This window comes from Diabrotica virgifera, chromosome 9 (genome assembly GCF_917563875.1).
Source record: "Diabrotica virgifera virgifera chromosome 9, PGI_DIABVI_V3a".
Classification (NCBI taxonomy): domain Eukaryota; kingdom Metazoa; phylum Arthropoda; class Insecta; order Coleoptera; family Chrysomelidae; genus Diabrotica; species Diabrotica virgifera.
Window position 1 is genome coordinate 78,247,167 of NC_065451.1, and position 72,089 is coordinate 78,319,255.

Below are 72,089 nucleotides of genomic sequence, written 5' to 3' on the forward strand. Positions count from 1 at the left end.
CCTACCGAACGCCTACTAATTATTACTTTAAGATTTTTGGCTACCGGAGATTCCTACACTTCATTAATGCATTTATTTAGGATTTCAAAGCAAGCGATTTCAAAAATTGTACCAGAAGTATGTATAGCAATATGTGAAGTTCTTGGCGATCAAATAAAAGTAAGTGTATTCTATTATTATAAATATTTTTGACGGTTTCTTTAGCAGAGCAAGTTTGGTAAAATATTCAATTTTTGTTCCCTGGGGTCAGGTTCGATTCGTTTCCAAAAATAACTGAAAACGCATTTAGAAAGTTTTTATTTAAGAAACTATTTTAATGCAAATCATATGAAACAACATGGGGTACACATTATTAGTCTAATATATTAGCAGTATTTATAGCTTCCAGCAGAATACTAGATGCAGCCAAACTTGTTTCCTGTTCTGTTTGTGAATCTGTGAGTGGTATATCCTGTGTTTGTTGTGGGATGTATTGTGATGAAGATGGTAATGCATATTGTGGCGAGCGTAGTTCAGGTACTGTTTGAGATTCTGTCACTTGTGGTATGTATTGTGGTGAAGGGGATGATACTATTGTGGTGATAGTAGTTGATTGTAGTGTGATGTGAGTGATGATGTGTCATCTGGTGATGAAAGAGGTGGATGTATGGGAAAACTGGAACTTGATGAATGTGTTGAAATTGGAGTCATTTGTCCAGAATGTCCAGTAGCAGGATAGTCATATTTTCCGATACTTGCTTGAAACAAAATATTTGATATTTCATGCTCCACCACATTTTGAGCATAACTTGATTTTAAAGCTTCCATTTTCATTGCAACATGCTCCCCAAAGGCACTGTATTTATGGCGATTTTTCTTAGCTTGAAGTTCTTTCAATACGTTGTAAGCTTCCTCTTGCCTTTGGTCACCAGTTGAAACCTTCCTTTTTGAACATTTAGTTTTTTTCCCAATACAAGGCGCTGTCGACGGACCTGGTTGTGAATTCGGTGGTTCTGAATCTGATGATGGTGGGACTATTGTATTACTTGTATTTCCCTCATTTGGTAACAGATTTTGATTTTGGGAGATTTCTGCCTCAACTTCTTCCGACCCAGAATCCTAAAAATATATTTTTTTATAGATGCCTGGAACTGCTGAAGAGTGGAAAGTAGTGGCAACACAGTTTAATAATCTATGGAATTTTCCACAATGTACAGGAGTTATGGACGGAAAACATATTATGATTCAATCACCAGAACACAGTGGAAGCGATTACTTTAATTACAAATCGTTTTTTAGCATTGTGCTTTTTATTGTTGCTAATGCAAATTACGAAGTGCTGTATATGAATGTTGGCTGCCAGGGACGCATATCGGATGGTGGTGTTTACGAAAATACCCAGTTCAAAAGAATGTTGTCCGAATGTAAACTTAATCTACCTAATAATGAAAAGCTTCCTGGTAGAGCCATGGCTGTTCCTTATGTTTTTCTGGGTGACGATGCTTTTCCATTGTCACCGATGAAACCTTATCCAGGTACCCAAGAAAAAGGATCACAGGGAAGAATATTTAATTATAGACTATCAAGAGCGCGAAGGGTATCAGAGAATGTGTTCGGAATATTATCTGCACGATTTCGAGTTTTCAGAAAAATAATGTTACTTGAACCAACGAAAGCGGAGACAATTGTGACTGCTTGTATTTGTTTACATAATTATTTAAGAAAAAAAAAATCAAGGACCACCTACACTCCACCTGGAACTTTCGATTCTGAAGACAAAGACAGTGGTAATATTATTTCTGGAGCTTGGAGGAACGAGATGCAAAACAATATGCCATTCCATAGTTTCGATACGAGAGCTCGGAAATCAAGTAGTGCTGCGAAAGATGTGAGACAAGAATTTGCAGAGTTTTTTATGACCGAACAAGGGAACATTCCTTGGCAAAATGACTATTAACAAATTATATAAAGTAACGAAACAAACAGCAAGAAAATTAATTAATGCATTAATAATATTAATTTTATGAAGTTATTTTATTTTTTTTAAGTTAGAAGTTAACTAACTTTCTACTAACTGCTAAATTACTAGAATATGATACGTTATGATCCTCTTTCAATCGTAGTTATTCATAGCTTATAAATCGTAAAATAAATACAATATTGTTGCATACTTACATGTTTTTCATTTAATCCCTTTTCAAGGCATAACTTAGGTTCATTTTTGTCTGATAAAAATAGAAGTCGTTGGTACGCAAACCACTTTGTGGTATCAGAAGTAGCTGAACCCGATTTATTTTAAAATAAAAATGTGTGTACCATTTTTATATATTCGGCTGCAATACGAAGGAAAAACAATCTTACTTTTTAATTAGATTTAACCGATTTATTTTCTTCTTTTAATTTCTTCTTCTTTCTGAAAAACTGTGCCGTCAAATTTTTTATTTTCCTTTGTATTTCAAGTTCGTGTAGCCCCATCACATCACTAATGGTTTTCCAGGCATCCTTTTTCTTATTTTTATTTTTATAATTTACGTCTTTTGGATTCCATAGTACACTTTGGGTGTGATATAAATCAATTAAGGTATCAATAAGTTCATTTGTCCACGTTATTACTACAGACATGTTTCTGTTTACAACTTATGTTTCCAACTGAGCGACCGTCCCCACAAAGCCGTTAAAATGTCGACAACACGCGCATTCCTTTGATGTTACCGCCAAAAAGAGAAACAAGGTTCTCAACATTTGTTTGCAATTTTTGTTGGCAACATGAACATATTTCGGAAACTTTTGTCACCAACGCATGTTGACAACACGAAAGTTGCCAATTTTCCTTTGGTGGAGACCCGTCTTTAGGTTACATAATTCTGTACAGTGAGGAGAATCTGTATTAAAATGAATATTAAAATCCCCAAGAATCAAGATTTTCTTAGTAGGGTTAAGTGATTGTAAAGCTCCCTCCAGTACTTCAATAAAAACGTTAAAAGAGCCTGACGGAGGTCTATATACAGTTAATAAATATAACTTATATTTTTCAATATATGCACAACATAATTCAATTTGTCCCTGTATGGACAGATCTTTTACATTATGCCACTATTTAAAGAGAATGTTTTTATTTATTAAAATGGCTGTTCCGCCTCCCTTACAGTTTGTTCGGCAGAAGGCTGAAGCTGGCAGAAAATTGGAGACTCTTAAGGACCTGTATTCCAGATCTGATAGCCAGTCGGAGGCGGGCTGCCCGGGAGCCTCTACGACCCCTACTTGAACTTGAACCTTCTCCTTCTCTTCCTGCCAGAACAGCCTCCAAGGCTCTTCTTAGTTCTTCGGGGTCAACCCCACCACGCCTAGTGAAGTGTTGCCTTGGAAGTCTTCGGGCCTCGGCCTCAGTCGGTATGCCAGCAGCCGAGGCATCAGTCTGTGCCGGTGCCGGAGTCGGTGGCGGTGGCTCAACAGTCGAAGCATCAGTTTGTGCCGGTGTCGGTGGCTCACTTATTGGAGGTGTGTCGTGATCACTCGTATTGTTGTGGTCGTGGTCACTCATTATTTTTTTTATAGGTAAATACAGTTTTACTAGTTACTAAACTAAAACTTTTAGGGCCGTTTGCAACGATTATATTAACGCTACCTCTAACTTAAAATTAAGGCCCGCTTGAAGTAAATATTTTCGTTGCACCTTATGTCAAACTCGATCTTTTTAGCGGGAATTTTAGTCTAAAGGCCCGTTTTCACGAAACAAAACACACGAAACAAAATTTAGTCAAGAACACTTCTTTTTTTAAGTAAATGAAATAAACAATATCTATAAACAAAATGAGTCAACAAAACTAACGAAAAATGAAACTCAAAGGATCATGGGTGTTGTTCACTTTCAATTATTTTGGAAAAATTTTATAAATCCTCATCTATTTTATCGAAGTGGGATAAATTTTTATAAAAATTATGAAATTCCTGTGGCTTATCGTGAATCACAGGAAACATAACACCCAGGAAACACAACACGCCTAGGATTTCTGTTAAGGTCAACAGATGGGAATGTTTCCGAACTAAAATTAGTTTTGAAAAAAGTAATGCTAAATAATTTTCGCTACATACATTCGGGTGGACAGCATCTGACATACGAAAGTCTGTATGAAGAACTGCTGAGTTCTTTTCCATATAATAAAAGTTGAACAGTTGTTGTTGTAGTCTTAAAATCCTTGAAGTCATTTAGTTCTACTTTCATTTATTTTCCACAGATTACTGACTACCAGTAGCACACCGCGGTTTTACATCGTTCTATGGAGTTAAAACTTCTTACATGTGCAATTGATATTAATTCCACTAATACTACTGATAATACTTTTATTTTGCTGGATATTAAGTGTAAACGACTAGCTCGGAACTACGGAGGGACTTAATACACTTTAACGTTGTCTATCTTTGGAACACATTAAATAGGATTTAATATCGTATCGCATATGAAAGATGTGAAGTCTGTTACGTAGAAAGTGAAATAATACAATTTTTCAAAAACAATGAGTTAATACAGTTTAGCTTTGAGGTACAGTATTTCTTCAAGTAAATTATATGATCTTATATTTGTATTGTCATTCTGTAACTCAAGAAAAGCTCGATCAGCCCATCCTTTAAAAAATTTGTTCAAATATTTGATATCGTTCGTTGATGGAATTAAATCATTTTTATTCCAAAAAAGTGATGAAAAATTTTCTTTATAAAAGGTATATTTATTTAAAATAACCCTAAAAAGGGCTATAAATACAACCGAACGTTTTCGCTCTCGAAAAAGAGAGTTTGTAACCCAATACTCTGGGTATATGAAAGAGAAAGAACTGACGAAAGAGGGGGAAAATAGAAGAGATTTCAGACAAAATTAAGAACGGCTTAGCTCAGAGGAATCAAGTAAAACTGACGGAGAGACACAAACTCTCAAGTGGGAATTCAGGCTAGCTTTATTACACAGAATACTGGCTTTGAAATATGAAAACAAAGATATTGGATAATGATATGATATAAACAAGGGATAAAATGAGACCTACTTATACAAAAAAAATAGAAGGCAACTAGATAAAACCACTGGAGATAGATCGATATAAAAAGGACGATAAAGAGAGAAGAAGAATGGGCGCCAACTCAACAATGGTTGAGATTTTTTTTAAGTAATGAACGACAAGAAATAAACTAAATAAATGACACTTAATACAATTTCCTGAAATACAAAAAAAAATAAATAATTACCTTGTATTGCTATATTATATACTGGTAGTAGGAACTGAAAGAAAAGCAAAGATAGTAACAACATATATATTTATCATAAATAATTTCAAACAGTGTAAATATAAATATACATAAACATTATAATATCAACATTATAATATAAATAACTTAACAGTAGTGGTGTGCGTGGTAATGGGTATAACAAGACCTTTATCACCACTAATAAATACAAAAACAATACACCACTACTGAGCCAAATGACAAGGTATTAGAGAAGAAAACCAGATCTATAGATACTGGGAGATAAAAATACAAAACAAGATATGAGTCGATTCCAAAGACTCTTTAGTGAATCCTATTTAAGAAAAAAAACTTGAACAATAAACTTTGTTTTCATTGAAACCCTCAAAGTATTTAACTTTAATTATTGCTTCCCTTGCGTACTTTTGAATTGATGTACTTTAAACTATTATTGGCCATTACCTACTTAATTAGTATCTAAAATGCTACTATAATTAAAAAAAAATCACCTGTACCTGATTCATATGCATATAAAACAGTTAACCAGTATAACATTTGGTGTAAACGTGAACCAGAATCAATATATTGATATAACAAAAAGAAAATATAAACAAAAGCTTAACTCATCCAATAGCTGTTCCAACGCAAACTAAGTCCTTTTAGGGTGTTTCCTCCAGGCACTTAAAAATCCAAAAAAAAAAACTGCTGTATGGAAGGCTGTTGGGAAAGAAGCAAAACTGCTGTTGTGTTTATGGTCCTAGGAAGTCAGGTAATGGTCTCGAAAACAATTGCACCAATATAGGTGGATGGTTAAACAATGTACATCAATCCACAAGGTGTAGGTGGTGAGTCTACAATCAAAATAACCTTTAAGAAATGTACGGCTTTCTCATAGCAGCAGTTATAACCCCATCCATCCATTACACTTATCCAAAACAAACATTACTATACAAAAGTTCAATCAAATAATTCAAAATAAATAAATAGACATCTTGGTTAAGTCTTGTCAAACTTGTCAATTCAATGACTTAAAAGACACATGCGCATTTGCATGCATCTAGAAGGTGAAGTGCGTATGTAGAAGTGTCTGTTTTTCTATTGTTGAATGCCCTTTTGTGTTCTGCAATCCGTTTGTCGAAAGTTCTGCCAGTTTGACCGATGTACGTTTTCGGACAGTCACCACAAGTTAGTTTGTACACACCACTCTGTAGTTGCTTTCTCTTTCGGCTTTTATTGTTCTTAATATATTTGCTTAAGTTGGTGTTATTCCTTATAAAGCTGGTGTTATTCCTTTCTTTTTTATGTATGTCTCCGTATATCATAAACCTACCCATACTGACACAACTATACACAATTCATCATCCCATCCTAAACAACACAAATTAGCAGCCTACCATAGCATGATACATAGACTGACAGAAATTCCCATGACAAAAAATAATTTCGAGATAGAACTAAACATCATTAAACAAATAGCAGTAAACAACGGCTATAACGAACAAACAGTTAACAAAATTTTAAACCAAAAACTCCATAAGAAAGCCCTGAAATTAGTGTATCCACCACCACAGAAAGAACCCAGTACCTTCTGCTCTCTCACATATACTGGCAAGATAACAACAACAATAGCCAGATACATAAAAAAGAAAGGAATAACACCAGCTTTCAGAACTAACAATAACTTAAGCAAATATATTAAGAACAATAAAAGCCGAAAGAGAAAGCAACTACAGAGTGGTGTGTACAAACTAACTTGTGGTGACTGTCCGAAAACGTACATCGGTCAAACTGGCAGAACTTTTGACAAACGGATAGCAAAACACAAAAGGACATTCAACAATAGAAAAACAGACACTTCTACATACGCACTTCACCTTCTAGATCATAATCATTCTTTCAATGAAGAGTTTCAAATTCTACATATTCAAAATAAAGGCCTTAAGCTATCCTTTTTAGAATCTATGGAAATTAATAAACTGAAAAATACAGATATAATTCTGAATGACCAACTCGAGACAAACAGCTCCCCACTCCTCAACCTCTTCAGTTGAAGACTTAAAAAGGCAAACACATTGTAAACTATATCACTTGAGAAAGGCACTCCGCCGAAACAGCTGTAGTCACTTAGATATAATAAATTTTGTGGAAGTATAGAAAACAAACGTTTTCACTTTTTTAGACATTTACCTTGCACGGGTTTCCATGTCAGCTCATCCACTGAATTTGGAATATCCACTTCACTTGAAGATGTAGATGGATCCACTTCAAAATAACGTCCTCTATTTTTTGTGAGATGGTACTTGTATTGGCACAGTTATTGTCTAAGGTATTAGATAGCACAATCTTCTTTCGAAGTCGATGCTCTACTCGTAGTTGGCAGAGAAATATCTGTAACAAGCATTTGTCATTAGAATCGATAAATCATCTCTTATAGTAGGATAGCAAAGTATGCTAAATGTGCAGTCACTCGAGCGCTGTGGTGACCTATTGGGTTGCGATTATTAGGTCCTAAAACCAAAAAAACTTACGTAAAATTTTACATTTTAGTGGGGACTTGCCATTTTTTAATTTAATTTTCCAATCCAAATCTGCAATAAAAATTTGGGGCTCCTATTTCAAATTTTCAAGTAACCCCCACCCCACCTCCTTGGAGGGTCGTATTTCGTACGCGCTCGAGTAACTACAAGAATCCCCGCTTGGGCTCTCCTACCATTAGTTTTAAAATAATATTTTAAAAATGTGTAGTAGCCACTACCAAAATTCGCAACATAAGAAATATTGGTCGCGTTTGTAACTAAAACCAGTAAAGTTTCACACTTACCTTCAGCTGATAAACTGCCAGCTCTAACTCTCTTGCGTTTGCGTTTTTTCACATTTTCAAAAGTCGAGTCACTGTGACTGCTTTCGGAACCTTTCATAGAATAGTGGTCCGATAAGTATACATCTCCAAAAAGCGAATTTTCGTCGTCAGACAACATTTCTTACATCAGTATTTGTAATCTTTCTTGTTCTTTCTCGTACGCCATTTTTTATCACAAAAGCAGTAATTTATCAAGCAAACTATACTTTTTACGAAAACAACACACCGCAAGTATCGATAACGTACAACCTACTGCCAAAATTTTCAAATTGTGACTAGTTCCAGCCTGAAACAAATGCCGGACACGTGATTTACAGTTTGCTTACGGTGTTGCCAGGGATGTATCCGCGTTGGATACACGCGGCCACAATAATAAAATATGCTTATTGTGGCCGCGTGTATCCAATGCGGATACATACTAAAAATGACGTCATATAACAACCAAATCATGTTTTTACAGGTTTTTCTTAAACTAGCATACTAAGACCATGTTTTATATTTGTTTTCTTCATTTTGACAACTTTGGCCTGTGGAACCCTATTTTTGTGTTACCATGGTGCCACTCAATGTGTTAAAAGATTTTGCCATTTGAATGGACATTAATAGATTAGTTCCCAAGTTAAAATTGTCATGATCATCGGAGTACCTTCTACTACCCGGGCTACGTGTGTGCGTAGTTGGCTGTAAAACTGTGTGCCTAGTTGGCTGTAAAATATATGTAGTTTAAACTTACTGAATACAAAGGTCTTGATCCTTCCCGATATCTTTTTATGACATCTTTCATGACTTTCAATTTTATTATTTCTTGAGCTGATGGCCGTCGAATTACTTTCCAGTAAATTTTTTAGTTGGACACAAGTTTCTAAAAATAAATTACGGTATTCGCATAACAAATCTAGCTGTATAAAATATAGCCAACTGAATGACCACTTTTCAATATTTTTTAACTGCAGTAATGAATACTTTTTCGTTTTAGAAGATTTTTCCATTTGAATAGATATTAATAGAGTAGTTCCCAAGTTAAAAATGTCATGATGATCGGAGTACCTTCTACTACCCGTGCTACGTGTGTGCGTAGTTGTCTGTAAAACTGTGTGCCTAGTTGGCTGTAAAATATATATAGTTTAAACTTACTGTAAATAACGGTCTTGATCCTTCCTGATATCTTTTTGTGACATCTTTCATGACTTTAAATTTAATATTTCTTGAGCTGGTGGCCGTCGAATAGTGTTTGTTGATCTCGTTTTTTCCAGTAAATTTTTAAGTGGGACACAAGTTTCAAAAATAAATTACTGTAATTATATAACAATATCTAACTGTATAAAATATAGCCAACTGAATGGCCACTTTTCGATATTTTTTAACAGCAGTAATGAATACTTTTTCGCTGTAGAAGATTTTGCCGTTTTAATAGATGTTGTTCTGAACCTATTTCCTTGTGGCATTTTTTTATAATTAAGTATTTTCTATGGGAAATAAGCCACAATTTTACTAAAAAATTCCCTCGTGATTTACTATGGAATCTCTAACGCGAGAATTTTACTGTCATCGTTGCATTTGGTTGTCTTTTTAAAGACAGATCACATGCTATGATTTTTTTGCGACGGATATTCTTGAGTTGGGATTGATTTCATGTAATCGAATGAACTATATTTTAGTAAAGTCGTCCCAGGAACGCAACTCATAAATATTGGCGATATCATTTTAAAGGCTTCTACTTTAAAATGTATAATATACGTCTGAATTGCCAAAATAAATTAGTCAGATTAAATAAATTATTAGAAGAATTTCTTTACTTAGCAACAACATTTTTGTTTATTTTAATAGTATTTTGTATTTTGACAACGAAACCCGATTTGGGCTTCGAAACTTTAATAAATTCATTTTTTAGTAAAATTGTGACTTATTTCCCATAGAAAATACTTAATTAAAGTTTGAATAGATATTAATAGAGTAGTTCCCAAGTTAAAAATGTCATGATGATCTGAGTACCTTCTACTACCCGTGCTACTTTTGTGCCTAGTTGGCTGTAAAACTGTGTGCCTAGTAATGTATTAAAAGATATACAAGACCTTGCCGAAACGTGAATGAACAGACTCGTTTTGTTTTTGTATGTCCACTTAATTAAATATTTGTGTGTGATGGATTCTATTTTAAGTATAGTGAAAGCATACATAGAGAACGTAAATTGATTTTTTTGTTGTCCGCAGCAATTATCCGAGTAAAAAATAACTTGTAAATCACTATCGTCAATTTCTAATGCCTTCTTGGTTAAATATTTGAAAACACACGTTGCTATTTCGTTAGCTCCTCTTAGTGCCTCGACTTCACTCCAAACAAAACATTCGCAATGATCTTTTGAAAATTCATTTATTTTAAAATTACATACATTTAACTTGTACTTGTCTTATAATTATAGGCTGGATTATATGCACTAAAAAATGATCAAAATATGCATGAAATATGCTTTTAAAAAGTAACTTAATATGCCTTTATTATATGAAATATGCACTTTTTTAATATAAATTTTACGAAAAAAAAGTTATTCTTGATAAAGTGCTCTGCATAGTCTAAAACCTAAGATGCAATCATCAGGTATCAAATTGTATCAATAATATACGAGGTATGTCCAAAAATATGAATTTCGCTCAAAAGTAAAGTGACTTTATATTTCACAATATCGAAAATTATTACCGTGAAATGGGGTGAGATTGATCAATTTTAACTTTTTTTTATATTTTAAACGTTTTTATTACTGTTCTATATTTAAACACTTCACGTGTTATATTAATATCTAAAGAGTAGTGATTTAACACTAGTTTTGTTTTAATTATTAAGAAAATCCACTTATCTCATAAAAAAGGGTAATCAATCTAGACCCGTGACTGGGGTGAGATTGATCATGATGATTTTATAGCATGAAACAGTAGTACTTTTAGATAGAATATGATCAATCTTAACCCTGACTAATTCGGTCAGACAGTTTTTCGAATTTTTACAAAGGGGTGAGATTGATCAAATGGGGGGTGAGAATGATCAAACTATTTTTATTGTACTATTCTTTATTTATACAAAAAAACATATTTTAACAATTAGAAATGTAATTCAGAACAATTTATAAAAAAAGAAAATTTGATTAACATTCTTTTATATTAATTTCTCCGCGAAAATGATATTTTTGTATCCTATCAGAAATCGTCTCAAGTGTCGGATATGGTAGAAAGGCAACTACTTCCTTGAAGGGAGCAGTAGATATGTTATTTTCAATTATTTTGAAAATCTTCCTCGATCCTGCTGATTTAAGGCCTTGAACTTCGATTTCTTCTCCTTCTAAAACTCCTTTTACCTGACAGACATAGCGAAATTCCGTCTTTTTCCGAGAACCAGACAAAAATATAACTAACAGGAATTTTCCCTTCGCGATGTTTTCTAATGAAGGACAGAAGTATTCAACCTCCTCTTCATCTTTGTTAATATTAACATCACTGTTGCTGTCTTCTAATTCCAGGTTTTCATTTGAATTATCGTCACTGGACTCCTCTGATGGTTTAGATGCTGTAACACTTTGACCAGGTTCAGCTGCTAACAGTTTTCTTTTACGTCTAGGTTTTTCAGAGCCGGAATTGTACCTTAGGTCTTTCAAAAAGTTAGTAAGCGAGCATCTAAGCTCGACTTCATCAATAGCGTCTTGTGGTAGCTTTTCCAAAACTCGATTGAGGTTGAATGGTGCAATGCCACATGCTTCAAAACCAGAAAGTAAATTTCTTTTTATAGCACTTTTCTCTCCGTCTGGATTTTAAGTGGGACTTTATTCATGATTTCAAATGTTTGCTTTAACAGCTTAGGAAATTCATTTTTCGAAATGCCAGAGGTTTTGGGATTTTGCATTTTCCATGATGTTAAAGTTTTCCTCCAGCTTTCTTTTAAGGGCCTGAAGAATACGACATCCAATGGCTGACAAATATTAGTAGAGTTGGCTGGTAAGCATGCAAATATTATATTAAAAAATACCAAGTTTCTTGTAAAAGGTATATATTAAAATACCCTAAATAAGGGTCACAATACAAAACGTTTTCGGATTAAGGAATCCATCATCAGTGTTTAAAAGCCCTAAAATTAAATATAACCTAATTAAATGAGATAAAAGTTAAAATTGACAGAGGTTTTCAAGAACAAGAGGTCATACTTACAAAATTTGCATGCCTGAGCCACCAAAATGTATCGGGTAAAAACCCTTTAAATGTAAATAATAAGGATGTTTTACATATTTATATAAAATTCATTGGATGGTATAGATCGAGGGGTAAACCACTAGCCTCAAAATTGTACAATGATTTCCAAATTTGGCAATCATTGCTTAATGATTCCCAACTATTTCTGATGATTCCTAAGGATTTCTAGGTTTTGCAATATGATTCCTAGGTATTTCCATATGATTTCCAAGGATTTCCATATGATTTGCAAGGATTTCCATATGATTTCCATGTGGTTTCAAAGGATTTCCATATGATTCCCATTTCAGTTTTTATTATTTTATAGGATTTAAATTTAAAACCGATAATAAAAATAATTAAAAACCAATAATTAAGCAAAGTAGCTTTATTAACATAATAAATAACATAAAAAAATATGTTTAATTTTTTAATGATTTGATGGATTTGATTGTTTTGTATTTCTGTTTAATAGCAATCAAATCATTTCTTTTTAAAGAAAATGGTTCAGTTCCGCTTAGACTAACTGGTCCATAAAATATAAACTCTTTGTGAACATCTTGGATATCATCTTTTTTGGGCCACTTAAAAGTATCCAGGTCTTGTTGTAAAAATTTCACTTTAAACTTTTCTGAGCTGTAGCTGTTGATGACACGCCCTAGATACCATTGTGTATCATAAAACACAGCATAATAAGATTCTAGCTGAATTACTGGCATTTTTGTACTTTCGTTATGGCAATCTTCTAAGTCAGAGAAATCTTCACTCAAAGTTTCACTTTCTAAGCTAATCTCATCTGATTCAGATCGAGATTCAGATGTACTATCTTTATGAGCTCGTTCATGAGGTTGACGAAACATTTTTCTTTTTTTGATATTGCCTGCTGGTTGAAGTCCTTGGCCTGGCTTTTTCCTGAACTGTTTTTTTTTTGATAACCCCTTATGCGTATTTTTAACTGTCATTCCCTTTACCCGGAGCAGTCTGTCGGTTGATAAACGACCCTGTTTTTCCTGAAAAAACCAAATTAGAGTAGATTTTTTTATAATTCGTGTTTTTTTGTCTTTAAGTGTCACTGACAGACACGATTTTTGTGCTTTCTTTTGACCCGTATAGTCTCTCAAATGCAAAGAGTCATAATTATTAAATGTAGAGGTATATTCAAGAAACTCCCGGTCTTCATTAGAAAAGTCTGGCTCGAGGTCTGGCTCATGTTCCTTTGAAATGGTATCAGTGATAATTATACTTCCCTGCACCTCTTCTTGCTCTTCCGGATTGTCACAAGTCGGTAAATTAATTTCTATACAACAATCCCTGTTCATTTCCATCCCAATTTTTTTAGCGTCAGATAGTGCGTCTTCTTGGGCCTTTTTAATTATGTTAATCATTTCATCAGTTGATGGAAACTCAGTTACTTTAAAGACACTTGAATTATTTCCAAGTCGTTTGTTTTCTTGCCTGGGGAATCTAAAATTGGGACCTGGAAAATAAAGGATTGATCAAATCGAGAATTAAAATAACTTTAGCAGCCAATATGTTATTTACCTAAGTCTGTGCTTATCTCATGCATAGCTTGTATACGTTTTAATCTTCTTAAAACATCCAGCAGTGTATAATTTATCATAGTTGAAAATGTGCTACTCATGGACCGAGTTTCTATAAATTCTTTTTCACATGGCTGACTGCTATACAGCCATGGAAGCAAAGCTTCTGAAATTCCATTTTGCCGAAGTTTTTCAATGACTAAAATAATTCCATGAGCGTTTATTTCTATGCATGTATAGGCATTTGTGGTGATAAAATTCTTTTGGATATTTTCACCATTTTTTTTTAGCCAGGCTTTCCAAATACGCATGAAAAAAGTTGAATACCAAATTAGGTATACTCGTCTTTCAACACTAATTTCTTTTAACAAGAATGCATCCAATATGTTGCGAGTCAGTATTAAATATTGCCTTGTAGCTTCGGCGTTGGGAACTTCCTTAAGCATATTTGTGACATGTTCAGAACTTAACTTGTCTATTGCATTGAAGTTCATTTTGTCGGAAGCTAAAAAGAAAAGTGTCAGTGCATAGCTCAGAAATGTTTTGTGGACCGAAAATTATTATCTATGTAATACAGCCAAATGCATAATAGTCCTACCATAGCTACATACATACATACATATATATCTAGTTGGGACTTTAATTTGAATAAAGCTGACAAATTGATATATTTTTACGTTTTTCTGGAAGATTCTTGATTAGAAAAGTAAGTAGCAAATTTATTCTAGTATACTTACATTCAAGGAAGCTCTTGCATAATAAGTGTTTATCTCTAGGATAGTTTTCAATTATGTACCGGATATTGTCAATAGATACTCGTTTTCCTCCCATATTCATAGAAATATTTTCATTTAATAAACGAGTCTTAAGCTTCGTTGATATATGTATAGTGTCTTGAAAAACTGCTGGATTTTCTAAATTGTAATTCGCCTAAAAATAATTACAAATTAAGTATAGAATAGTAGAGCAAAATATGTATTGTTTTCGAGATTGTTTTATAGTGAGAAAAAAAATAAAAATTTTTGAGGTTTTATAAAATTATGAATTTAGAATATCACAGTACTATATAACTAACCTGAAAATAGGGAGAGTAAGGGTTCAATGAAGTAAATGACAATTTCGATATAATTTTCATACTTTTTAAGCACCGAGTGTCACCATCGCTTGAAAAGCCCAAAATTGTAATTCCATGTTTTCCTGCTTCCTTTATGAGATATTGCCATCGTTTATAAACATCTTCTGAGGTAAATCTATTATCACTGCCAAATATTGATATACAAAATGCGGGTGATCCATCTACTAATGGCTGAGCCATAAAAATATATGCATTTATTGCTAATGTTTTATTCTTAAAAGCATTTTCAATGTCGCTAACTGAATCAACTGGGAATTTGTTAATGCGAGGAAATCTCGTCTGTTCCTGTAAAGGTGCTACAAAGCCAACCATTTGATTTGAAGCTGAATCATATTGGACTTTTTTGATGAGTGCAGTTTGATCTTCGGATATAAAAATTATGGGTGGATAATTTCTCTTTTGTAAATAAAGTTTTAAGTCTTCAATTCTCACTTCACCCTCTAATATATTATTCATTTCTTCTAGTTGTCTGTGAATAGTTGTGACAGAAGGCAGTATATTTTTTAAATTTGAGTGCAATATTTCATAACTCATCCTTCCTGCGCTAATGAATATATAAAGCCAGAATCGTTTCATTCCATCATCAAATTTATTTGTGTGTCCTGATTTATTTTTAGAGTTTCTTATTGCTGAGTCTAATAGATATTTTAGTAGGCCTTTGGTGCCATAATTAAATTTATTAATGCCTTGATTTTCGGTAAGGATACTTAGGGTGTTTGTAACTTCTGGGTTAGTGTCTATGGCATGATTTATGGTATTTAGAAAAGTTGTTATTTGTGTTTGATGATATGGTAACTCATTTAATATGCGCAAGCTTCTTTCTCTTCTGGAATTGCTATCATCAAATAAAGATTTAGCTTTGGGAGACTTTACTTTTTCAGAACCATTATTGCTTTGATTGATTTCCGCTACATTGTCAAGAAAGAAAAAATCTTCCAATGGAGATGAATTGTCTGGATTATACTCTAATTCAGATACTGGGATATCATTTACAACTTGGCTGGCTCCTTGATGTTCCTCAGTAGAAAAATCATTAACAACAATTGTTCTTAGTTGACTCGACGATTGATTATCTGTTGGAGAGTCTGTGTCGAGGTCTGTGTTATAGTGTAAAAAAACCCCATTAGGATTATTTTGCTGTGCCTCATCATGAATTTCGTAATTTTGGTCAATGAACGAATCATTTTGACTCAATTCAGTAGTCAATTCCAAGTGCAATCCAGATGATGTCGAAGCTCCATAATTTAAATCTGTATTGGGATCGGTTAGGTCAAAGAGATTTCCTCTTGGATCTTCAAAATCTTGGTTTAAGTCACATTTTTTATTAGCATCTTTTTTTATAAAGTTAAGTATAGTGGTCTGAATTTCGGGTTTCTGCGGTTTAATCGGTAATTTTTTAGTTAAGTTGGTTCCATCATCTTTAAAATGTATTTTATAATGTCTCAGGAAGTTTGAAATCACCCATTTTCTTCCGGTTTTGGAGTTCTTCACTGAATAGGCTGAAGAAATAAATGTACATAAAGGGCAAGATATTTTTGCAGTAAATTCACCATCCATTTTGACTTTAAGGTTTTTGGAATTATTTAAAACATCTTGTAATCGTTCTTCACTAATTTTGCCTTTGTCGAATTCATTTCGTGAAAATTTATCGATATAGCTTCGACTAATATTTAAAACATGCTGCATCGCATAATTAACTTGCTCTTCATCTTGAGAAACACAACCATCATTTGGAGTACAAAAACCATCGCCTTCATTACCACTCTCAGATCGAGATGTACTTTTATTTGTCACTGTTCTTCTCTTTTTGGGGAAAGTTTTTTCAGCTGGACAGCCTTCAGACCTTTCACAAAGAAGTGGACGTTTTAGCAGTTTAATTTTTTTTTCTGATTCTTCCTTTACAAAGCGCAAAAGCTTTTTATGGCCTTCCGGAATTTTAAATAGAGAGCATTCTTCGCTGACAATTCCAAACATTGCTTTTTTTTCTTCTCCTTTCAATACCTTTGAAAGGACGTCCCTTGCATAACACTCCATTCTCTCAATGTCTTCATCAATATTAAACTGTGAAAGGGAATATAAATTATCAAATCCGTTGTATATAAGAAGTGATTTGAGATAAGCGGGAACTTCAGCTTCAAAACTTTTTAACAAACCATTAATATATTCCATCGTAAGTAACCTGAAAATAATAACAAATCTAACTCTTAAATAAAGCAATGCCTTTTTACGAGTATATCTCGGAGTATATATAGTACCTATTCTTATTAGATACATTATAACAGTGCTGTCAGATTCGAGCACAGTTTGATTGCAACGACGTACTTAAGCCATACTCTCTAACTTTTACACTGTTCATAATAATTTTATTTTATTTTAATTATTATGTAATGTTAGTTCAGCTAGTCCTAACAAGAAAGGTATAAATTAGTTATCATTAAAAATGTAAAATTTATAGGGCCTGGTTGGAAATCAAAGAAGCCAGAATGTTTGCTGGGTTTGTTAATAATAAATACAAATTAATAAATTTAAATACAGTGAATGCAATATTGACCCTTTAAATTTACATAGATACAAATCAAACAAATCTAAACAATTCAACTAGATTATTAGCTAAAGATGCTGATAATGTCGGTACAATCACATATTTTTTAAATTCCATACTCAAGAATTAGTATTACTTACCAGTTTTGTAATTTTTTAGCACTAAAAACACTCAAAAACCCACAAAATCTAAACAAAAACAAGGCAGCTAAAACATGTGTGAACACAAGTGATATTAAACAGTGAGGTTATTTCTATGGATTTCCACATTGATTTCCATGGATTTCCAAGTGATTCCCATGGATTTCTATGTGATTCCCATGGATTTCTATGTGATTCCCATGATTTCCATGTGATTCCTATGGATTCCCAAGTTGATTCCCATGTATTGCCAGGTGATTACCCAAAAAATGTACAATGATTTCTAATAGTGGTTTACCCCTCGGTATAGATAAACCTGGATGTTACCCAGGGCAACACAGGACTCTCCCCACGTGGTTGGAACTTTTTTTTTGGAGAAAACCTCACATATTGGATTTCAATGGCCAACTGACAAGTGAATTCAAGAGCAACCCAAAATGACATCAAGAACTGTCAATGTAACCTAGTTGTAATATTACTTCAGCCACAACATTAAAGATTAATTTAAATGTTTTAAGATAAAAAACAGTATCAAATTTACAAATAGTAAAAATAAAAGATGTTCACAAAATATGAAAGATTTTATTCTAAAAATAATGCATTAATTAAGTATTCAAAATAGGGAAATGAAATGTTTACGTTACAGGAAGTTATGCAGTCAACAATACCAATAGGTGTTGTATTGGTGGTATAAAATTGTCAATACGATTAGACAAATAATGGTAAAGGCCTTATACTAGGAACACAAAATAGTATGTAATGTGTACATATGTGTACGATTTTAAGAGGATTGATGAAATGATAATTGTTTAATGACTGATAACTTTCTTGGTAGTCGACCCCACATAAATTGTATAATGATAGAAAATGTGATAATTGTAAAAATAATGTTTTGTTTTTATCTGATTTTTATCTGAAAATGAGACTAAAGTAACTTGATGAAACTGAGTCCTCCAGAGACCTGACATCAAATTGGTTAAAAATGAAATGGTTGTAAATATGGGGGGGAGTAGGACGGTATGAGAAGTCTGACAGAGTATGTTGTGATATTGGACCATGGAAGATGTGTAGTGTGTTGTTATGAAATAATAGTTATCTAATCTATAAGCTATGAGATGAGGCTAAGAAGACAGGTGGCTGGAATGAGACTCAATTCTGATGGATGTGGTTGTATATGTGATGTAGGAGCTAAATTTTGGAAAATTAAAGCTGGTGTGAAATAATGAGGATGTAAGAGGATGAGGTACAAATGAATATTAAAGAGTTAAAGTAAGATGTTGCTTATCGACAATTGGGAGTGAAATAGATGTATGTGGTCGTCATGAATGGTGTAGCAGAGAAGAGGAAATTGTATCTGATGTGGTTTATGAAAAAAGTTGACGGTGTAGGGGTTGAAAATCTCGGTTAAATGACACATGGCGATTGACACAGTTAGGACTTCTCTGCTTCTCTTTAACTATTTCTAAGTCTTCATACAGGTCCAATTTTAGGAAGTTTTTTTGTGAAATATTATGTAATAACGAGACATCTTCTGGGATATTAAGGGTATGTTTGTTTTTTACAAGATGTTGAGAGAAAGTAGAAGTGTTTTCTCTTTTGGTGTGCTCTAAGGAGCGTGAAGATAAGGATCTACAGGTCCTACCTATATATGTAGCGTCACAATCAGAACATTGTAATCTATACACACCACTACGATCCATGTAGTTGATAGGGTCTTTGGAATTGGTAAGACACTGTCCCAGATTGTTGGGCACTTTAATAATAATAATAATAATAATAATAATAATAGCTTTATTGCCCAACAGTTTCCCATTTATAGGACAAATACAGAAAAAAAAAATCACATAATTCATTAGTATAACATCTACAAAGTAATAGTAGAGACCTAATCTAAGTAAAGAGAAGCCATTTTTAACAAATCATTAAGTGAGCACGAAAAAATATCACAATGATTGCAAATACTATTATAATTCTTACACATGACAAAAAGAGGCGATTTAACTAATATATTTGTTCTTGCTCTTGGACACTTAAATAAAACGTTTGATCTAGATCTAACTCGAGGAACGTTGAAATTAATTTGTGCAAATAAATCACTACAGTCAATACTGTTATGTAATAATTTATACAAAAATGTTAATGAACTAATTTCTCTCCTTAATTCTAAACTAACCATGTCAACTCTACAACATAATGTATTATTATCACATCCACGGTTAGGATAGAGTCCATCAATTTTAAATATCAGATATTTTATAAGTTTTCTCTGTACTTTTTCAATATCTTTTGTATAACAATTATATATAGGATACCAAACTAAACTGCAATATTCTAATTTTGGACGTACTAGAGAATAGTATAATAATTTTATTGGTGTTATGTTGGTGAAGTTTCTGCAATTCCTAATAATGAAACCGTACATTCTCATAGCTTCAGAAACTTTTTGTTCAATATGCAAATTGAAAGTTAACTTGCAGTCAAAAATGACACCTAAGTCTTTGAGGCTATTACATTTTTCCAAAACAGAGTTCTGAATTATATAGTTAAAGTTAACTGTCGTCAATTTCCTGCAAAAACTCACTACTTTACATTTTGCAGAATTTAATAGTAGTTTGTTATTAGTACACCATGTATCAATAGCAGTTAAGTTACGCTGAAGTTCTAAACAATCGCCAATAGTGTCGATCTTACAGAAAATTTTCAAGTCGTCCGCAAAACACAATTTTTTACAGTTAATTTCTTGAAACAAATCATTAATATAAAGTAAAAATAATAACGGTCCTAGATTGGAGCCTTGCGGAACACCAGACTTAGACAGAATTAAATCTGACTTAAAGCCATTATAGAATACATACTGTCTCCTTCCTATTAAATAACTACCAAAGAATTTAATTAAATTAACAGAAAATCCTAAATTTGATAACTTGGATAATAAATACGGATGAACCACCTTATCAAATGCCTTCGAGAAATCTGTATATACGACATCAATTTGTCCTTGTTCATCTAATACTTCAGAAATAAATTGTGTCATCACTACCAGGTTTGTGACGGTAGATCGTTTATCTATGAATCCGTGTTGAAAAGGTGCAATATAGCCGCGAACACACGGATATATACGATTATACAGAACAATCTCGAAAATCTTTGAGAAGTTACACAACAGAGAGACAGGTCTGTAATTAGATATATCAGATTTAACTCCATTTTTAAATATAGGACATACTTTTGACTCTTTCCATATTTCAGGATATTTTCCAGTTTCCAAAGACAAGTTAAACAGTTTTTGAAGCGGTTTGACAAATATTCGTGTACAATCTTTAACTAGAAATGCTGGAATATTATCTGGACCAGTCGTCATTTTATTTTTTAATCTTTTAAAAGCTTCCAGAATTTCATTTTCTTCAAATTTCAAAAAATTAATGGTTGGTAAATTAAAACCCTGAACGCTGATGTCCTCTGGTTCATTATTGTCAGTAGATACATATACTTTTTCAAAAAATGTTTTAAAAGCGTTGACAATATCCTGGGGATTATCAAAAGTATTTCCCTCATAGCACATTTCACCTGGAATTCGCGATGACTTATTTTTAGTATGTACATAAGACCAAAATGATTTTGTTTCAATGGTAATACTGTCTTGAATGTTTTCAATGTAATTGTTATATGCAGTTTTAATTTGCTGTTTAATAATTTTGCGCAATCTTTTAAATTCTATGTGATATATTTCGTTTCCTGTTTTTCTATACTTTTGACGGTTTTTGGCTTTGAGTTTAATATTTTTAATAATATCTGAGTGATACCAATTTGGATACTTATGTTTATAATTTTTGTATACCGGAACACATCTATCAACTATTGTATACAATATATTATAAAATTGCTTTAATGCTATATTTACATCATCGTAATTATCTAAAAAGTCCCAATTAGTTTGTAATAGTTCAGAATACAGAGAAGTGAAATTTGCTTTCCGAAAATTATACATTTTCGAATTAGAATTTGGTAAAAACCTAATTTCCTTTTTTCCCAAATTATTAATCCTTATCACAAGTGCAGGATGATGACCATCTTCTTTAACCAGTGAAGAATTATCATGAATAATATCACATTTCTCTGATGACATTACTAGATCCAACAAACGACCTAAGTTATTAGGCACATCATTGTATTGAACTAAATTAAATAAACTTAAAAAATCTAATACAGTTGATGTTTTTTTATCTAATCTGCTTTGATCTACAAACTTGGGTACATTGAAGTCACCTAATATAACAATGGTTTCATTAAATATATCCAGTTGTTCTAAACATTCAAAAAAGTATTCGAAGTCTTCAGAACTTAACTTATCAATAATATAAAGAACTAAAACATAAAATTTTCTATAACCAACACAACATTTTACAGCTAACATATCGATTAGGGGAAACTGTAGATCGTATGTGGATACATCGATAACAGACGATTTAATCTCCGTCTTCAGCGCTAATAAGACGCCTCCCCCAGTGGTTTTATCTACAACATCAAATTTTCGATCCTTTCTATACACATCGTATTGATCCGGAAACAACTCTAGACTGGACACATCCTTGTTCAACCAGGTCTCACTTAAAGCAATAATGTCATATTCACCCTCACTTACACTAGTATAAAACTCTGAAACTTTAGAGTTAAGACCACGTACATTTTGGTAATAACATATAAGTTCACATCCTACAACACTGTCGGGCTCTATTGGTTTAAAGGCACTACCTTGGGTATACCATTCATATACTTGATTTTGAAAGATCCATTTCCACTCGCATTCATGTTGTTTAGTTCAACCTTTACATTGTTGTAATAATTAATTTGATTTCTAGTTCGATCAAATGACATTGACACATTTTTGTAGTTCCCATTTCTTAGAAATTTAGCTTGCCGTATTAAAGCAAATACATCATTTTCATCATCTAATATGACCTTAATTGGTCGAATTCGCCCTTGGTTAACTTGCCCAAGTCTGAAGAGCTTAATGTTGGCAGTATTCACATTAGGATTTACGCTTGAGATTATTTTTTGAACTTCAGACTTATCGCTAATCTTACGATGATCCTCAGATAGTTGTTGATCCTGTTCCGGCACACCAAAGAAAATAACATTTCGTTTTCTTTTATTTCGTTCGTTGATTTCTTGTATTATTTCTTCCATTTCTAGTGGGTTCGAAGAAGATTTCAAAATCTGGTTATCATTTTTTAGGGCTTGTATTTCAGCCTGAAGTGAGAGAATTAATGATTTTAAGTCCTTAATCTGATTACCAATTTGCCTACAATTTATGCAAGACCAGTCACATCCCTTCTCTTCATCATTAATCAGTTCAAGCTCATTTGCACTAATGTTAACACAAGTATGTCTAAATACTTTAGTACACACAGAGCATTTTAACATTAAATTTGGTTTGTATGATTTGCTGCAGCAAGAGCATATTAAATTTGACGGCATATTTCCGAAAATACAGCTAACGATACGCTTATGTTCCTCCAAATATTTTAAAAAACAACAAGAAAAAAAAACAGACTGGAATGTGTTACCTTACTTTATGAATTCTTGTAATTAGCAAGCAATTAAAAATTCTAATATACCTGTTCCAAAAACACTAATTGCAAATCACTTTTTAGACTAGTAAAAGAAATCACAACAAATATCAAATATTAATACGTTGATTCGGTTATTAAAGAGATTCGATGTTGCTTCGATCGTTTCTCGACTACTACTCTCTCGACTACTACTATATTTTATACTTTGAAAGAAATATGAGTATTATCAACTGCTCTTTTAAGAATATATCTAATGTCTCCAGAAAGACGTTCATGAAGATATGGTAAGGAAGCATATGAGGGTTTGAAGGTCAAGTCTCTAGGGAAAGCAGTCTCTCTCAAGACTCTAAGGTGTCTCTTTTGAATAAGTTTGTAGACAATATTAGGATCGTAACCGTTGTTGAACGCTATTTGACGAAGAATATTAAGTTCTTTATCATAGTTTGATGGTGATAAAGGAATAGTTTCAAGTCTATGGATGTAACTATGGAAAGCTGCATATTTATGTGACATAGGGTGGTTAGAAGATAAAGGTATGACATGATCAGTCTGTGTTGGTTTCCTATAGATACTGAAATCGAAATGGTCATCTAATCTGGTAATAGTGAGATCAAGAAAGTTAATTGATTGGGAAGATTCTAGTTCCATAGTGAACTTGATGTTAGGGTGGATTTGATTGACTTTAGAAAGCAATAGGTCAGCTGAATTAGAATTACCGGAAATGAAAAGCAAAATATCATCTACGTATCTAAACCAATGGAGTATTTCCGGATTTTTCATGATATGAGTGGATTCTAAATGATCCATGAAAATATCAGCTAGGAGAGGGGATAAACAACTACCCATGGCTAGGCCATCAGGTTGTCTATAAAATTTATTATTAAATACAAAGAAGTCTTGAGCTAGACAAAATTGTAGTAATTGGATGATGGAATTAGTAGTAGACGTAGTAATAGAGTTGGCTCTTAGAAGAGAATGTACCAGATTAATAGTTTCAAGTTTAGGGACAGAAGTGAAAAGGTTGCTAACGTCAAGTGAAAGCATAGTAATGTTGGGACGAAGGTTTATTTGTTGGAGATTGTTGACTAGTTGAATGGTGTTTTTGACTGAGAAGCGAGGGGTGAAATTCGTCAAGTTGTTAATGAGATTTAATATGAATTTTGATAAGATAGATACTGGTGTGTTTATGAAGCTAACAACTGGACGGATGGGATGCCCTCTTTATGTATCTTAGGTAAACCATACAGTCTGGGTGTCAAAGGATTGCTTGGTATTTTATAGTAGGGAGCAAACTGTTCTGAAAAAAATTCTGCAAAGGGTTTCAGGTTGTCTTTAAGTTTATTGATGAACTTTTTTGAAGGATCGTCTGTTAGTGGAATGAAGTTGTTAGAAAGAAAAGTGATGACTTTGTCATTATATAACGTTTGATCTAGGATTACTAAGCAGTTACCCTTGTCTGCTTTGCTGATGATTAGATTGTGTGTTTTGATTTGTTTTTGATTGAATTAAGGGTTTGAAGATGAATGTTCCGTTTGTTGTCAGAGAATTGAGGGAAAGATGAGTTGTGCAAAGAGTTTTGAGAAGTGGAGGGTAAATTGGAGGAAAAGTTACTAGATGTATTTGGTGGGATGATGTGATTAGAAGTGTTGAAAGATGTAGAAGATGAAATATTTTTGTTTTTGAATTTATTGATAGTTATGAAGCAGGAATTACGAATAGAGGTTTTTTGATTTAACGGAACAGAAAGATTTTGAATAATGATATCTAGCTCAATGGAGACACTCTGAAGGTCTTTTTTAGAAACCATTCTTGGAATGGAGTATTTGAGTCCTAGATTTAGTAAATCAAGTTCATTTTTATTAAAGACAACTGAAGAGAGATTTTTAAGTCTTGGGTGGAATGAAAAATTGGAAAATTTGGTATTGTTCCTGTTATTTTGATTTAGTGAAAAAGATTTATTACGAATGAGTTTATCAAGTTTAGATTTAAGTGTATTGAATTTAATAAAGGTTACATTGTCCAATCTGTCCTGGACATCATTCAAAAAGTTACTCAGGTTATCAAAGCCTATAGAATGAAGTAAAGAGTCATATGTTACCTTAAGCTTACAGTTTAGGAAGTTAAGCTTTCCATAATGGTTACAAATCTCCTTTTTTAATATTTTGAGCTGGAATGTGTTCTTTAGGGTGACTGGAACATTTCCTGGTGTTTTTACTTTACAAAACTTTGGAAAAACATTGTAGTTGATGCATTGGGAGATAAACCATATATCCAGTTTTAAAGTACATCTTTTAGTGGCTAAGCGCATGTATTGGGCAGCCAAGTTGACCATACCGTCAATATACAAAATCCAGGAGGAAAATAAACTTCCTGTAGCTGGCTGTATACCATAAATCACAAAAATACCAAGTTTCTTGTAAAAGGTATATATTAAAATACCCTAAATAAGGGTCACAATACAAAACGTTTTCGGATTAAGGAATCCATCATCAGTGTTTAAAAGCCCTAAAATTAAGTATAACCTAATTAAATGAGATAAAAGTTAAAATTGACAGAGGTTTTCAAGAACAAGAGGTCATACTTACAAAATTTGCATGCCTGAGCCACCAAAATGTATCGGGTAAAAACCCTTTAAATGTAAATAATAAGGATGTTTTACATATTTATATTAAATTCATTGGATGGTATAGGTAAACCTGGATGTTACCCAGGGCAACACAGGACTCTCCCCACGTGGTTGGAACTTTTTTTTGGAGAAAACCTCACATATTGGATTTCAATGGCCAACTGACAAGTGAATTCAAGAGCAACCCAAAATGACATCAAGAACTGTCAATGTAACCTAGTTGTAATATTACTTCAGCCACAACATTAAAGATTAATTTAAATGTTTTAAGATAAAAACAGTATCAAATTTACAAATAGTAAAAATAAAAGATGTTCACAAAATATGAAAGATTTTATTCTAAAAATAATGCATTAATTAAGTATTCAAAATAGGGAAATGAAATGTTTACGTTACAGGAAGTTATGCAGTCAACAATACCAATAGGTGTTGTATTGGTGGTATAAAATTGTCAATACGATTAGACAAATAATGGTAAAGGCCTTATACTAGGAACACAAAATAGTATGTAATGTGTACATATGTGTACGATTTTAAGAGTATTGATGAAATGATAATTGTTTAATGACTGATAACTTTCTTGGTAGTCGACCCCACATAAATTGTATAATGATAGAAAATGTGATAATTGTAAAAATAATGTTTTGTTTTTATCTGATTTTTATCTGAAAATGAGACTAAAGTAACTTGATGAAACTGAGTCCTCCAGAGACCTGACATCAAATTGGTTAAAAATGAAATGGTTGTAAATATGGGGGGGAGTAGGACGGTATGAGAAGTCTGACAGAGTATGTTGTGATATTGGACCATGGAAGATGTGTAGTGTGTTGTTATGAAATAATAGTTATCTAATCTATAAGCTATGAGATGAGGCTAAGAAGACAGGTGGCTGGAATGAGACTCAATTCTGATGGATGTGGTTGTATATGTGATGTAGGAGCTAAATTTTGGAAAATTAAAGCTGGTGTGAAATAATGAGGATGTAAGAGGATGAGGTACAAATGAATATTAAAGAGTTAAAGTAAGATGTTGCTTATCGACAATTGGGAGTGAAATAGATGTATGTGGTCGTCATGAATGGTGTAGCAGAGAAGAGGAAATTGTATCTGATGTGGTTTATGAAAAAAGTTGACGGTGAAGGGGTTGAAAATCTCGGTTAAATGACACATGGCGATTGACACAGTTAGGACTTCTCTGCTTCTCTTTAACTATTTCTAAGTCTTCATACAGGTCCAATTTTAGGAAGTTTTTTTGTGAAATATTATGTAATAACGAGACATCTTCTGGGATATTAAGGGTATGTTTGTTTTTTACAAGATGTTGAGAGAAAGTAGAAGTGTTTTCTCTTTTGGTGTGCTCTAAGGAGCGTGAAGATAAGGATCTACAGGTCCTACCTATATATGTAGCGTCACAATCAGAACATTGTAATCTATACACACCACTACGATCCATGTAGTTGATAGGGTCTTTGGAATTGGTAAGACACTGTCCCAGATTGTTGGGCACTTTGAAAGAAATATGAGTATTATCAACTGCTCTTTTAAGAATATATCTAATGTCTCCAGAAAGACGTTCATGAAGATATGGTAAGGAAGCATATGAGGGTTTGAAGGTCAAGTCTCTAGGGAAAGCAGTCTCTCTCAAGACTCTAAGGTGTCTCTTTTGAATAAGTTTGTAGACAATATTAGGATCGTAACCGTTGTTGAACGCTATTTGACGAAGAATATTAAGTTCTTTATCATAGTTTGATGGTGATAAAGGAATAGTTTCAAGTCTATGGATGTAACTATGGAAAGCTGCATATTTATGTGACATAGGGTGGTTAGAAGATAAAGGTATGACATGATCAGTCTGTGTTGGTTTCCTATAGATACTGAAATCGAAATGGTCATCTAATCTGGTAATAGTGAGATCAAGAAAGTTAATTGATTGGGAAGATTCTAGTTCCATAGTGAACTTGATGTTAGGGTGGATTTGATTGACTTTAGAAAGCAATAGGTCAGCTGAATTAGAATTACCGGAAATGAAAAGCAAAATATCATCTACGTATCTAAACCAATGGAGTATTTCCGGATTTTTCATGATATGAGTGGATTCTAAATGATCCATGAAAATATCAGCTAGGAGAGGGGATAAACAACTACCCATGGCTAGGCCATCAGGTTGTCTATAAAATTTTAATATTAAATACAAAGAAGTCTTGAGCTAGACAAAATTGTAGTAATTGGATGATGGAATTAGTAGTAGACGTAGTAATAGAGCTGGCTCTTAGAAGAGAATGTACCAGATTAATAGTTTCAAGTTTAAGGACAGAAGTGAAAAGGTTGCTAACATCAAGTGAAAGCATAGTAATGTTGGGACGAAGGTTTATTTGTTGGAGATTGTTGACTAGTTGAATGGTGTTTTTGACTGAGAAGCGAGGGGTGAAATTCGTTAAGTTGTTAATAAGATTTAATATGAATTTTGATAAGATAGATACTGGTGTGTTTATGAAACTAACAACTGGACGGATGGGGATGCCCTCTTTATGTATCTTAGGTAAACCATACAGTCTGGGTGTCAAAGGATTGCTTGGTATTTTATAGTAGGGAGCAAACTGTTCTGAAAAAAATTCTCCAATGAATTTTATATAAATATGTAAAACATCCTTATTATTTACATTTAAAGGGTTTTTACCCGATACATTTTGGTGGCTCAGGCATGCAAATTTTGTAAGTATGACCTCTTGTTCTTGAAAACCTCTGTCAATTTTAACTTTTATCTCATTTAATTAGGTTATACTTAATTTTAGGGCTTTTAAACACTGATGATGGATTCCTTAATCCGAAAACGTTTTGTATTGTGACCCTTATTTAGGGTATTTTAATATATATCTTTTACAAGAAACTTGGTATTTTTGTGATTTATGGTATACAGCCAGCTACAGGAAGTTTATTTTCCTCCTGGATTTTGTATATTGACGGTATGGTCAACTTGGCTGCCCAATACATGCGCTTAGCCACTAAAAGATGTACTTTAAAACTGGATATATGGTTTATCTCCCAATGCATCAACTACAATGTTTTTCCAAAGTTTTGTAAAGTAAAAACACCAGGAAATGTTCCAGTCACCCTAAAGAACACATTGCAGCTCAAAATATTAAAAAAGGAGATTTGTAACCATTATGGAAAGCTTAACTTCCTAAACTGTAAGCTTAAGGTAACATATGACTCTTTACTTCATTCTATAGGCTTTGATAATCTGAGTAACTTTTTGAATGATGTCCAGGACAGATTGGACAATGTAACCTTTATTAAATTCAATACACTTAAATCTAAACTTGATAAACTCATTCGTAATAAATCTTTTTCACTAAATCAAAATAACAGGAACAATACCAAATTTTCCAATTTTTCATTCCACCCAAGACTTAAAAATCTCTCTTCAGTTGTCTTTAATAAAAATGAACTTGATTTACTAAATCTAGGACTCAAATACTCCATTCCAAGAAAGGTTTCTAAAAAAGACCTTCAGAGTCTCTCCATTGAGCTAGATATCATTATTCAAAATCTTTCTGTTCCGTTAAATCAAAAAACCTCTATTCGTAATTCCTGCTTCATAACTATCAATAAATTCAAAAACAAAAATATTTCATCTTCTACATCTTTCAACACTTCTAATCACATCATCCCACCAAATACATCTAGTAACTTTTCCTCCAATTTACCCTCCACTTCTCAAAACTCTTTACACAACTCATCTTTCCCTCAATTCTCTGACAACAAACGGAACATTCATCTTCAAACCCTTAATTCAATCAAAAACAAAATCAAAACACACAATCTAATCATCAGCAAAGCAGACAAGGGTAACTGCTTAGTAATCCTAGATCAAACGTTATATAATGACAAAGTCATCACTTTTCTTTCTAACAACAACTTCATTCCACTAACAGACGATCCTTCAAAAAAGTTCATCAATAAACTTAAAGACAACCTGAAACCCTTTGCAGAATTTTTTTCAGAACAGTTTGCTCCCTACTATAAAATACCAAGCAATCCTTTGACACCCAGACTGTATGGTTTACCTAAGATACATAAAGAGGGCATCCCATCCGTCCAGTTGTTAGCTTCATAAACACACCAGTATCTATCTTATCAAAATTCATATTAAATCTCATTAACAACTTGACGAATTTCACCCCTCGCTTCTCAGTCAAAAACACCATTCAACTAGTCAACAATCTCCAACAAATAAACCTTCGTCCCAACATTACTATGCTTTCACTTGACGTTAGCAACCTTTTCACTTCTGTCCCTAAACTTGAAACTATTAATCTGGTACATTCTCTTCTAAGAGCCAACTCTATTACTACGTCTACTACTAATTCCATCATCCAATTACTACAATTTTGTCTAGCTCAAGACTTCTTTGTATTTAATAATAAATTTTATAGACAACCTGATGGCCTAGCCATGGGTAGTTGTTTATCCCCTCTCCTAGCTGATATTTTCATGGATCATTTAGAATCCACTCATATCATGAAAAATCCGGAAATACTCCATTGGTTTAGATACGTAGATGATATTTTGCTTTTCATTTCCGGTAATTCTAATTCAGCTGACCTATTGCTTTCTAAAGTCAATCAAATCCACCCTAACATCAAGTTCACTATGGAACTAGAATCTTCCCAATCAATTAACTTTCTTGATCTCACTATTACCAGATTAGATGACCATTTCGATTTCAGTATCTATAGGAAACCAACACAGACTGATCATGTCATACCTTTATCTTCTAACCACCCTATGTCACATAAATATGCAGCTTTCCATAGTTACATCCATAGACTTGAAACTATTCCTTTATCACCATCAAACTATGATAAAGAACTTAATATTCTTCGTCAAATAGCGTTCAACAACGGTTACGATCCTAATATTGTCTACAAACTTATTCAAAAGAGACACCTTAGAGTCTTGAGAGAGACTGCTTTCCCTAGAGACTTGACCTTCAAACCCTCATATGCTTCCTTACCATATCTTCATGAACGTCTTTCTGGAGACATTAGATATATTCTTAAAAGAGCAGTTGATAATACTCATATTTCTTTCAAAGTGCCCAACAATCTGGGACAGTGTCTTACCAATTCCAAAGACCCTATCAACTACATGGATCGTAGTGGTGTGTATAGATTACAATGTTCTGATTGTGACGCTACATATATAGGTAGGACCTGTAGATCCTTATCTTCACGCTCCTTAGAGCACACCAAAAGAGAAAACACTTCTACTTTCTCTCAACATCTTGTAAAAAACAAACATACCCTTAATATTCCAGAAGATGTCTCGTTATTACATAATATTTCACAAAAAAACTTCCTAAAATTGGACCTGTATGAAGACTTAGAAATAGTTAAAGAGAAGCAGAGAAGTCCTAACTGTGTCGATCGCCATGTGTCATTTAACCGAGATTTTCAACCCCTACACCGTCAACTTTTTTCATAAACCACATCAGATACAATTTCCTCTTCTCTGCTACACCATTCATGACGACCACATACATCTATTTCACTCCCAATTGTCGATAAGCAACATCTTACTTTAACTCTTTAATATTCATTTGTACCTCATCCTCTTACATCCTCATTATTTCACACCAGCTTTAATTTTCCAAAATTTAGCTCCTACATCACATATACAACCACATCCATCAGAATTGAGTCTCATTCCAGCCACCTGTCTTCTTAGCCTCATCTCATAGCTTATAGATTAGATAACTATTATTTCATAACAACACACTACACATCTTCCATGGTCCAATATCACAACATACTCTGTCAGACTTCTCATACCGTCCTACTCCCCCCCATATTTACAACCATTTCATTTTTAACCAATTTGATGTCAGGTCTCTGGAGGACTCAGTTTCATCAAGTTACTTTAGTCTCATTTTCAGATAAAAATCAGATAAAAACAAAACAATATTTTTACAATTATCACATTTTCTATCATTATACAATTTATGTGGGGTCGACTACCAAGAAAGTTATCAGTCATTAAACAATTATCATTTCATCAATACTCTTAAAATCGTACACATATGTACACATTACATACTATTTTGTGTTCCTAGTATAAGGCCTTTACCATTATTTGTCTAATCGTATTGACAATTTTATACCACCAATACAACACCTATTGGTATTGTTGACTGCATAACTTCCTGTAACGTAAACATTTCATTTCCCTATTTTGAATACTTAATTAATGCATTATTTTTAGAATATAATCTTTCATATTTTGTGAACATCTTTTATTTTTACTATTTGTAAATTTGATACTGTTTTTTATCTTAAAACATTTAAATTAATCTTTAATGTTGTGGCTGAAGTAATATTACAACTAGGTTACATTGACAGTTCTTGATGTCATTTTGGGTTGCTCTTGAATTCACTTGTCAGTTGGCCATTGAAATCCAATATGTGAGGTTTTCTCCAAAAAAAAAAGTTCCAACCACGTGGGGAGAGTCCTGTGTTGCCCTGGGTAACATCCAGGTTTATCTATACCATCCAATGAATTTTATATAAATATGTAAAACATCCTTATTATTTACATTTAAAGGGTTTTTACCCGATACATTTTGGTGGCTCAGGCATGCAAATTTTGTAAGTATGACCTCTTGTTCTTGAAAACCTCTGTCAATTTTAACTTTTATCTCATTTAATTAGGTTATACTTAATTTTAGGGCTTTTAAACACTGATGATGGATTCCTTAATCCGAAAACGTTTTGTATTGTGACCCTTATTTAGGGTATTTTAATATATACCTTTTACAAGAAACTTGGTATTTTTGTGATTTATGGTATACAGCCAGCTACAGGAAGTTTATTTTCCTCCTGGATTTTAAATATTATATTATTTTCTTCACATTGTCTCAGAACATCTGGATTAAAATGAGATGCTAGGTTGTCCCCTATTAACACCTTTTTTCCATCGAGACGCCTAGCATGTGGTAAGAAGCAAGTGACAAACCAATCATTGAATATTGATATATCAATCCAACCATGGAAGGTTCGATTATATCGTGTCCCCAGTGAGCAACATGGCTGGTCGCAGCATGGGCCCTTATGACCATTTTCTGTCCAAGTATCCCATAAATTTTCCGCCTTGTATATGACGTAAAGTGGCAGAAGTATACCTGAGACGGATCCACAAACCATTATAGATGTAACAGATTTTGAATGGTTGCATATTTTTTCGGGATATTTAGTAATTCTTCGGTAGATGCACAATTTTTTCCCGGGGTCACCTGAGACGTTGGATTCGTCGTAATTAAAAATATTTTCAACTGGAACATTTTCAATCATTTGTTGTAAATTGTCAAAGTATTTTTTAATCAGGTCCGGAGATACTTCTGCTCGGCTTTTTTAATATTACTTGCTAATCTTTTACCAGCAATACCTCCGTGTCTCTTCAACAAGCTATTTACCCAGTCAATTCCAGGAATATTCTCCTTAAATCTAGATACACTTCTATCATTTTTGTCCAAAAAACTTTTGACGAACATTCTCAAATCCATTGCACTTAGAGGATATCCCCAATTTGCACACGTTAAAATGCTATTAATAATGGCTACTTCTTCTTCATATGTGAATACAGATTGTCCACCTGTTTTCTTAATCTTCCTTCCATGGTACTTGTTATTTAAAGTTGCGTAGGACAATTTGTATTTTTTTGCGGCTTTTCTTAGCGATAATCCATTTTGCAATACATCGTGCAACGCCTGATTAACTTGTTCTTCATTAAAATTGCCATACGTTCTACTGCCTAATTGTCTTTTGTACGTTCTTCCCATTTTGATTGATATTCTTAAATCTGTAACAAAAATTATAAATTAATTGCTGGAATGTACGTAACGTGGGGTTAGATTGATCACTTGATCAATGTCACCCCATTCAATATTATCCGCCATCTTAAAAAAGCTGGCGTTAGTTAAAATGCTAGATACTTAAAATTATTATTACAGAACCATACAAAATAATTTTATAACATTAGAAATATCGAACTTACCTCTGTTCTTTCTTTACCATCAAAAGTACACAAACCATAAAAGTAGGCCAAAAATTATGGTTAATTTCAAAGCAACAGAACTTCTTCCCAATGCCAATTGCAAACTAACAACGACGTGAACTGATCATAGCCAAGATCCAAGAAATGAACGATGCCACGCCCAGAAACAATTTTACATTGTTGACGGTTGTATCTACATATATGTGATACAACGACAAATGATCAATGTCACCCCAGGAGATCAATCTCACCCCATTTTACGGTATTAAGAAAAGTTGTTTGTAATTAAAAATTATGTTATAATATGCATTTACACTCTTCTAATAAAAAAAAAACTTTTGAAAATTTTCCTCATATTACGCAACATCATTTTTATTTAAGGCTATGGGTACATAATTCGCAAATATTTTACGTGTATCCCTACTTTTTCTGTCTTTACACGGCAAATTACATGTAGTAAAATTCACACTGGTATGGATATGTAAACATTACTAGAATGTCATTCTACTTGAAAATGTCATCGTTCATTTAAAGAGATGGGTTTTGAATGTTCTTGGATAACTGATATTTTTGTAATTGCAAATTATTAATTCAGTTAATAAATATGATAAATTTTTCACTAACTATGTATTCAGTGATTGTAGGTAATAATTTATTTGTACAACAAAGACTAATACTCAATCGAGAAAAGAGGAAAAGTGTTAAAGTGATTTTTTAATAATATATTGTTATGGAACGCTTACAATTTTGAACATCTTTAACAACAAAATACTTGGATCACAGAATATATTATCCTGATGTATTCTCTGCTTGGATCTTCCACAAATAATACACAATAAATAACTTTTTATTAAGTTCACGTCTTAAATCAATTATTTATCAAATACACTATACATCAATAATATTTAATCAATAACTCAACATATTCCCGATGCAATGTCAAATATTTAAAATTGTCACTGATTGTCAGTGTCTGACTGACAATATTTGCTGACAATATCATATTCGGCTGAATGCGTTGTAAGACAAAGATATATTTGGAAAATATTACCACGGCATTGTGTTCATTTTTTTCGAATCCTGAAAAAACCAATAAATATTTTTGAAAAATTTAAACGCAGAATGAAAGACTAAATTATTACCGAGGGCCGAAAGTTTTGAAATTAAAAATAACACTAAATTTTCTCTTATTTTTTCACCCCTATAACTTATTAAAATAAACATTATAGAAGTTCTCAGGGACTTTCGGCCCTCGCTAATAACGTAATCTTTCATTCTGCGTTTAAATTTTTCAAAAATACTTATTAGTTTTCTCAGGATTCGAAAAAAATGATACCCATTTGAATAGCATTGCAGCCGGAAATACGTACCGATCCTCTTAAGATAACTCCGTTATTATTAATTTTGCGAAAAAAGTTATTCTTTATAAAAATTCTAAATAGTCAAAAAACTAAGATGCAATCATAAGATATCAAGTTTTTTCAATTCTATACGAGGTATGTCAAAAATATGAATTTCGCTCAGAAGTAAAATACCTTTATAGTACACAATATTTCAACTAGAAAGCTGCCATTGCATATTGAAACATAGTTTTTACTTCTGAACAACTTTTTATAATAACAAATTTCAATATTGTGAAAAATAAAGGTATTTTACTCTTCAGCGAAATTCATATTTTTTGACATACCTCGTATAAAATTGACAAAATTTAATATCTTATAATTTTATCTTGGTTATTAGACTATGCAAAACTTTTTATAAAGAATAACTTTTATAACAAAGCGACCATAAACAAAAATGATGTTGGGTGCCAGTGATTTGAGGAAAATTTTCAATTAGAAGAGTGCAAATACAGATTATAACAAAATTTTTAATTACAAACAACTTTTCTCAATGACAATTTTCGATATTGTGAAATATAAAGGCACTTTACTCTTGAGCGAAATTCATATTTTTTGACATACCTAGTATACCGTTGATAAAATTTGATATCTGATGATTGCGTCCTAGGTTTTAGACTATGCAGAGCACTTTATAAGGAATAACTTTTTTTCGTAAAATTGATATTAAAAAAGTTTCCTATATGGTTCCAAGTTACGCACACACTGTATATGCACTTTAGAAAAAATATTTTGCAATTTTCAAGGCTTCAGATTTGGTGGGAAATACAATTATAGTATAACGTAGAGAGTGATTATTTATTACTACATTTAACAAAAAATATAAATGAAAATTCACAAGAATATATCCTCGTTCCTGCTGTTACAATATACACATAATCAATGTTCAATATTTTCTAAAGTAATGCTATGCCTTCAATCATTTAACATGGGTTGATATGAGGAAATCGATCTTTTAACATCGCAAGATGTCATATTGGTGCCAATCTAAAGTTTGACACTAGCGAGGGATCCGTATTAATAACTTCGCCAAAGCTTCCATTGATTATGTTATTTATTGATCGCAATAAAAAACCGCTTTCATTTCTGTTTAAAACTTTAGTTTATAGTTATATAGTTATGTTTATATATGAGTTTATAGTTATGTACAAAATTTGACAAAATTTTTTTTTACATTTCTGAACAGCAATATGTACAACAACAAGGATTAAAATTTGATATAACATTTTTGACACAAATATAATTCACAGGCCAACGATGAAAAAACTTTTGTGATAAAATTACCTCTATCTTATGTATTTTAGTGTGCTGAGTCCGAAAATTATATTAAAAATGCTGTATCACCCACCATTCTTTCACAATTTAACATTTAAAATTGCATAATTACCTTTGAAACCATGATTACTACTAAGGAGAAAGAAGCTTGGATTGGATTCAAAAAAGTTGTAACCAAGTTTTTAGGTGATGTGAAAGACCCTAACTACGAGCTTATAGTAGCTAATTTATTAGATAAGTTTTTTAAGAGTTCAGATAAGATTTAAGATTTGGGATGTCAAATGAGCCTCAAAATCTACCTTTTGCATAACCATCTTGATCATTTCCCTGAAAATCTGGGTGCAGTTAGTGAAGAACACGGCGAACGCTTCCACCAGCATATCAAGGTGATGGAGCAACCATACCAGGGATGTTGGAACACCAACATGATGGGTGATTACGGTTGGCCACTTCATCGGGAACAACAGAGTGCCTCGCATAGGAGAAAAAGCTACTTAAGAAGTTTTACAAAAAAAAAGAGTAAGCAAATCCAAATAGTTCAGAAAGCCACTGCGCATCCGCTAGGAAAATTTTCTAATTCGGATTTTTTGCATAGTCTTACTCAGAAAGGACTTCTTTTAACAAATTTGCATGTTGCCAGGACCAAAAGGTGGTCAAAAATTTTTTAAACTTTTTTTTTTCCCTAACATTATTTTTTTTTGCATGGAAAATGTTTTTTTAGGTTTTTTGGATCATTCTAAACAGAAAAGGTCTTTAGTGACTTTTCTCTAAAAATGATAGTTTTTGACATATCAGCGATTAAAAATTGAAAAATTGCGAAATCTGACATTTTTAACCCTCAAAAACTATGTGAAAAACTGAAAATTTGAATGTTGCCAAGGTTGGTAGATATTCTTTAAACTGCAATTGATGAAATCCCGAAGAGTTTTTTGCAATACAATATTCAAAACTCCTTTGTTTTTTAATTGCTAATCAAGCGTGCGCGACACTATTTTCCACCGACAGTATGGGGCAAATGAAAGGAATAAATTCGTTATTTCGTAAACCGTAGACTTTAAGGAAAAATCACGAAACAGGTCGATTTTTATTTTTAAGTTATGATATTGTGGCACGTATGGTATACTAGTGACGTCATCCATCTGGACGTGATGACGTAATCGATTATTTTTTTTAAATGAGAATAGGGGTCGTGTGCTAGCTCATTTGAAAGGTTCTTCAATTCTCTATTCAGTAATATAAACATTTACATAATTATTTATACAAGGTGTCCAAAAAATGTTTATTAAATTAAATTATTTGACAAAAAAAGAAGTAGAAGGACATCCTGTATAAATAATTATGTAAATGTTTAAATTACTGAATAGAGAATTGAAGAACCTTTCAAATGAGCTACCATACGACCCCTATTCTTATTTAAAAAAACCATCGATTACGTCATCACGCCCAGACGGATGACGTCACTAGTATACCATATATGCCTCAATATTATAACTTAAAAATAAAAATCGACCTGTTTCGGGATTTTTCCTTAAAGTCGCCCGTTTACGAAATACCGAATTTATTCCTTTCATTTGCACCATACTGTCGGTGGAAAATAGTGTCGCGCACGCTTGATTAGCAATTAAAAAACAAAGGAGTTTTGAATATTGTATTGCAAAAAACTCTTCGGGATTTCATCAATTGCAGTTTAAAGAATATCTACCTACCTTGGCAACATTCAAATTTTCAGTTTTTCACATAGTTTTTGAGGGTTAAAAATGGCCGATTTCGCAATTTTTCAATTTTTAATCGCTTATATGTCAACAACTATCATTTTTAGAGAAAAGTTACTAAAGACCTTTTCTGTTTGGAATGATCCAAAAAACCTTAAAAAACTTTTTTCCATGCAAAAAAATTATTTTAGTAAAAAAAAAACAAAAAAAAAACGTTTTAAAAATTTTTGACCACTTTTGGTCCTGGCAACATGCAAATTTGTTAAAAGGAGTCCTTTTTGAGTAAGACTGCAAAAAATCCGAATTAAAATATTTTTCCTAGCGGATGCGCAGTGGCTTTCTGGACTAAAAAGCGAAATGCTTGTACAGACCTATACTATGAGAAGATAAAAATTAGATAAAAGGTGTTATTCTAATAATGTATCATTTTAATGTATTCCGCCGGTATTATGTGTTTTTCAAATTATTATATTGTAGAATAAGCCAGTGCCATATTGTGGTAAAACTGTGGGTGATACTTAAAATCTAATTTCAGATTCTTTTTTAGCGCCAAAAAATACATAGGATTCACATAAATTTATAAGAAAAGCTTTTTAAATCTCTTTTTCGTTGGCCTGTGATTTGTAAGAAATATGGTAACTCACTATGACACATAAATGAGATGTGATTCGAAAGGATTACTGAATCCACATTTGTTAAAACTGCATATTAAGAGATTTTTTGGGGGTGTTGATTTTCTTTACATGGGAGTTTGTATTTGTTACGCTTTTGTATATAATCAGTTACAGTATTCGTGATTTTATACTGCGCATGAATTGGTCAAGCGTTTCTTGTGTTTATAGTCTACTTTTCTTTAAACTGAATATAGTATAATTATGATTAAAAATAAATATATGCCAGAGGAAGTCGTGCTTGATGAAAGAAATTCTTGACGTTGATCTTTCATTTTTAACATCATAAAAATTCAATCAATATGTTTTCGTCAGTACTGGTGAAGTCTTTTGAAGTTCACTTATTTCTATAATGCTTATTGTATGATTATCATTAGATTTTTAAACATAAAACCGATACCAACGTAATGATTATTAACAATAAACTTGTATGATATCTACTCCTTGAATTTTTCGAACAAAACTTGATAAACCTGAAACTGGATACAAAATACAATACAAAACAACATAAAAACAATATTTAATATTAACAATACTTAAGGGGGGGGGGGGGGGTATGGTTTGAAATATTTAATTTTTTTTATTATTTCAAATTAAAGTGCATACTTTCAAGAATACACTCTGAAAATTTCAAAATAATCGGAGTAAAATTACCAGAGATACAGGGTGTTGAATATCCCTACCTTCGACTCGCTTTGCCGCGGCTTCGCGCCAGCACGCTTGAGCGTAGTGAGAAACGTTAAACAACTGTTCGTCTTCTCTTTTGTAGATTCTTCCTCGATTCAAAAAAACATATTCCAATGTGCATCACTTTACGATTTGGCAGACAAATAAGAAGATGAACATGCAGTTGTCAAAACTTTAAACGCATTTTTCTCAAAACTGCTTTTTCAAATGCGGTGGACATTGTAACTGAAAAACTACTAGGCCGATCTACCTGATATTTTGTACAGATTTTCTTTAGACATTTCATGAGGTAACAACGTCGAGATATTTTTCTTTTTTTGCTTATTTTTTGTTCAACAATAATAAATCTGTTGATTTTCACAAAATTTTTACCAAAAATTTAATTTTTTTGATTTCTGAGTGATACCAAAAATTCAAAAATCATTAAAAATAAAAAAACTCGACGTTGTTACCTCGTGAAACTCATAAGCTAATAAAATCTTTTTGAATTTTTTGTTTCGTATGATCGAGTGTCGAGTTCTGATGTCCACCGCAAAATCCATTTTTTTGTGAGCTGCCTGTCAAAATTTGTCACCAATGGATTATTTTTCAATATTTTGGATTTAATTTTTTTCTAACATATTCTTTGAATTGTACTTAATCTGCTTATTTAATTTAAAAATAAAATAATTCTACCATAGCTTTGAAAAAAATTCACAAAAATGTGCTTGATATGTTGATTTCAAACCATACCCCCTCCTTAAGGGAGTATATCACTACATTTTTTATACATTAGATCAATATTTTGAATGCTATTCGCCCTTTTTTTAAACACAATAGGCTATTTCTGCCTGTTAATCCTGTTATCTTGTCTTATTATTGTTTACATATTAGTGTTGATCCGATAACATGGACCAAACTTAAAATTGCATCTTCGGCAAAGAGGCTTTTGTGACAGCCTGAAAATAAAACCCCTGAGGCCAGCTCTCCTTAATAACCAAAAATCCATTTATATGTTATGTCTCTTATATCATTTCTAGGTGATTGGAAATAATTATATGGGGAAACATTTTCCCCGATTCTAACTCAGTCTCTTCCGATATAGACTTAGATCCCATCCTAGCTGGTTGATGTATTAAGAAAACAAGAAAAAATATATGACATTTGTATACAAAAATATGCGTTCTTTTCGAGCATAGTGTCAAATTAAGGTATTACCATTAAAAAATTGATAATGACGTCACATCTCGAACAGTGATGACGTCGACTATAAAGGACAGACAGGACGATAACATCGACCTGTCTGAGCATTTTTTGACACAATAGGCAATCTCCTCTAAGATATGCCTAGTTATCTGTAAAACTGTGTGCCTAATAATGTATTAAAAGATATACAAGACCTTGCCGAAACGTGAATGAACAGAATCGTTTTGTTTTTGTATGTCCACTTAATTAAATATTTGTGTGATGGATTTTATTTCAAGTATAGTGAACGCATAGACATATACAGGGTGTTAGTAAATAAGTATGAAAAATTTTAAGGGCTAATTCTACATGAAAAAATAATGCCGGTTTGCTCTATAAACATGTGTCCGCAAATGCTTCGTTTGCGAGATACGGGGTGTTGAAATTTTTATTTCAAACTGCCAATTTATTTATTGCTCTAAAACCAGTTGTGGTATGAAAATAAAATTTGGTGTATTTTAGGAGGTAGCTATTTCGCATTTTTTGACATACAATTAAGAATTTTGTATTCATCATTGGCGCGCATACGGGTAATAGTCTGAATTTTTTTAAAGAAAAAAATAGTACGCCACTGGGATATTTCAAATTAAAAATTATTTTTAAATTCCACGTTTAATTTTGCATAAAAAACTATTCTTGACTTTTTTTCATATAATCCACCGTTTCTATGCAGAAAAATAAAACATCTTGGCGCGTATTTTTCATTTCTTAATACATCATCAAGAACTATCCAATATAATAATACTAAACTACAACAATAACAGAAAATATTACTAATAAGATTTCAACTAGGTGCAAAGCTGCAAAAAATGTTTAAAATGATCTCCTTTACAGGTAACAGAAGAATTTTATATTCATCATTGGCGCGCATACGGGTCTGAATTTTCTGAAGAAAAAAATAGTACGCCACTGAGATATGTCAAACTAAAAATCGTTTTTGAATTCCTCGTTCAATTTACGACAAAAAATCTTTCTTACCTTTTTTTCAAACGAGGCGCCGTTTTTATACAAAAAAAAATAAAACATCTTACAAAGTATTACAAAGTATTACAAACACTTCAAAGTATTTGAGGTAGTTTCCATATGCATAGAAACTTAGTTCAAATACTTTGTAAACGTTAAGATGTTTTATTAAGAAAGATTTTTTGTCGTAAATTGGACCAGCAATTCAAAAATGATTTTTAATTTGACATATATCATTGGCATACTATTTTTCTCTTAAAAAAATTCAGACCATTATCCGTATGCGCGCCAATGATGAATATAAAATTCTTCTATAACCTCTAAAGGAGGTCTTTTTTAACATTTGTTGTAGCTCTGCACCTAGTTAAAACTTATTAGTAATATTTTCTGTTATTGTTCCAGTTTAATATTATTATTGGATATTGCTTGATAATGTATTCAAAAAATGAAAAATACGCGTCAAGATGTTTTATTTTTCTGCATAAAAACGGTGCACCATATGCAAAAAAGGCAAGAAAGGTTTTTAATCATAAATTAGACGTGGAATTTAAAAATAATTTTTTATTCGAAATATCTCATTGGCGTACTATTTTTTTTCTTTAAAAAATTCAGACCATTACCCGTAGGCGCGCCAATGATGAATACAAAATACTTAATTGTATGTCAAAAAATGCGTAATAACTACCTCCTAAAACTCACCAAATTTCATTTTCATAGCTCAACTGGTCTTAGAGCAATAAATAAATTGGCAGTTTGAAATAAAAATTTCAACACCCCGTATCTCGGAAACTAAGCATTTGCGGACATATGTTTATAAAGCAAACCGGCATTAATTTTTCATGTAGAATTAGCCCTTAACATTTTTCATACTTATTTACTAACACCCGGTATAGAGAACATAAATTGATTTTTTTGTTGTCCGCAGCAATTATCAGAGTAAAAAATAGCTTGTAAATCACTATCGTCAATTTCTAATGCCTTCTTGGTTAAATATATGAAAACGCACGTTGCTATTTCGTTAGATCCTCTTAGTGCTTCGACTTCACTCCAAACAAAACATTCGCAATGATCTATGGCCAATTCATTTATTGTAAAATTACATACGTTTAACTTGCACTTGTCTTATAATTATAGGCTAGATTATATGCACTAAAAAATGATCAAAATATGCATGAAATATGCTTTTAAAAAGTAACTTACTATGCCTTTATTATATGAAATATGCATTTCTTCACCATGTCTGCGTAACTATGAACCATATGGGAAACTTTTTTAATATCAATTTTACGAAAACAAGTTATTCTTCATAAAGTGCTCTGCATAGTCTAAAACCTAAGATGCAATCATTAGGTGTCAAATTTTATCAATAAAATACGAGGTATGTCCAAAAATATGAATTTCGCTCAAGAGTAAAGTGACTTTATATTTCACAATATCGAAAATTGTTATTAAGAAAAGTTGTTTGTAATTAAAAATTATATTATAATATGCATTTAGGGGGCATCCATAAACTACGTCGTAAAAAGTTTGGACTTTTTAATACCCTCCCCCCCCCCCGTCGTAATTCGTCGTTTAGAGACGACCCCCCCCCCATGTCGACGTCGTCATTGCAACTCACGACCCCCCTTCATTGATTTAAAAAAAATCAATATTATTTCTGGTTTTTTTTTAAATCAAATATGAGGGGGTACGCGTACAATCTTGGTCCAATGCTATTGAAATGCATTAATTATTTTCGAATCCTGAGATAACTAATAAATATATTTGAAAAATTTAAACGTAGAATAAAATATTACATTATTACCGAGAGCTAAAAGTCCCTTAGAATAAACAAAAGGTTTCTTTTGAATGAAATATTGGAAATGAAAAATCAGACTAAATTTTCTTTTAAACCCCTGTAACTTATTAAAATAAACATTATATATGTTTTCAGGAACTTTTGGCCCTCGGCAATAATGTAGTCTTTCAATCTGCGTTTAAATTTTTCAAAAATCTTTATTAGTTTTCTTAGTATTCGAAAAAAATAAATACATTTAAATAGCATTGGACCAAGATTTTGCGCCTACCCCCTTAAGTAATTAAAATTAATAATTCACTTAAAAATAATGTAATTTAATAAAAAATATATGAGCCTTCCTTTTTGTCGCTGATTCCAATAATTTTTTTATTTAATCGGTATTATTATGTAGGTCATTAATATCTGCGTACTTTTTTTTCAAATTCACTCCACAACTCATTAGCCTTATTTTGACAAAAAACACCACTTTTATCGGGGGATGCTTTCTTAACTGCATCATATCAGTCTTGATATTTATTTTGTTTTGATTTCGATGCCATTTTATTTCTATTCGTTCTTCAGAACTGTTGTTTCACACACATATGCAGCACATAAATGAACTAACATTGACAAATATTAAATTGAATTTAATATTTTTTGCTTCCAGCCGTTCTGTATATAGAAGCGATTGTTTAAACCCAAAGAACAATGTCTTATTGTTTTGCTGTCCTGTACAAAAGTGCTACCTAATATTATTTTAACGCTGTGACTGATAATAAAAACGAAATGAAAAGTATGCGATAAAAGTATCTATAATAGAATTATTGTTTTTAATTTTAACACAGGTATATTTATTCGTAAACGTTTTGTTCTATTTTCAATTTCATATCAAAAACTATACGTTTTTATATGAATATCTGATACTTTAATGCTGGTAGAAGCTAATAAAAAATTATTTTTATAGACACAATAGCGACAAACTTAAATATAGCTACCAATATATTAAACGACGTCGAATGGTCACTCATACCCCCTCCCCCTGTCGTATTCCGTCGTAATAAGCAAGCCCCCCTCCATCTTCTCAACGACGTAGTTTATGGATGCCCCCTTACACTCTGTTGAAAAAAAAAAGAATGTGTGTACTTTGTACGCACGTAAGAAGTTATACTTCTATTATATGATTTCAACGAAATCAATATACTTTAAACAGTTTCTATACTACTTTCCAAAAATTGTTATTAAAACAATACCAAAAATTAAAAAAATAAAAGAAAACACACACAAACACATTGAAAAATGCCACAAATGATTTCTGAACAATAATTGTTGAGAAAATTTTAATTAAATACGTATTTTCTGAAAAAAAAAATATATAATAATATACTTACAATCATAAAATCTATAAAAAAATAAAAAAATTAATTAACTTGCATTGGGCTTGAACCTACTTCCCGTGTATCCCGCCGTGCGAGAGTCGAAGCGATTTCAAACTGCACCACCTTCGCGTATACGTCATGTGGGAATATACACAAACTGAACAACTTTTTGACATTTTGTTTATATGAATTTTTATTAGTTTGATTTTTGTCGAATTAAAATACAACAATATATAGAGTAAGAAAACGATACATTAGATGAAAATTTGTAGAAAGTGTTCGTAATCAGATTATGTAAATTAAAGCATTGCCTACTAGGGGTAAGTACATTATTTTTTTTACATTTTCCAAATAGGTATGAAGATAATTTTTTATTGGAATACAACTGAAACATTTAGAATTACGTACCTGTGGCTTTTCAAAACTATTTAAAAAGTCACTATAATTATAAATTTGATTTTATTTCTGTCCTCACAACAATAAAAACTAATATATTATACAACATTTTTGTTTACCGATAACCTCCATATTGAACAATTATTGACAGATTATTTCAACACCCAATCAGAGCCCGTATAAAGACTAATACCAAACTGTCGGTGTGCGCATGCGCGCAGATCAATATAAATTCACCCTCAATCTCAATCGCGCCTAGAGAAGTATAACTTCAAAAACTTTTGAAAATTTTCCTCATATTGCGGATACCCAACATTATTTTTATTTAATATAACTCACGTTATTATTAATTGTGCGAAAAAAAGTTATTCTTTATAAAAATGTCTAAATAGTCAAAAAACTAAGATGCAATCATAAGAAATCAAGTTTTTTCAATTCTATACGAGGTAGGTCAAAAATATAAATTTCGCTCAGAAGTAAAATACCTTTATAGTACACAATATTTCAACTAGAAAGCTGCCATTGCATATTAAAACATAGTTTTTATTTCTGAACAACTTTTTATAATAACAAATTTCAATATTGTGAAAAATAAAGGTATTTTACTCTTCAGCGAAATTCATATTTTTTGACATACCTCATATAAAATTGACAAAATTTAATATCTTATAATTTTATTATTTATTATTTTTATAAATAAAAATTATGTTGGGTGTCAGTGATTTGAGGACAATTTAAAAAAAAAAAGATTTCAATTAGAAGAGTGCAAATACAGATTATAACATAATTTTTAATTACAAACAACTTCTCTCAATGACAATTTTCGATATTGTGAAATACTCTACTCTTGAGCGAAATTCATATTTTTTGACATATCTAGTATACCGTTGATAAAATTTGATATCTGATGTTTGCGTCTTAGGTTTTAGACTATGCAGAGCACTTTATAAAAAATAACTTTTTTTTCGTAAAATTGATATTAAAAAAGTTTTCCATTTGGTTCCAAGTTACGCAGACACACTGTATATGCACTTTAGAAAAATATTTTGCAATTTTCAAGGCTTCAGATTTGGTGGGACATAAAATTATAGTATAACGTAGAGAGAGATTATTTATTACTACATTTAATAAAAATATACCTGAAAATTCCTAAGAATATCTCCTCGTTCCTGCTGGTACAATATACATATAATCATAAATGTTCAATATTTTCTAAAGTAATGCTATGCCTTCAATCATTTAACATGGGTTGATATGAGGAAATCGATCTTTTAACATCGCAAGATGTCATATTGGTGCCAATCTAAAGTTTGACACTAGCGAGGGATCCGTATTAATAACTTCGTCAAAGCTTCCATTGATTATGGCGATTATGGCATTTCTTGATCGCAATAAAGAACATCCTTCATTTCTGTTTAAAACTTCACTCAAGTTATCTTTATTTTTTTTTCAATTGTCCGAGCAAAATTTATTATTCTCTCTTTGATAGAATCAACAATGTACATTCTATCATTTACAAATAATTTTTGAGCCTCTAGTTTTATAATAGAGTTTACAGTTATGTCAAAATTTGACAAAATTTTATTTAGGACAGTTCATTCTGAACAAAATTATCACTATTTTTTTGACATTTCTGAACAGCAATATGTACAACGACAAGGATTAAAATTTGATATAACATTTTTGAGACCAATATAATTATTTTTCAGAAATATGGTACTATTCAACCACGTCCCCCATCTAGCCAACACTGGTTCCGGTTGCAAAGAGATATCGAGAAGCATCTCCGTACATATTTCTACTCGCAATGGTTCTTTTATAATACGTTCTTTACATTGTTGATTAAAGTGTTTACATTTGTAAATTCGAGTCTAACTTTCTCCGCAACTCTGTTTAAACATGTTTGTTGCTTTCTGCACAGAGATGGCCTCTAAATACACATTTGAGACCACCAGAAGGGGAGGTTACATATGTAAGTTCAGTCTAGAACACGCTGGTTTTTCCCCTTCGAATTAAGTGTATACTAATATATTATACGAAGCAAGTGGACTGTATTGTTCTAATTAAGATCAAGTAAAATGAAATACAAAATAGCTCAAAATACATTTAATGTTGAAACAAGGAATAAATTATAAACTTACACAAATAATATTGAAAATCACGACAAATAGATACAAATTATGAAAGCTTAGAAAAACCTTTTACGAAATTACATAAATATTTCCCTTGACCTAAAACCAAATCAGCTGTTAAAATATCGTAAAGGAATTATATATATATATATATATATATATATATATATATATATATATATATATATATATATATATATATATATATATATATATATATATATATATATATATATATATATATATATACATCCTACTATCCATTTGGCATCGATACATTATGCATTTACCATCGATTTAGCATCGTCTTGCAAAGTGGCATCTGTATATTGATGCCACTTTACACTACCTTAATAACTTTTTTCCTGCACTTGTTACCAGAAGTCTAATCAACTCGGTAGTTAGAGATTTGATTTCTTGATGTTATTTTAATATATCAGCTTTCTTTGTTTATCCCTTACTAAGTTATATAAGTTTATTCCATAAAATGTTTGAGTCCAAAATGATGGTACAGTGAAAATATTATATACATTTAGTTCAGTGTTTTACCGTTTTGTCGCTGCCGCTATATACATGAAAACGTATATCCCACTTTCATTATCAATCATTTTGGCATCAGAAATTTGGCATCACTGTTGAATACAATATTATCCACAACGAAAAATAGGCAATTTGAGAATGTATATATTATTTTCATCAACAAATCATTCTGGCATCATGTTGTTTTCACCCAATTTTGAAAAAATGTGAAAACTTTGTATTATCCACGTCCGTCTGTCCGTCCGTCTGTCTGTAATCACAACTCCTCCGTCAATATACCAGCTAGAATGACAAATGAGGTGTCAACGGAAAGCTGATATTACAAGGATGGTACTAAAGGTGATATATTTGACCTTGGCGGTCTGTCCTTCGGTCTGTCCGACCGCGAATATACCTCCTCCATCATTATACCAGGTAGAATGACAAATGAGGTGTCAAATGAAAGCTTATAATCCAAGGATGGTACTAAAGGTGAGATATTTGACCTAGGCTGTCTTTCCGTCGGTCCGTACGACCGCGAATATAACTCCTCCGTCATTATACCAGGTAGAATGACAAATGAGGTGTCAAATGAAAGCTTATAATCCAAGGATGGTACTGAAGGTGAGATATTTGACCTAGGCTGTCTTTCCGTCGGTCCGTCCGACCGCGAATATAACTCCTCCATCATTATACCAGCTAGAATAATAAATGAGGCGTCAAATGAAAGCTTATGATCGAAGGATGGTACTAAAGGTGAGATATTTGACCTAGGCTGTCTTTCCGTCGGTCCGTACGACCGCGAGTATAACTTCTCCGTCATTATACCAGGTATAATGACAAATGAGGTGTCAAATGAAAGCTTATGATTCAAGGATGGTACTAAAGGTGAGATCTTTGACCTAGGTTGTTTTTCCGTCGGTCCGTACGACCGCGAATATAACTTCTCCGTCATTATACCAGGTAGAATTACAAATGAGGTGTCAAATGAAAGCTGATAATCCAAGGATGGTACTGAAGGTGAGATATTTGACCTAGGCTGTCTTTCCGTCGGTCCGTCCGACCGCGAATATAACTCCTCCATCATTATACCAGCTAGAATAATAAATGAGGCGTCAAATGAAAGCTTATGATCCAAGGATGGTACTAAAGGTGAGATATTTGACCTAGGCTGTCTTTCCGTCGGTCCGTACGACCGCGAATATAACTTCTCTGTCATTATACCAGGTAGAATGACAAAGGAGGTGTCAAATGAAAGCTGATAATCCCAGGATGGTACTAAAGGTTAGATATTTGACCTAGGCGGTCTGTCCGTCGGTCCGTCCGACCGCGTATATAACTCCTCCATCATTATACCAGCTAGAATGATAAATGAGGCGTCAAATGAAAGCTTATGATCCAAGGATGGTACTAAAGGTGAGATATTTGACCTAGGCTTTCTTTCCGTCGGTCCGTACGACCGCAAATATAACTTCTACGTCTTTATACCAGGTAGAATGACAAATGAGGTGTCAAATGAAAGCTTATAATCCAAGGATGGTACTAAAGGTGAGATATTTGACCTAGACTGTCTTTCCGTCGGTCCGTACGACCGCGAATATAACTCCTCCATCATTATACCAGCTTGAATGATAAATGAGGTGTCAAATGAAAGCTTATGATCCAAGGATCTTACTAAAGGTGAGATATTTGACCTAGGCTGTCTTTCCGTCGGTCCGTACGACCGCGAATATAACTTCTCTGTCATTATACCAGGTAGAATGACAAATGAGGTGTCCAATGAAAGCTAAAAATCCAAGGATGGTACTAAATGTGAGATCTTTGACCTTGGCGGTCTGTCCGACCGCGAATATAACTCCTCCATCATTATACCAGGTAGAATGACAAATGAGGTCAAATGAAAGCTTATAATCCAAGGATGGTACTAAAGGTGAGATATTTGACCTAGGCTGTCTTTCCGTCGGTCCGTACGACCGCGAATATAACTCCTCCATCATTATAACAGCTTGAATGATAAATGAGGTGTCAAATGAAAGCTTATGATCCAAGGATGGTACTAAAGGTGAGATATTTGACCTAGGCTGTCTTTCCGTCGGTCCGTACGACCGCGAATATAACTTCTCCGTCATTATACCAGGTAGAATGACAAATGAGGTGTCAAATGAAAGCTGATAATCCAAGGATGGTACTAAAGGTGAGATATTTGACCTAGGCGGTCTGTCCGTCGGTCCGTCCGACCGCGAATATAACTCTTCCATCATTATACCAGCTAGAATGATAAATGAGGTGTCAAATGAAAGCTTATAATCCAAGGATGGTACTAAAGGTGAGATATTTGACCTAGGCAATCTTTCTGTCGGTCCGTACGACCGCCAATATAACTCCTCCGCCATTATACCGGGTAGAATTACAAATGAGGTGACAAATGTGAAAGTTTAGTAAAAATGACTCAAAATTAGTAAATTCGTATATCAATCCACGCAAAGTTACACGTAAAATTCAAATATTGTCTTCCAGTTCTACTTTCGATTACTTTGGGTGAAAACCTAGGACTTACGAAGTCCAATTACTTGTTTTATTTAAAAATAAGGCATATCATAGACATGCCTTAGGCATCATAGAAGACAATGACACAGAAAAATCAAACACAGCAGCATGTCAAAAGGGCCTTAGTTATGTATCTTCGGTCCTGTTAGACCAAACGTGATATATAGCACCTCAAATGATAGGATTTGACAAACAGAATACAATGAATTTATACCTAACCTAACAATGACATAGAAAAATCAAATACAACAGCATGTAAAAAGGGCCTTAGTAGCGTATCTTCGGTCCTATTAGTCCAATCGTGACGTACGTCATCTTAAGTAATAGGACTTGACCAATAGAATCAAATTTGACACAAACAAATCAAATACAGCAACAAGTCAAAAGGGCCTTTGTTATGTATCTTCGGTCCTATTGGTCCAATCGTGACATACAGCACCTCAAATGATAGGGTTTAACGAACAGAATACAATGACACAGAATAATCAAATACAGCAACATGAAAAAAGGGCCTTATTTACGTATCTTCGCTCCTATTGGTCCAATCGTGGAGTACAGCACCTCAAATAACTGGATTTGTCAAATAGAATATAATGACATAGAAAAATCAAGTACAGCAGCATGTCAAAAGGGCCTTAGTCTTGTATCTACGGTCCTATTGGTCCAATCGTGATGTACAGCACCTCAAATAATAGTATTTGACAAATAATATAAAATGGCACAGAAAAATCAAATACAGCAACATGTTAAAAGGGCCTTAGTCATGTAGCTTCGCTACAATTGATCCAGTCGTGACGTACAGCGCCTCAAACGATGGGATTTAACGGGCAGAATGCGACTGTAGACAAATCAAAATGGCGGCATGTAATAGCACCTTAAAATTGTACAAATAAAATGGATTAACGCACAGAGGTGGATGACATATTATGTGACAGTATTTAACAAAGTGAATACGATTACATACGTCCAGTTTTTGACAGGTGACTTCTCTACATGATAAACGCGAAAAGGCCCCCTTCGTTCACTGTTCGACATAGGCCTCCCGTTCACTGCATATATCCACTTCTTCCTGAAGCCGTGACATAAGAGGATAGAATTTAACGAATTAAACGACAAAGAAGACTAAACAAGGCAGCGTGCGGGAAAAACAGGACCATCCTTTGTACACTCCACAGGAAAGCATTATATATTCAACGTTAGAATTATGTTATAGTATAAGGGTATATATTTTTAAATGATAAATATATTTTTTTATTTAGTATATTCCGTACGTTTTTTAAACATGATCAGGAGAATTTGTTGCCTGAAGTCTATAAAAGAATTTCCTAACAATCCTTGCGTTATGGATTATTTTTGAGCATGTGTTTAAAAGGTAGCTTACAGGCTTATTGTTCAATGGTCTTATCACTTTTAAGCGCTTGTCTTTTTGTAGGGCTATTAATTGTGATTTCAACCATTCTTGCGGGACAATGCCTTTTCAGTAAATGAAGTGAATATTGTTATACATTTAATTTTTTTCACTCAATTAATTGGATGCCCCCTACTGGTGTTTGGTCTAAGCTTACAGCTTTTCCCCATTTAAGCTATTTTATAACTAATTATAATTAGGGGTACGGAATTTTCGCAAATAAAAAACATGAATTTCGCATTTACTTTTTTATAATTACAAAATTTTGCATTTATTTTTAACTACGAGTAAAACAACAGAAAACATTAATTAAAAGCTAACATCGTTGTAATTTCGACATTCGACTCTTTAAGAGCTGTTCTTCGAATCTGTCACTGTCACTACAATATTATATGTGCTGAAGAATCGTTCTGCGTCTACGCTGTTCGTTGGACTCCAAATGCTTTGTAATGCTGCTTTAGCAAATGACGAAAAACTGCACTGTGTAGCAATTATGTCTTGTGTCACACAGATATAGGTCATCTGTTGAAAATTCTTTGACTCGATCACTCAAAATTGTTTTAGGGCGTCCCATTTTAGGGGATACTTTAAGTAACTTTATGTTACTATGATAACTTTTTTGATAGACCATGTTCTTAGTAAAAATTGACGGAATGAGCACTGATTGTCCTGTTTGACTAATTTATATGTTTAGAAAATAAGAATTAGCCGACTTTTATTCCTACTTAGATTTTTACCAATACAAAAGACCGAAATGCAGATAACAACAGTCGGATTATTTATATTTCTCAAAGAATCAACATTGAAAAATATCAATTCCTTATCTTATCTTTATCTATTTAATGATGAACAATGAAAGTTCCTTCTGTTTCAACACGTGTTAGAAAAATAAACACCTTTTAAAAATTATGTACAATAGAAAAATTTCCGACTTCCGTAAAATCTTTCCATTCCTTATTTACTACGTGACTAAGTACCTACTTATTTACGGACGAGTTGAGCACCTGCAGGTACTTTGCGGAAATAAACAAAAACTCCATATTTCACATTTATCTCATTTTTGTTAAAAATTTCGCCGAATTCGCATCTATTCCGTACCCCTAATTATAATAAAACAGTTGGTAAAGAATCATTATCTCGTTGACTTTTTCTTGTTTATCGTTGATAATTCTGCCGTTTGAACCTTCTGATAATCCATATATTTTCTCTATCTGCTCTTAAAGTGTGTTTATTATATTATTTTCTTTCTCATTTAATTTACACCGATCCAGACTAGTATAGCTCCATATAACAGTTCTAGTTCTGTAGTAACGAATCAATACTTTTATTTAGCACATTAATTTTTGTTTTTTTTTTGTCTTCGGGTCTTGCAGTGTTTCTCGCAATTTTTAATTATCCATTTATTACTCTACTTATCTTATTTTTTGAATATACGACTTGAATAAAGACTATGTTTTGCCAGTCGTTATTGTTTAGTAGACCGGAATATTGAGATATTAATTCTTTACATTACATATTTGTCTTTCGGTGATTTTCTATTATTAATATGAAGCTGGAAGTGTTAGGTTACACTGGTTTTTGATATTTGGTCCAGAGTTCCCTCTCAATTCTTTTGTCGGATTTCTCTTTAATATTATCGCAGCTGCATGTACTGGTACTAGGTTCTGAGTGCTCAGGTGACCTTTGAAGGACTCCCAATTACTCTATTTCGTCCACTTCTTCTGAGGTGGGTTCAGAAGTGGATATCAACTTCTGTTCCATATCTATTTATATGCCATCTAATGATTTTACTTTAAATTTAGCTGCTTGATCTTCTTCATGAGTAATAAAATTTTTGTTATTTTTGCTATTTAGCAAACAGCATTAGAAAGTCTGTAAGCTTTTTTATGAACTGCTGAAGTGCGTCCTATAAAAGTAGACATATTTTCATGAAAAACATGTTTTCATGAAAATTCCTTAATTTTATTCAATATGTTCAATACAGCGATTTTAACGGTTTTACAAATTTTTTATGTCGATGCCGTGCGCATAATACGATTCTGGAAGCTCTGAAAAATAGTTATTTTTTTCTTCAATTATCTCAGCTGATTTTTTTATTTACGAGTCATTTCTTCAGATTTGGGAACACTTAATAATCGGAGGGGGCCAAGTCAGGAGAGTAAGCCGTATGAGAAAGTAATTCGAACCCCAACACGAATTTCTGCTACTGTCACAACGCTCTTGTGAGTCGATGTATTGTCTTAGGTTTTGAGAACACTTTAAAGAACACTTTTTTCTTCTGCTTATGGAGTCGTTTTTCATTCATCACATACTGGAACTCACCACATAAATTTTGAAGACCCTGACATCAAAACTGTATTAAATTATATGTGATCCAAGTAAGTTATAGAAAAAGTCAGAATAGATAGAGTAGAACACTTATAAAAAAATTGTAACAAGCAATTGGACATCGTAAGTTCTAATTTTTCACCCAAAGTGACCGGAAGTTGAACAGGCAGTCGATATTTGAACTCTTCGTGTAACTTTTTGTCAGTTGATATGACGGATGAATTTTGTTCACCGACAGACATGGACGAACAGACAGGCATGAAACCGGAAGTATGTATTTGTTCTGGTCTTTCTTAGTCGCGTTGAATAATAGTTTGTACTATTTCGACGAATTTAAAACAGTACTTTCGGTTGCAACTCTGGAACAGGCAGTCCGAGGTCAAACTTCTCACATGTAATATCATATTTTGGGTATAGGCTTTCATTTGACACCTTATTTGTCATTCTTTCTGTCCTACTAACAGAGGAGTTGTGTTTATTGACAGACATGGATAATTCTAGGTTTTCACATTTAATGATAAAAACAATAATTATATAATTCAGTTAACCTGACTATGTCATTGTGATAATGACTTCTTATCTAAAAGTGACAACGGCAATTATTCCATTCACTCACGGTAAAATATCGCAAAACCTCCAGATTTTAAAGAACCGCTTGGATTGACATGAAATTTGGCACACACGTAGCTAAAATGAAAAAGAAAAAAGTGAGATTATGCCGATATGTTCTCTTGTCCTGGATGTGAATTTCACCCCTTCTTGGGGGTGAAAAAACATACGTTCAAAATAAGTCCGGGAGTGGATAAACTAACTAATTCTAATTCTAAGCAAATTTTGTTCTATTAAAGTTTTAAACGGCTGAAAATGTTATAAGAATTTTTTGCTCTACATTGTGCTTTCTATCTATACCTTTAAGGAACGCACTATTTTCGGGGACACCCTGTATATGATCTGTAAGTTGCATTGGTTAAAAATGCTTATTTTTGAAAGGGGGTTTGTTGAAAGGGCTCGAACGAATCACTAGTCACGAGTATGTATATGCAAATTTTAAACAGCCATATCTTAACCAATTTTTGTCTTCCAGAAAATCAAAAAATCCAAATATTTAAAAAAGCAAAACCTACATTTTTTACTCTTTAAGATATTTGGTATCACTAATAATTTTTAAGTTATTTTGAAAAAAGTCTTTTTTTTCAAAATTAAAGATTTAAAATTTACTTTAAAACCAAATTTTTTCACAAATAAGCACTTTGAACTGATGAAACTTACAAACACAAACAATACATAAAGTTACTTGTGAAGTGGTAACGATTAATTCCATTTGGGCTGTTAATTAGAGGGAGATTTTTACGATATTTTTAACCAAAAAAAAAAGAAACAACTGTATTTTGAGCGTAACTTGCTTACTCTTGCTGCTAGAATCTTTTTAAAAAAATATAAATAAACGTTTTCTTAAACACTTCAAAAAAGTTGTAATAAGTTTTCCTAGAAAAGTGTTTCATTTTTTTTATTTCACGTTAAAATATTCGATTTGGAATTTGACATATAAGAGGTTATTTTTAATTATAGTCTGTTTTTAAACTAAGAGTAATTCAAATTTCCCGCGCCGTAAACCTTGTTTGTAATTGGTACAACCTCAGGCAATTTTACTCATATCAAATTTTGACAATAATGACATTTATAAAATTTTAACACTATTGGCATTTCATAGGTTAGTTTATTTATTTTATCAGCGATTTTTGTATTTTCTGCGTTATTCCTTTTAGTTTTAGATTTTTAGTCAATATTACCGTCAAAGGCCGATATGATCAACCAAAAAAGAAGATGTATCTGAAGATATTTCTAGTGACTTTCTTGGGTGTGAATCTGTCTTTTTAGTTTACCTACTCCTCTTGGTTTTAAAACAAAGCTTAGCAATAACTCTGCTTCTACTGGGTCTACAGACCTGACACATATACCATTTTTACACTTTTCTATAAGCTATATTTGCTATTTGCTAATTTTTTATACTGCAACAACGCATTGTGCGAAATAAAAGTGTTAAACATTTTCACCAGAGTTTATTCCGATTTTTGAGGTAATAGTGCGAAATAAAATATTAACTATATGCGAACATTTGTATAAGGTCATAAACTATCTAAAGTGCAAAAAATAGTGGCAAAAATCGGCCTATAAGTAACTTATAGAACATTTTATGTTAATCAAAACAAACGACATTTTATAAATTCCAGTTCTTTTGACAACAGATAAGAGAACAAGTCTTGATCAAATTAAAAGCGACGTTGCCGGTTTTCCAAAAAGTTTTAAAAATCCAAGAAAGGAAATCAATCAATTATTAATAAACTAAGTAAACAAGATTTCGAAGTAAAAAGAATTTTAATATATTTAAAGTCATACTCAATTATTGCTTGAGAAGTTCTAGAGCCTTCGCCGGGTCGACTGGGGAACTAGAGCTTATCGCTTGCTTTAATATAGAGTACAAATACATAAAAAATGGTGGATAGTGATAATGATTACACCTCAGAAGACAGTAAAAAGAGAAGTCTAGAGATAGATGCAGACAATATTTTTAACAAGAGCAAGAAACTATCCAGAACACCAACCAAACAACAGAAAGATGAAAACAAAATTGATCAGCTTTTAAAAATGATGCAAAATTTAACAGATCAAACACAAAGTTTAACATCGGAGGTAAAAGGAATAAAAGAAGAACAACGAGAATATAGAAATGACCTCCGAGAATTAAGAAAAGAAATAAATGAATTCAAACAAAGTAACCAACAACTACAAAAAGAAAATGATGAAATGAAACAGGAACTAAAGATAGTGAAAATGAAGGTAGAAAAGTTCGAGAAAGAGAGAAAAGCTAACAATGTTATTGTCCAGGGTCTACCGATGGATACAAATAACCCAAATGTAGTCAATGAGGTTATGGCAGATTTCGTGGAAAGAGAATTAGGTATTAAAGTAGAAATAGAAGAAGCTTATAAAATAGGGGACAAAACATGTCTTGTAAAACTAAAAAACAAAAATGAAAAAATAAAAATTATGAAGAACAAAAACAAACTAAGGAATTCAAAGCCGGAAATATATATCAATAACGATCTAACGCAAGAAGAGATGAAAATACAACAAGAAATACGGAGAATTGCAAAATTTCAAAAAGAAAACGGTAAGAACACTAGAGTAGGTTATCAAAAATTAATTATTGACGGGACTGAATGGAAATGGAACAAAGAGAAGAATGAACTGGAAAGGGCAAAGCAGGACACGCCAAAAAACTGATAAAAAAACAAATATTGGATACAACACAAAAAACGGACACGAAAATGGCAAAGGAAAAGGACCTGAACAGATTAGATAAAATAAAACATACGAACACAAAAAAATATAATAAAAAACCGAAAAAATGTGATCAACTAAAAATAAGTACGTGGAACATCAGAACAATGCTTGAACCAGGAAAAATGCAGGATATCGTCTCAGAACTAGAAAGATACCAAATTGATATTGCAGTGATTCAAGAAATCAGATGGGCAGGTCAAGGAGAAATAAATAGAAAAAACTACACACTACAGTACTCGGGACATGAAAAACAAGGTCAATATGGAGTTGCTTTCATAATTATGGGAAAAATAAAAAATAACATTATGCAATTTAAACCAATAAATGAACGTATGGCTTACCTGAGAATTAACGCCAAACCATTTAATATATCAATCATAAACGTATATGCCCCAACTGAAAGTGCTACTGCGGAGGAAAAAGACAAATTGTATGAGGAACTCGAACGAGAAATGGAGAAGTTACCTAGAGAAGACACAATACTGGTAATGGGAGATTTTAATGCCCAAATAGGTAAGGAAGACTACATTAACCAAGTAGCAGGTAAGCACACAATACACGAAAAAACTAACGACAATGGCCAACGATTATGTAATCTAGCATCTAGTACCAATATGATTATCGTTAGTACAAAATTCGAACATCCCAAATACCATAAAGTGACGTGGATTTCCCCAGACCAAAAAACATGGTCACAAATAGACCATATTCTGATTACAAGAAGGAAGCAAACATCGGTAACAGACGTGAGGTCCTACAGAGGTGCACATGCAGACACAGACCATTTTATGGTGACTGCAAAAGTAAGACAAAAAGTCAAAAGAACACTAAAAAACACGACAACAAAAAATAAATGGCACGTAGAAAAACTGAATACTCCAGACATAAGGATTAAATATGCTGATGACATGAACAAAAAACTGAAGGAACAATCTAAACCTACAAAGGATATAGAAACAGAATGGAGAAATATAAAAAAATGTATAAATGAAACAGCGGAAGTACACGTAGGGATAAAAAGAAACAAAAAAAGACAAGAATGGTATAATGAAGAATGCCATAAAATGTTAAAAAAGAAGGTAGAAATGAGACAAATGTGGATAAGAACAAATAGACAGGATTATAGGGAAGAATACAATATAATAAGGCATGCATGTAAGAAAAAAATAAGGAAAATTAGACGTGAGTGGTTGGATGATAAGATAAAAGAAATAGAAAAAGAGAGTAAGAACAGAAACACAAAAGAATTCTATAAGAAAATTAGTGAGCAGAACAAAACGTTTAAAGGAAAGATAAAAAGCATAAAAGATAAAAATGGAAAAGTATCAGAAAACGATGAAGAGTATAAAGAAATTTGGACTAACTATTTTAAAGAATTATTAACAGAACAACAAGATCAAGACCTAAATGAAAACAGAGGAGAAGAGACAATGATGTTAGGAAACCAGCTACAAATACCAACAAAAGAGGAAGTTGAGGAAATTATTAATAGCAGCCGTAATGGTAAAGCCTCAGGATCGGACTGTATCAATATGGAGCTTATAAAATATGGTGGTGAAGAATTAAAAGATAGATTATACAATTTAATAAAAGACATATGGGACGAAGAAAAAATGCCGGAAGAATGGTACAAAGGACAAATTATCACGATTCATAAAAAAGGAGATCAACAGATGTGTAAAAACTACAGAGGACTGACGCTATTAAACACAGCATATAAAATCATGTCCGCCTTAATACAACGAAGACTGACCGAAGCTACCACGAATATCATAGGACACTATCAATGCGGATTTGTTAAGGGAAAGTCTACAACAGATGCCATACATACAGTTAAACAAATTATGGAAAAAGCTCATGGATATAAAATAGAAATTGAACTGCTTTTTATAGATTTTCGACAAGCATTTGATACAATAAATAGATCAAAACTAATGGTAGCTCTGAAAGAAATGGGAATACAACATAAATTAAGAAGATTAATACAAATGACAATGAGTAGAACTGTAGTTAGTATAAAAACTCAAGTAGGCGACACAGAAGAATTTGTCATCAATAAAGGGGTGAGACAAGGAGATTCATTATCAGCAACTCTGTTTAATCTTGCCCTAGAATACGTCGTCAGGAAGATCAACAAAGGCACCCTCCGAACGAGAGAAGGACAAATAATAGCATACGCTGATGATATTGTGCTAATAACAAAAAATAGAAAAACAATGGAACGAATGTTAAACGAAATGGTAACAGAAGGAAAAGTAATGGGATTAAAAATAAACCAAGAGAAAACCAAAATAATGAGATTTGACAAAAACTTTGAAAACAGAAAGGTTAGAGTAGGAGAATATACTTTTGAAGAAGTCGAAAAATTTAAATATTTAGGAATATTAATAACAAACAATGGAGAAAGAGAAACCGAAATCAAAGAAAGGATTATTACAGCAAATAAGAGCTTCCATGCAAATAAAAAATTACTTAAAAATAAGTTATTGAGTAAGAAATCAAAAATGAAAGTATACAAAACAATAATTCGACCGACGATGATGTATGCAGCCGAAACTCTTAGCATGACAAAAAAACAAGAGGAAAACCTTAGAATACAAGAAAGAAAAATACTAAGAGCAATATTAGGACCAATAAAAATAAATGACAATGAATTTAGACAAAGAACGAACCTTGAGTTACTGGAAGAAATTGAGGAGGATATAGTATGTAAAATAAAACAGCAAAGAGCAAAATGGCTAGGACACATATGGAGATCCGGATCAACTACGACGATATACTCAATATTGGAATGGACACCAGCTGGCAAAAGAAGACGTGGAAGACCAAGATCTACATGGTTACAAGAAGTAGTAAGTGATCTCAACAATGCGGGCATACGACATTGGAAAGGGAAAACCAGAGACAGGAAAGAGTGGAGAAAAATAACAGAGAAAATTAAATAACGAACATGAGGACTGATCTACCTCAAAACATAGATCTAGAGAGCGTAAGCGGCGTAACCCCTAAAGGGGTGTTTAGCCACTATATATATATATTTGCTATTTGCTAATTTTTTTTCAATAAAGTAGGTACCTACTTTTTGAGTTATTTGCGAAAAACCGTCTAAAAACGTGTTTTTTTTTGTTGAAAAATGAACATATTCACTCGCAAATATCTCTAAAATTATTGACTTAGTGAAAAAACTCTATAAAATAGAAGTTGTTTAGAATTAGTCAGTTTATCCAATTCCGGACTTATTTGAACGTATTTGTTTTCATCCCCGATAACGTACGAAACTCACCTCCAGATCAAAAGCACATATCGGCACAATATCACTTTTTTTCTTTAACATATTAGCTATGCGTGTCCCAAATTTTATGTCAAACCAAGCGTTTCTTCAAAATTCTGAACAAAAACCGTAAGTAAATTAAACGAAAATGTAAAAGGTACATTCCATGTCAAATCACTTAGGCGAAAAAATTTGGATCTCCGATTTGTCTGAAAATTGGTATATAGCTTCTGCGGGACGTAAAAAGAAGATATTTAAGGTCTTCTTCTTCTTTTTTCTCAAAATGTTATTTTATGCGATTTTACAGTGATTTGGTGTTTATTTAAACAAATTTGCATTTTCTGTCGTAAAGTCCATTCCCAAAATACATCATCATCGATTTGGCTAACAATTTGCCCGCAGATAGCTAAAAGATAGGACTTTAAGTGGTTAGAAGGATTTGAAATATATTATAATACCAAAAAAGTTACATGCAGTAATATCATACTCAAAAGTATGTATTAGTCCAGTCGGGATAGCATTTGACATTGAATGCCAAGCTGCACAAAAATTTATTTTTCTGATCTTTAGGGGAGTCAATAGTAGCCTAAATTTAAAATCGCGCCTGAATTCCTCCGTTACGTTAGCGACCATCTTGATTTTAAAGGAGAACCTGTTTTGCTCAATATCTCCGCCATTTTTAACTTTTCGACAAAAATGGAAGGAACTGAAATTGTTCCAAATAAATCGTATTTACAATTATTACAATTTCTTTTTAACAATTTTTGTCGTGAGGTCGATATTTTCGAGTTAATTTTACTTACAGTGGACGCCTATATTTTTGACTATAATATTGCATGTAACTTTTTGGGTATTGTAATATAATTCAAATCCTTATGACCACTTAAAGTCCTATGTTTTGTCTATCTGTGGGCAAATTTTCAGCCAAATCGATTATGATGCATTTTGGGAATGGTGAAAAATGTAAAAAAAAACGGTATTTTAACGTTTTCTATACTATAAAATTTGATCAAAAGCTTGTTTTGAATCAAAGTAACTTGTTATAATGCCATATAATGACATTTTTGAGTCCCTTCTATTAAAATATTATGTTTTCCATTGATACTTTACGAGAGAAAATGGAAATTTGTATAAATAAACACCAAATCACTGTAAAATCGAATAAAATAACATTTTGAGAAAAAAAGAAGAAGAAGATTTTTTGACCTTAAATATCTTATTTTTACGTCCCGCAGAAGCTATATACCAATTTTCAGACAAATCAGAGGTCCAAATTTTTTTTTGCTCCAAAATTGAGTGATTTGAAATGGAATGACCCAAAATTAATTTTTCAAACAAATATTTTAAGTCATGAGAAAATTATAATTTAGCAGATGAAATAAAATAAACACAATTCAACTCGTAAAATATTTGGACCCTTACCAGCCGAACTAGCCGAACAGGTAGATAAAGAACCCACCTTTTATATGGTTTATAATATACCTTTTCTACCTGGCCTCAAACGATTGATATTTTTAACTCGTGGCAACATCGATTGACGGCAAATACACCGCAAATACACATTTTTATGTGGTGGAAGTCAAAATGGCTGTGAAGTGTAAAAATTTTTGTATATAATTTAAATTTTTAAAATCAACATTTTAGAAAACTGAGAACGATACAGGGCATTAAAAAATGCGCTCAACAAACATACACGAATTAAAATTCGAAAATTATAGTATTTCTTAGTGATGCCAAATGACTGCAACATGAAAAGATGACATAATGATAGCGGGATGTATATATATATATATATATATATATGTGTAAAATATTATACGGGAAATAAATATTCTACCTTCGTCTGTGCTGCCATCGTGGGAACGTTTTCGCTGTCTACAGCTCATCAGCCAAGCTCTCAGAACAGACGAAGATGTAGAATATTTCCTCCGTATACCCGAGGCCGTAAGACAGCCATGCAGTCCTTATGGGACTAGCGCAATCTGAGTTAGTTAGAAGCAACCTTCTGGGGTTGCTTCTAACTAACTCATATATATATATATATATATATATATATATATATATATATATATATATATATATATATATATATATATATATATATATATATATACTAGAAATGATCACAGCTGATTAGTAATTATCAATTTACAAATTATTGGGTTAACAGCTGAAATGGAAGACTCAGTGTACTCTTTTCTACGATTCCAATATTTCGTTAACAGTCGTTAACATCATCAGGGACGCTGAAATAATATTAAAGGTATAATAGTGAAACTGGGTATTAAAAAACAACTCACCAGTTTGAGATTTTAGTCAACGATGTTATAAATGTGTAAAAAAGCGGCATTAACAAAAAGAATTGCAGTGAATGTTATTAAAAATTAAAAAATATAACAAATATAAAAAAAATGGAACTATAATATAAATAACTATGCTAAAAAACCACTAATTATTAAAATCTTTTAAATTCGTCGCACAGAAAGGTATTAGAGACAATTATGTCAATATACTGTCAATTATGACAGAAAGAGGTAGTATATTATGAACTAGAATCTAAACTAAAATCTTTATTGACATTTAAGTTTTTATCAAGTTCAAGAAGGAAAGAATAGATCTCTGTTAATTGTTTAATATCTGTTCTTTTATTAATTGTGTGTTCATTCTGATAAATAAATGCCATTTCAAGAAAAGTTCTTTTGTGATAGTTCTTTTCATTTGTTAAAATTTTTACAGATTCAAAGTCCATATTATGGCTTTCATTTACAACATGTGTAGCTAAAGAGCACCTGTCTGGATATAATCTACAATCACTTTTATGACTTGTCATACGATCTTTGACTCGTCTAGTTGTTTGGCCTATGTACTGTTTGCCACAATCAATACATGGTATACTGTAAACTACATCAGTCAATAGCTCCTTTGGAGATCTATCCTTCATCTTTGAAAATAAGTTATTAATAGTTAAAACTGGTTTACTAGCTATTTTGATGTTTAGCTCGTTTTTTACAATTCGTGTGAGTTTTGGTGTAATCTCTCTAATGAAGGGCAAAGAGATGAATGAAACTACTTCCGGAATGACAACATTATTATTGTTAGCTGTATTATGATTATCTACAATAGTTGGTGTGATAGATGGAGTGTTAAATAATAAGTGTTTTAACATTATAGGAGGATAAGAATTGTCTAAAAACATGTTATATAGTTTTTTTAGATTAGTTTGATGGAATGATTTATCAGCAATTCGTTCAATCCTAGTTCGTATTTGTTTTACTAAGTTAAATTTTATTGAGTGTTTATGGTAAGACCAATAATTCAGGTATCTACCTGAACTTATTGGTTTCATGTACCAATCAACTAAGATAGTATTATTTGTTGTGCGATATAATTTGGTGTCTAAAAAAGGAATGGAACAATGGTCATCCTCTACTTCAACTGTAAATTGTATATGAGGATCAAAGCTATTAAAAACAAATAACAATTCATCTGTACTATTAGTAGGGGATCTACGAAAAAAGGTCGCCAACAATTGGTCGAGCGAAAAAATGTCGCGCACATTTGAGCGCGTATCAAAAGGTCGCCGGCGAAAAAACAGCGCCGACGAAATAAGGTCGCGTGCAATTGATCGCGCGAAAAAAGATCGCGTCAGAAAATATGTTTTCATTTGCATACTTTAACTTTCCTTCACACTTAATCCAGGCTTAGGTCAGATTTAGATGATGCAATAGAACTAAAGGATTGCTGTTAAATAATGACCCAAACAGTTAAATATTTTCTTATTAGTCATTTTAACCTATTGGTAAAAAATATTTCGTCAACCCAATATTGACTTCTAAATGACTTTAGTTTTATTTTCCACTTTAAATAATAGGAAAATAATTGGAAGTAAATAATCCTATTTGAAATTGATCATGTAAAATGTTCGACCAATTTAATGGTCGAATTAAGGTAATTTTAACTGTAAATGTTGTAGGGAAAGTACCTAGAGGTATTATTTCACGACTTGGCAGTGTCGCAAAATTTACCCTTTGTTATTTAAGAGTAAGTTTTAATATAAGCTTAATATATTTTACAGGGTATATACTACATATAGATAGGGTAGGTTAAGGGCTACCATCTTTATTAAAATAAAATTTCCCAAATAAAATAATGATATTGTGGTTAAAAATTATATAACAGGCACAATTTCATTAATACATTGTCACTGGTGAGTACTTATTGAAGATATCATAGTTAAAGAATACATTTATATTAATAACAGATTTGCATACTTTAACTTTCCTTCACACTTTATCCAGGCTTAGGACTGGCAGTTAGTAACTGGCGTGTTTAAAAGTTTTTTTAATTCTAATTTTTTTATTTTTTTCTAATTTTTATTTTTTTTTTATTTTTTTTTTTGTGTTTTTTTAATTTTATTTTTTTTTTGTTTTTTTTTTAATTTTTTTTTTAATTGTTTTTTAGTTTTTTATACTTGCAGTTGAAAATTTTGGGCAATTCCTCTTAAATATTCTAGATTTGGCCGGTTCCCGTATTGCAAACAAATCGTTTTTATTCGCCGCGCTGTATCTTTATAAATTTTTTTTTGAGGTTGTTGGTTTCCAGCTATGTATTGCTCCACTTTTAATCGATTTAAACTCTCTTCTTTCTTTAGCCCCGTAAGAAACTTCCATAGATTTGGGTGTGCTGCATTTAATATCGAGGAGAAGCTGTTGTGCCAACCTTCGACAGCATTATTAGTACGCGGTAGATCTTCCTCTATAAATTCGAAGCAATTCCAAAGATTCCTTGGAAACATTGGCGGTCTTCTTTGTTGTCGTCGATCCAATCTGCCTATCCATACATCCTCAAAGTAGTTTATTAAAGGTGTTAGTAAATTTTCATTTTGAGTGTAAAACTCGCTGTCCAGTAGCTCTCCGAATGTTGCAACAACATCTACTTCAGGTACGAAGGCTAGGGCTGCCAATTGTCGCAGATGTAGAGCAAAATTCGCGTCTTCTGTATAAACTTGTTGCAGTCCTGTACCTTGCATGTTTCTCCACAAACATTGTGTGAAATGAAAGAAACATCCACGGATTCTGACTTCAGGAAACTCTTGTTGTAAAGCATTAATTGCTGCTTTTTCATAATCCACCATTATTGTTGTAGGACGTAAACCTGGTCGTAACGTTTTTAATTCATGGAAGAGTCGAGTGTGTGTTGCCTGAGTTTTATTAGGAAGTAGAGCAAAAACAGTTGGAATAACGTTGCTATACTGTACGCCATGTATTGTATACAGCTGACCAAACAATAGAGGAGTACATGTGAATGTTCCATCGGCATACCAGTGTTCACAGCTCGCCATCAAAGTTAAATTTCTTTCAGTGGAAAATATTAAAATTCTCTGTTCGTTTGGACCACTGTCAAATAAAAGAAACGGTTCGCCGTTATTGTTTCTGGTGTATTCTTCCGGAATAATAAGCTCTGTTAAGCTTCTTGGATTTGCCGGAATAGCTTCCACTCTTTGGCGTGTGTTCTGAATAGTTCGCTTTAGGGATGAAATAGAAGGTAGCTGCCCAGTTGCACCCACAGACACTTCTTGTGAAACGGTAGCTATGATTCCTTGTGTTGTTAGTTCAACTTGATGAGCCAGTTCTTTCATTCTGTTACAAGCCTTTTTTGCTTCTAATATTGACGCATCGGCAACGTGGTTGTGACTTGTACTTTTCACTACTTCATCTCCCACTGTGTGAACTCTCCCGGTACATTTATGCTTATTGTACTGAGCGCACTTCCAAATTGTCTTTTGATCAATCGTTTTTTCCTTTCTATGGATATATCCATTATACACCAACATATTGGCACCTTTTTGACTCTTTACGTAAGTTAAGACCATCTTGACAAATCGACAAGCTAATGAATAATGAGATATACGATATTTTTCCCATCTTCTTATACATCCAAAATACATTAAAAAGTAATAAAAGTACGTTTCACGAATATGGAATAATAATTACCACATTAGTGAATAACGCACAATTAGACAAAGAACTTTTGTACAATATTTATTTTAGCATTTCCAATAATGTCTTATCGTAATGACTTCATGGAATTCCTAATAAATACCTACACAATAAGGTGCCCTTATCTAAACTACTTATTCTTCACTAATCTGCATAACGACTTTCTACTAAGAACCAATTATGCTAATTACCGGTCTCTGAAAATACCAAAAATAGGTAAACTGGTACCTGGTATTCGTTTGTATGTAATATATACTGTAAATAGAACTATTATTACTGTACATTTTTAACGATATCCGATTAGGAAGAGCAAACACTTTTAAACACGCCAGTTTTTTGCTGACAGTCCTAAGCCTGTAAAAAGTGTGAAGGAAAGTACCTTTCTGAATTTAGATCCATATATTAAAATTATTCACGTAGAACAAAAAAATACTTTCTTCATGTTAAAAATTGTTCAATTTTCAAGTATATTCACTTGAATAACCTGAAAATACCATATGAAATAATTTCCCATTCTCCTATATTTCCCATCTTCCTACACATCCAAAATACATTAAAAAGTAATTAGATGGAATTCCAAGACTAATCGGCTCATAATGCATAAAGTTAAAGTATGCAAATAGAATTTCTTTAGAACCTTTTTGAAAACCAATTGAATGGTTTTAATAATGTAAAACATGACGCGATCTTTTTTCGCGCGATCAATTGCACGCGACCTTATTTCGTCGGCGCTGTTTTTTCGCCGGCGACCTTTTGATACGCGCTCAAATGTGCGCGACATTTTTTCGCTCGACCAATTGTTGGCGACCTTTTTTCGCGACACCATTAGTAGGTATAGCTAAAATTAGGTCATCTACATATTTTTTGACAAAGAAAGGTGTAAAAGGTAGTACAGGAATAACTATATCTAACAAATCATCCATCATATAAGCAGCCAATATAGGACTCATTTTAGCTCCCATAGGGGTACCAAAAGTTTGTTTATATATTGTGTTGTCGAATGTAAAATAATTATTTTCAAATAAGAAAATTATCAGTTCTAGAAAAGTATTTTGATTAATTTTACAATGGTTGGAGATATCATTCCAGTGTTTTGTTATAGAACGTAAACAAGCTTCTAAGTAAACATTACTAAAGAGAGAAACTACATCTAAACTTACAATCACAAAATCATTTGGTAGTTTTAAACCATTAAATTTGTCTTTTACTTGAAAAGAATCCTTAATATAGTATTCATTTTGATAATTGTAAGCATTAGTTAAGATTTCTGTAACAAGAGTGGCAATTCCTTCAGTGGGTGCTCCTATAGACGACACAATAGGTCTTACTGATAATATAGGTTTATGTATCTTGGGCAATGCATAAAATTTTGGTATGACACTTTTATAAGATGTTAAACGTTTTTTAGTATTAAGGTCACTAAACCTTCTATTATGTAAAGATTTAACTAAGTCATTACATGTACGTTCTAAAGATAATGTAGGGTCTGTATTTATGACTCTGTAAGAAGTGTTATTTTGAAGTAATTCTCTGGAAAGGTCCATATACTGACTTTTGTTCATAATAACTGTTACATTGCCTTTATCAGATTGAGTTACCATTAACTCTGGATTAGATTTCAGAAATTTCTTAGTCTTACAATAAAGATGATGGAAAAAAGTGTCTGTTTTATAGTTATTAGTGACATAATTTGTGATAATATTAGTAGATCTGGCTGTTAGTACACTTCTTTTTATATCATCTCTCATGTAAGACGAGATCAAATGAACATCTGCTAAAAGGTGTTTTATGGAAATATCATGACCAACCTTAGGTTCGATACTAAATTTAGGACCCAACGATAAAAACTTTACAATGTCTGAAGGAATGTCAATATCACTCAAGTTTTTTAACCAAGCACCATTAACTTTTAAACGGTTTTCGCAATACTCAGATTTTAGTTTGTCTAACTTCCTTTGTTGTACATTTTTAGTGTCATGAAATATTTTATTATAAATTCTTAACTGTCTACTTAAAAAATTAGTAAAGATAAGTTCATTACTGTTTGTGACAATAGTTGTTTTCAATTTCTCTAAGTAACGTTCAAAATTATGAATAGTTTTATGATTGGAGTTAATTTCATAATTTAATAATTTTGTACATAACCTTTTTTTGTCTCTGTGAAGATCCAGTTCCTTCATTGGTTCTTGTCTTAGAATCAAATTATCTACTGGTTTAGTGGCTCCTTGTAAATGTTTAGGTAGTAATCCCATTTTTCTACAGTTTAACAAAAATTGTCTACGATTATATTCAACTGCCAATTTCCTTTTAGTTTTAGCCCATTGCTTTAATGCCTTTACTACTATTTCACCATATTGATTACGGATGTCGGTGTAAAAACCCATATCAGATTTATAAACTAGAAATGATCACAGCTGATTAGTAATTATCAATTTACAAATTATTGGGTTAACAGCTGAAATGGAAGACTCAGTGTACTCTTTTCTACGATTCCAATATTTCGTTAACAGTCGTTAACATCATCAGGGACGCTGAAATAATATTAAAGGTATAATAGTGAAACTGGGTATTAAAAAACAACTCACCAGTTTGAGATTTTAGTCAACGATGTTATAAATGTGTAAAAAAGCGGCATTAACAAAAAGAATTGCAGTGAATGTTATTAAAAATTAAAAAATATAACAAATATAAAAAAATGGAACTATAATATAAATAACTATGCTAAAAAACCACTAATTATTAAAATCTTTTAAATTCGTCGCACAGAAAGGTATTAGAGACAATTATGTCAATATACTGTCAATTATGACAGAAAGAGGTAGTATATTATGAACTAGAATCTAAACTAAAATCTTTATTGACATTTAAGTTTTTATCAAGTTCAAGAAGGAAAGAATAGATCTCTGTTAATTGTTTAATATCTGTTTTTTTATTAATTGTGTGTTCATTCTGATAAATAAATGCCATTTCAAGAAAAGTTCTTTTGTGATAGTTCTTTTCATTTGTTAAAATTTTTACAGATTCAAAGTCCATATTATGGCTTTCATTTACAACATGTGTAGCTAAAGAGCACCTGTCTGGATATAATCTACAATCACTTTTATGACTTGTCATACGATCTTTGACTCGTCTAGTTGTTTGGCCTATGTACTGTTTGCCACAATCAATACATGGTATACTGTAAACTACATCAGTCAATAGCTCCTTTGGAGATCTATCCTTCATCTTTGAAAATAAGTTATTAATAGTTAAAACTGGTTTACTAGCTATTTTGATGTTTAGTTCGTTTTTTACAATTCGTGTGAGTTTTGGTGTAATCTCTCTAATGAAGGACAAAGAGATGAATGAAACTACTTCCGGAATGACAACATTATTATTGTTAGCTGTATTATGATTATCTACAATAGTTGGTGTGATAGATGGAGTGTTAAATAATATGTGTTGAATATAATCGTAGACAATTTTTGTTAAACTGTAGAAAAATGGGATTACTACCTAAACATTTACAAGGAGCCACTAAACCAGTAGATAGTTTGATTCTAAGACAAGAACCAATGAAGGAACTGGATCTTCACAGAGACAAAAAAAGGTTATGTACAAAATTATTAAATTATGAAATTAACTCCAATCATAAAACTATTCATAATTTTGAACGTTACTTAGAGAAATTGAAAACAACTATTGTCACAAACAGTAATGAACTTATCTTTACTAATTTTTTAAGTAGACAGTTAAGAATTTATAATAAAATATTTCATGACACTAAAAATGTACAACAAAGGAAGTTAGACAAACTAAAATCTGAGTATTGCGAAAACCGTTTAAAAGTTAATGGTGCTTGGTTAAAAAACTTGAGTGATATTGACATTCCTTCAGACATTGTAAAGTTTTTATCGTTGGGTCCTAAATTTAGTATCGAACCTAAGGTTGGTCATGATATTTCCATAAAACACCTTTTAGCAGATGTTCATTTGATCTCGTCTTACATGAGAGATGATATAAAAAGAAGTGTACTAACAGCCAGATCTACTAATATTATCACAAATTATGTCACTAATAACTATAAAACAGACACTTTTTTCCATCATCTTTATTGTAAGACTAAGAAATTTCTGAAATCTAATCCAGAGTTAATGGTAACTCAATCTGATAAAGGCAATGTAACAGTTATTATGAACAAAAGTCAGTATATGGACCTTTCCAGAGAATTACTTCAAAATAACACTTCTTACAGAGTCATAAATACAGACCCTACATTATCTTTAGAACGTACATGTAATGACTTAGTTAAATCTTTACATAATAGAAGGTTTAGTGACCTTAATACTAAAAAACGTTTAACATCTTATAAAAGTGTCATACCAAAATTTTATGCATTGCCCAAGATACATAAACCTATATTATCAGTAAGACCTATTGTGTCGTCTATAGGAGCACCCACTGAAGGAATTGCCACTCTTGTTACAGAAATCTTAACTAATGCTTACAATTATCAAAATGAATACTATATTAAGGATTCTTTTCAAGTAAAAGACAAATTTAATGGTTTAAAACTACCAAATGATTTTGTGATTGTAAGTTTAGATGTAGTTTCTCTCTTTAGTAATGTTTACTTAGAAGCTTGTTTACGTTCTATAACAAAACACTGGAATGATATCTCCAACCATTGTAAAATTAATCAAAATACTTTTCTAGAATTGATAATTTTCTTATTTGAAAATAATTATTTTATGTCATGAATTGTTATTTGTTTTTAATAGCTTTGATCCTCATATACAATTTACAGTTGAAGTAGAGGATGACCATTGTTCCATTCCTTTTTTAGACACCAAATTATATCGCACAACAAATAATACTATCTTAGTTGATTGGTACATGAAACCAATAAGTTCAGGTAGATACCTGAATTATTGGTCTTACCATAAACACTCAATAAAATTTAACTTAGTAAAACAAATGCGAACTAGGATTGAACGAATTGCTGATAAATCATTCCATCAAACTAATCTAAAAAAACTATATAACATGTTTTTAGACAATTCTTATCCTCCTATAATGTTAAAACACTTATTATTTAACACTCCATCTATCACACCAACTATTGTAGATAATCATAATACAGCTAACAATAATAATGTTGTCATTCCGGAAGTAGTTTCATTCATC

General features: G+C 32.2%; 3 protein-coding genes across 3 annotated transcripts in view; 1 reads left to right on the forward strand and 2 right to left on the reverse strand.

Annotated features, from left to right (window-relative positions):
• The window catches only part of LOC126891021 (uncharacterized), a 2,379-nt gene extending 443 nt beyond the window's left edge, over nt 1-1,936 (forward strand). Inside the window, exons 1-2 of the mRNA XM_050660201.1 lie at nt 1-159; nt 1,121-1,936. The exon at nt 1-159 is cut by the window's left edge and continues 443 nt beyond it. Of these exons, the coding sequence (XP_050516158.1) occupies nt 1-159; nt 1,121-1,936 (975 nt within the window). The remainder of the gene's footprint in view (nt 160-1,120) is intronic.
• Nucleotides 1,937-12,657: 10,721 nt separating this feature from the next.
• On the reverse strand, nt 12,658-13,934 carry LOC126892580 (uncharacterized). Its single transcript, XM_050662143.1, has 2 exons — nt 13,828-13,934; nt 12,658-13,762 (listed from the first exon to the last, which is right to left on the reverse strand). The coding sequence occupies exons 1-2, from the start codon at nt 13,925-13,927 to the stop codon at nt 12,708-12,710; spliced, it is 1,155 nt and encodes a 384-aa protein (XP_050518100.1). The 5' UTR covers nt 13,928-13,934; the 3' UTR covers nt 12,658-12,707.
• A 4-nt stretch (nt 13,935-13,938) lies between these two features.
• Nucleotides 13,939-17,510, reverse strand: LOC126891022 (uncharacterized). Its single transcript, XM_050660202.1, has 4 exons — nt 14,902-17,510; nt 14,564-14,756; nt 13,991-14,331; nt 13,939-13,947 (listed from the first exon to the last, which is right to left on the reverse strand). Exons 1-4 carry the CDS (start codon nt 17,233-17,235, stop codon nt 13,939-13,941), a joined length of 2,877 nt encoding a protein of 958 aa, XP_050516159.1. The 5' UTR covers nt 17,236-17,510.
• Between the last annotated feature and the right edge of the window lie 54,579 nt (nt 17,511-72,089).

Coding starts and splice junctions, on each gene's coding strand:
- LOC126892580 (XM_050662143.1), bottom strand. CDS start 13,927: ATGAGTAGCACATTTTCAACTATGATAAATTATACACTGCTGGATGTT. Junction 13,763..13,827: donor TGAGATAAGCACAGACTTAG/GTAAATAACATA, acceptor TTTATTTTCCAG/GTCCCAATTTTAGATTCCCC.
- LOC126891022 (XM_050660202.1), bottom strand. CDS start 17,235: ATGTATCTAATAAGAATAGGTACTATATATACTCCGAGATATACTCGT. Junction 14,757..14,901: donor CTTACTCTCCCTATTTTCAG/GTTAGTTATATA, acceptor AATTATTTTTAG/GCGAATTACAATTTAGAAAA. Junction 14,332..14,563: donor ATGCAAGAGCTTCCTTGAAT/GTAAGTATACTA, acceptor TTTTCTTTTTAG/CTTCCGACAAAATGAACTTC.